General features: G+C 44.3%; 2 protein-coding genes across 8 annotated transcripts; both read left to right on the top strand.

Annotated features, from left to right (window-relative positions):
• The first annotated feature begins 31,547 nt into the window (after positions 1 to 31,547).
• Positions 31,548 to 41,147, top strand: TMED7 (transmembrane p24 trafficking protein 7). Its single transcript, XM_090038412.1, has 3 exons — positions 31,548 to 32,078; positions 34,813 to 35,058; positions 38,117 to 41,147. The coding sequence occupies exons 1-3, from the start codon at positions 31,893 to 31,895 to the stop codon at positions 38,351 to 38,353; spliced, it is 669 nt and encodes a 222-aa protein (XP_089894538.1). The 5' UTR covers positions 31,548 to 31,892; the 3' UTR covers positions 38,354 to 41,147.
• A 4,911-nt stretch (positions 41,148 to 46,058) lies between these two features.
• Positions 46,059 to 66,514, top strand: TICAM2 (TIR domain containing adaptor molecule 2). 7 transcript variants are annotated; one of them, XR_016441229.1, is made up of 3 exons: positions 46,059 to 46,148; positions 61,781 to 62,948; positions 63,787 to 66,514. XR_016441229.1 is itself a non-coding variant. In XM_090038405.1 (2 exons), the coding sequence occupies exon 2, from the start codon at positions 61,810 to 61,812 to the stop codon at positions 62,494 to 62,496; it is 687 nt and encodes a 228-aa protein (XP_089894531.1). In that variant the 5' UTR covers positions 46,059 to 46,148; positions 61,781 to 61,809; the 3' UTR covers positions 62,497 to 63,758. The 7 variants fall into 7 exon arrangements, 6 of the variants coding, with proteins under 6 accessions (XP_089894531.1, XP_089894533.1, XP_089894536.1 ...); XM_090038405.1 differs by lacking the exon at positions 63,787 to 66,514 and having other exon boundaries at positions 61,781 to 63,758; XM_090038407.1 differs by lacking the exon at positions 63,787 to 66,514 and having other exon boundaries at positions 46,101 to 46,237; positions 61,781 to 63,758.
• Positions 66,515 to 71,762: the final 5,248 nt, after the last annotated feature.

Raw genomic sequence — 71,762 nt, 5'->3', positions numbered from 1 at the left:
TAAAAAAATTCAAGGATGTAAAACAACCTGTAGTTCTGTTAGAGTGCTGGGAACAAAAAGCAATGCTTATAGAAAGGTCTTAATACTAGGGCTGTCAATTAATAGCCCAAAACATGTCTGATTAATGAGTTAATTGGTTCTTGTGTTAATTGTTTTAATGTGTTAATTGTGCATCTGGTTTTGGAGCCTGCGCCCAGGCTCCACTTTGCCACCTTCACCTCTGCCTCCAAGGCACCCAGTGGGGCAGTGGTAACAGTGTAGAGGACCACAGTGCAGCCTGGGTGCGGGCTCTGGCTGCCGCAGCAGGAAGGCAGAAGGTGGGGCAGAAGCAGAGGGTGTAGAGCAGGTAAGTCTGTGGAGAGGAACGGGCGGGGGGAGAGGGAAGTGGTGGGGGAGCAGATCGAGGCCCCCATGGTGAGGGAGGGAGTGGAGCAGGGGCAAGGGCTGGGGTGAGTGGAATCCAGGGGCTGGGGTGGGCTGTGCAATAGGGCTGTGGGAGGCTTATCCAGGGGTGCAGGGAGCACGACTGCCTGCCACAGCGTGCACCCCTGGGGAAGGCATAGGAGGCATGTGGCCCCTGGATTTGTGTGCAGGGCAGAGGCAGGCTGCCTACTTTGGGCTGAGGCTCTGTACCCTGCTGCCTTTGCCCCAGCAGCCTCACACTGGCTGCACTATGCATCCCCTGCCCGCCCGGTGGCCGGAGGCACAACATGGTATGGTGTGCATCCCAGAGCAAAGGCAGCATGAGCCCCAGCCCACAGTGGGCAGCCCACCTCTGCCCACACACAAATCTGGGGGGCAAATGCCCTGCTATGTCCAGGGGTGCATGTAGCATCAGGGAGCCACAGCCCCCATGCCCCTGGATAAGCCTCCTATAGCTCCATCCCACGACCTTCCCTGGCCCCTGCTCCACTCCCTCCCTCACCATGGGGGCCTTGATCTGCTCCCCCACCCCTTCCTTCTCCCTCTGCCCGTTCCTCTCCACAGACTTACCTGCTGGGTGCTGCTCTACACACCACTGGGTTGCATTGCTGTAGGGTTACCATATTTCCAGTTTCAAAAAAGAGGACACCTGTGGGGGGTGGAGGGTTAATATGATGGCGGTGGGGGGCAGTGATATGCGCTTGCCCTGCCCCGTCCCTCACTCCCAAGCCACATTCCCCCAGCCCTACAGCTGCCCCTTCTTCCTGACCCACAATACCCTGCATCTTTCCAGGGCATGCAGGGAACCCCCCTCCCTGGGCTCCAAACCCCACACACACACCCACAGCCCCCAACACTTTCACAAATTCCCCACCACACACACACCCTACACCCACCCCCCAACCATACAAAGTACCTGCATAATTTTGAGTTTTTCTGTGCATAATTTTGAGTTTGTAGCCATGCGATGACTATTAGTTGTGACTAATTTTTTAAATCATGCAACTAATCACAATTAAATTTTTAATTGTTTGACAGCCTTATTTAATACCTTAATTCAACTATCAAGGTGATGAATTTATAACAAAAGGTTATTTTTTCAATGTTAATTAATCACTGGAGATTAATAATTGTTAAGGAAAAAACCAAAAAACCCCTAGAGTTTTAAACAGAATTAATCATGGCAATGTAATGTCACATTCATGCAAGATTTTTCAACAGTGCATAGAATCTGAACTTTCTGAGGTTAAAAAGTAGAATGTAAAATAAAATGGGGAAAAAAAAAGAAAATCAGGGTAGCTTTATGTTCTTCACATGCATGTCATCTTTGAGAAAGGTGAATGACCTCTTTCTCATATCAGAACAGGGTTGTTTCCATGAAACTGAGTTTTGGTGATATGCTTAATTCCATTATTCTAATAGGGCCCCAGTATGTGGGAGTGTTATCAATGCAGTGATAGCAGAAGCAAATTAGAGGTAAATATCTTACTATTTTTGGTGCCTGATTTATAGCTTGTCATACTGTTGGACACAGTCTGCCAGATTTTATTTCCTTATATATATGTATATATTTTTAAAAAATATTTAATATGTATTTTCATCAGCAAATAGTCTAACTGATAAGAATATTTCCAATACCTTTTGGTTGATCTTAACTGCTGGCAAAGGGACTGCAGGTTGCTGAATTTTCACTTTTATTTGGAAATAAAGTAAAAGTGTGGATCAAAACTCTTAACTAGCCAGTGCATCAGTCTGTTTCTGTTGAAGTCACTTCTGAATGCTATGCATATGGGTTAAAACTCTGGCTCTAAGTCAGTAGGGCTGTGTCCACACAAGTATGGACATTTAGTTCCCCGGGGACAATTAGCAGTGGGTCACCTTGTGCTGCCGCTAGTTGTCCCTGGGGAATGCAAGTGCCATGAGCCCCCTGGTGCACAACAGATTACCCTGGGTGGGCTAGAGGAGGCTGGGGCCAGCTCAGTAGCCTTATCTGGGGTCCTGGGCGCCTCCTGAGGTTGCAGCAGTTACAATCCTGCCACTCGAAGCCTGGCCAGCAGCCGCAGTATGGTCTGGTTTTGAGCAACGCACTCTGCCCCCCAGGTGCACCACTGTACTTTTTTTGTGTGGTTTTATTTTTAACCCTTGGATATCCAGGGGTCAGCCCCCACCCCCTGTGTGGCACCATATATTGTATGGCTGCACTTGTTTAGACCTGCCCTGCGCATAAGTGTACACACACACATATACACACACACACACACACACACACATACACACACGGTGTTCATCTAGCCTCCTCTTAAAGACCCCCAGGGTAGGAGCCAGCACCACTTTGCTTGGAAGTTGGTTCCAGATCCTAGCCACCCTGACCGTGAAGTAGTACCACCTGATATTTAGCCTGAATCTACCCTCTGCAAGCTTGTGACTTATTCCTAGTCACTCCTGGTAGTGCTTGCGGGAACAGGGACTCCCCCAATGCCTGCTGGTCCCCTCTGACTACTTTGTAACAGGCCACTAGATCCCCTCTCAGCCTTCTCTTGTGGAGGCTGAACAGGTTCAGGTCCCATAGCCTCTCCTTGTAGGGCCTGCCCTGCTGCCCCCTGATCATGCGTGTGGCCCTCCTCTGGACCCGCTCCATGTTGTCCACATCCCTCCTGAAGTGCGGTACCCAGAACTGAATGCAGTACTCCAGCTGTGGCCTGACCAGTGCTGCATAGAGGGGGAGGATCACCTCCTTGGATCTACTTGAGATACATCTGTGGATGCATGACAAGGTCTGGTTGGCCTTCCTGACTACATCCCCACACTGCCAGCCCATGTTCATCTTGGCATGAATGACAACTCCAAGATCCTTTTCTGCCTCTGTACTGATGAGATGGGAGTTCCCCAGACTGTAGGTATGGTGCTGGTTCATCCTCCCCAGGTGCATCACCTTGCACTTGTCAGTGTTGAATCCCATCCTATTCTTGTCTGCCTACCCCTGTAACCTGTCTAGGTCCGATTGTAGCCTGTTCCTTCCTTCTAACGTGCCCACATCCCCCCACATCTTAGTGTCATCAGCAAATTTGAACAAGGTGCTTTTTACCCCTTCGTCCAAGTCACTGCTGAAGATGTTGAACGGTGCGGGCCCAAGGACCCCCACTGCCCACATCCCACCAAGTCGAAAATGACCCATCCACCACCACTCTCTGGGTGGTGACCCAATTGACTGTGTGGGTGTCGACTGTAGTAGTTGAGGCAGCAAGAGGTTCAATGTAGGGTACAAAACCCTCTTGGAAACGTGGGCTGGTAGGGCTGAATTCCCATGTTATTGCTGACACCACAGTCCCCCAGTTTCTTAATGAGAACGGGGTGAGAGACAGTGTCGAAGGCCTTCTGAAAGTCCAGGAAGACTATGTCTACTGCTACGCCTGCATCTAAGGATTTGGTGACCTGGTTGTAGAAGGCCACCAGGTTGGTCTGACAGGACCTGCCTCTAATGAACCTGTATTGGTTGCCCCTAAGCATAATCTCCCCTGCTGGCCCCTCATGGACATGTGCCAGAATAATTCCCGCAAAAAGCTTACCCAGGATTGAGGTAAGACTAACTGGTCTATAGTTCCCTGGGTCCTCCTTCCTCCCTTTTTTGACAATGGGAACCACATTGGCCCTCTTCCGGTCCTCTGGCACCACATCAGAGCACCATGAGTGCTTGTAAAGCCGTGCCAGGGGTCCCGCAATGACCTCAGCTAATTCCCTCAGCACTCTGGGGTGGAAATAGTCTGGATTGTCCAGTTGATTTAAATACATCCAGTCCCTCCAGAAGTTCCCTGACAAGAATCTCCCTGACCTTTGTCCTAGGTGCACCTCCCTTGGTGCCTGAAGGGGGCCAGGTGGGGCGGCTGATCTGGTACCTGCTCAGGAAAATGGAGGCAAAGAAGTCATCTGGTGTGATGACCAAATTTCCTAGCGTGTCTTGCAGGGGCCTCACATTACCTGGAACCTTCTCTTTGCCCCCTATGTATTTAAAAAAGGACTTCTTGTTCTCCTTGATCCAGGAAGCCAGTCCCAGTTCCATCTCTGCCTTGGCCTTCCTGACTGCTCCCCTGCATCCCCGAGCAACCACAGTATAGTCCTACCTGGTGATGGCCCCTCCCTTCCATTGGGTGTACGCCTCCCTTTCCCAGATGCTTTTGGTGACCCCTGGGGGCTTTTGCGCCCTCCTGCTCCCTTTGATCCGTGCTGGGATTATTTCCCTTTGGGCTTGGAGGATCATCTCCTTAAAGAGCAACCACTGTTCTTGGACACCTGACTCCCCTCCCCTCCAGGACCTCAGTGCTTCCCCGACTATTCTCCTTAGCTCATTGAAGTCCGCCCTCCTGAAATCTAGGGCTTCTGTCTTGCTGTAGGCCTTTGCCACCTTGTGCTGGATGGTGAATTCCAGCAGGCAATTATCACTGTTGCCCAGGTGGTTGAGCACCTGCAGCCCCTCACCAGGTCGTCGCCCGTGGCCAGGTCCAACAAGGCGTCTCCCCTGGTGGGGCTGTGCACCTCCTGGGTTAGATGGAGGTTCTGCATTTGGGCTAGGAACCTACGTGAGCGGTCAGACCTGGCTGACTGCTCTTCCCATCAGATGTCTGGAAAGTTCAGGTCACCCATGATGACCACATCCTTTGACCTAACTACCTCCGTGAGCTGACTTAAGAATTTCTGGTCTAGCTCTTCCCCTTGGTTGGGTGGTCTGTAATAGACTGCTACCGTTAGTTCTCCTTCCCTTGACTGCCTTGTATTCTAACCCAGAGCACTTCAGAGTGCCCCTCCTCTGACTCTTTGCTTATTGACGAGGATGTGTATTCCTCCTTAATGTAGAGCGCCACATCCCCACCTTTTCTCCCTGTCCTGTCCCTCCTGTACAGCCTATAGCCCTTGATATTCACTGCCCAGTCATGTGTTGGGTTCACGTTTCAGTGAGCCCCACTATGTCTGGGTTGGTGTCAGCTAGCAGGAGGGCAAGTTCCTCTTGCTTGTTTCCCATACTACAAGTGTTAACATATACACACACACAATTTTTTATCTGAACCAATGTTGTACTTTTAGTTGAATTTTCAGAAAGACAAATGTTTGTGTACCCATGACATTATATAGAAAGTAGATAGCTTTTTAAGCACCAACATTTTTCTAGAATGAATAACATTTTTACTCCTTTGCCCAAGCAAGTGAAAAAAAAATTAAAGCAAGTAAATTGGCAAGTTCAAAAGAACTTGAAAAAAAAGACAAGCTGTTTAGTGGGTATATAACAATAATTTTGACAGGTATGGAAATAAGGCAGAAGACTGTTTTTGTGGAAGAGCATCTAATCTGAATGCTTGTACATGGAATATTACAAGACTGGGAGCTTTACAAGATTTACTCACCATGTCAAGACTCTGAGAGACTGTTGAGAAATATCTAACAGGTGCTGTCTAGTTGTAAGGTTTTCTTTAGATACCAGTCTCTGAAACACTAACTTTTGTAGTTTCTAAAATTCACTTAAAATTGTTTAATAGTAAAAGTCCCTGTATCATGTACAGAACTGTGTAATAATAAAGGAACACCATTTGGCCTGCAGGGACTTTGCTTTTGATTTTAAGTGCACTGTACTCAGTGATGCGGTTTGCAACCATGTGATCAGAGATTTTGCTTGATTCCCCAAGTACATGGAGCTCCTTGAAGGCTTCCTGGTGTCACCCTCTAAATCAAGTGGGGAATCTAGGATTTTAAAAGCGGGGGAGGGGCGTAAGTGGTTTGTTGCATGATCACATATAACACAACATATTTTTTGCCAAGTAAAAAGAAATTAGAAGCTTTATTAATATGCCAGGAATCCATGGGACTTACTAAGTTTAAGATAGAAGCAAAAACAAATACAGTGTTATTGGAATGTGCATTAATTTGCTATATACTGTATATTATTTATTTTAAAAACTAGGCAAAAGAAATAAAAAGATGTTGTTTCTCTGGTCCTGTTGTCATTATAATTAAATGTATCTCCCTTTCAGATTCATAAAACAAAATCTTGCCTTCTTTAGCATCATGACAGTGCATCCAGTGCTTCACAGATAGTTATTGCTACACCTGAATTGATGTTCACTGGAGTTAATGTTTCCTCACTTGAGTTAATGTTTTTAGCTAGAGCTAAAAACAGTTTGCAGGAGCAGCTAATCGACAGCAGAATTGGGGAAGAAAAAATAGCTTTAAAAAACGGCAGGAACAGTAGGACCATTAAAAACGGAGAGGAGGTTGTTAACACCTGGGGAATTAAGAGTTTAAATTACAATGAGTCATGAAGATAAATTATTCCCCTCTGCTGCTCCCTTAATTGAAATGCTGCCACTGGCTTTAAATTTTGGGTGGACCAGGAATCACAGGGGTTGTATGACTGCATCACTGCGCTGCCTCTGGATCTGCCCCTGCTCCAAATGATCCCCACTCAGACCTTTGTTCCAGTCTTTAGGGAACCTGCAAGTTGTTACAGTCCCCAAAGACAATAACAACATTTTTTCTGCTTTACATCTAGCCCTGTGCATGACCACTTTTCCATATGTATTAGATTCTCAAAATATATTTTGTCCCAACACTGCACTCTAATCCTAACCAGATGTAGCCTCCCTTTAAAGTCATGCCTCATAAAGAAAAACCTCAGTGACATGCTTGTGTCATTGAATTTAAGTCTAGGAACAAATGAACTTCTTCCTCCTCTTCTTTTCTACTTTATATATATTTATTATATACATTATAATATATAATATATAAAATATAAAAAATATAATATAGTAATATAATATAGTCTTCATTATATGTGTGTGTGTATATATATATAATTAATACACATATATATCTAAAAAGCCAATAAATTGCATGTTTCCTAGCAGCACTAATCACCCTACTGTGTAAGATTGGATGCATAAGGGTTTTCCCTCCTTTCTTTCCTCTTCTTTTTGAGGGAATTTTACATGTGAAATAGGTTATCTGACACATCTTGAAGGGCTTTTCTTTTTCAAGTAACAACAGCCCTTTACATCATAGTCCTCAAGGACATTTTTACACATATAAGTGCCCGGCACTGTGATGCTTACAGTTGTATAAGTAGCAAAATGCATGTTAGTGCTGAGAAAATGACAGTGGCACGCTTTTGAACTAAAACACATCAGAGGTGCTTTATTTCAAAAGCACGCTGCCGCTGTTTTCTGTGCGCTGATGCACAGTTTGCCACTTATACAACTACACGCAGCACAGCACTGTTTGCCTCAGCTTGAGTGTGCAGCAGCTTCGATAAATAGAGTCTGCTTCGAAGCGGCAGATCTTTGGCACATCATGGGACAGAAAAGTATGTGTATAAAAGCCCCAACTGTCTCATTTTATAAGAAAGAAATTGGAAAAGAAGGGAAAACCCCGCTGCCCAAACAGATGTCATATTTATCCCAGGATAAACCATTTTATCCTGTGGCAGAATGCAGTCATACAGATGTCCATGTCTATTGTCCAGGGATAAAACCTAAAAAAAGTTTCCTAGATGAGAGGTAGTAACAGTTTATTGTAGGATATTGCACAGTATATCTGTACAATTATCCCCGTATTGCATCACTGGATCAATGTCAGAAAAGCAGCACTGCATTCAGTAGCTCAATAAACCCTGATTAGAAAGGTGACGTGTGTTAATGCTAATCCTGGGATTTTTTATTCTGGGACAAACACAGGTACAAGTTACCCAAGGACAAATGCTCCTAGCTTCATTGTTTCTAATTAGTATTCACTAGGTCTTATTCACTATTGCAGAAGGCAGGGCAGGGTGACACTTCGGAGACCATTGGTGATGTTTAGGAGGTGCATGCAGGTCGACACTTGCTATCCCCCTCCCCACCACCAACAGCGCTGCTGTGGGAGCTCACGGCTCACCGCCGCCACACTTCTGCCACTGACAGCGCTGCCGCTGCTGCCTGTGGGAGCTCATTGTGCCCCTCCCCCAGCCTCCGGGGGCACATGGCATTCATGTTGGAGACCAATCAATTCAGTGAAGCATGAGCTTTGATAGACAAAAGCCTACTTTGTCAGAAGCTATAAAACGATAGTGTCTTATCCCTTTTGTAGGAATTTGCATGTGTATATTAAGTGTAAAAATGCTCCATTTTATATTAACTTTGCTTGGGTATAAATGACTACACAAGGTACAATAGAATTAGGCCAACAAATTCTAGTGTATTAATTTTCTGGACCTATTTTCTTGTTATACTTAATATCATGAAAGATTAATTCTACAATTAATCATTTGTAATGTTAATTAAAACAAAAGAATTGTTTCCCTTCTTATTTTCTCCAATTTGTTCTTATATAACACTGTGGACACTCGCTAGTAAATTAAACATTTAAAAAAGCCGTATTTTTTACACTAATAAAACAGGTTAACAATGAGCAGCAGGTAATAGCAAATAAACACGGAGTCATACGCTCACTTTACATTAGGAAAGTATCCATATAAAGGGAAAACATTCAGTTTACAAAGGTTAATTCTTTCATTGGTAAACCTACTTTAATAAAAGTATTATTCACAGGCTCTGTTATCACCAGCTAAAACAAAAGCTGTTTCAAGAATGCTGAGTTAGAGAACACGTTTAATATCTCATATAGCAGAAAGATTATTTGTACTTGTAATGGGGTCCCTGCCGCATTACTGAGAGGGGGAAAGAACCCAGGACCTGCTGGCCAGTCCAGCCCTGTGAACAGACTTAATGGTAAAAATGGGCTATTGGGTAAATGAAATGGTCACCCGCCCCAGGTAGAGGCAGTGATTGGCAGGCCTGGGGCAGAAATAGAGGGTCAGGTGACCCAGGGAGAGGCTCAAAAGCCCAGGGCCTGGCCCAGAAGAGGCAGTTTGGCTGTATTAGCCACAGGAGGATGGTTCTTTCCAGGAGCTCTATCTGGACTACCTGGGAGAAAGGACTTTGTGTCACAGATGGGCCGAAGAGAGAGCACCATGAACATCATGATGCACCATGAACAATGTAAGATAAGTACCTCAAATCTTTTAAAATGGTGCTGCCTTGGGATGAGATTAACCCTGACAGAAAAACTCGTGTTTTGCAAGCCTTATGTTTTGGGGAGAAGATGCTCTTGTTCTTGATATACATTTGAACTGGAGGACCAGGAGGCTGTATGGGGTAGACTGAAGGCCACTGTGCTGCAGCAGAGGCACCCACTTTAGAGCATGCCAGGAGTGCTGAAGCTATTTTACTTGCCTCATCATCAAAAGCATTCATTTTGTGTTATCTAGATAGGTCACTCTCTGGCTCCATTACTGATGATTTAATATTTGGCTTGCAAACTGGAACCCTACAGTTATTCAACAATTGAAACCTCACTAGTTTATAGAGATGACTGCTTGCAGCTAATGTCTCATACAACAGAAGGCCTCACTATGACTGAGTCTCTAATTTCCAGAAAAGCATCCACTCATAGCAACAACTCCATCAAAACACAAAGTCATTAAACCCATTAAGATCATTCCTGTGTTTTCCAGTTCACTGACTGAGGGGAAATTTTCAGAAGCTCCTAAGTCAATACACCATAGATGCCTAAATGACTAGCAACTTTTGAAAAGTTTGCCTATTATCTTCTAAGTAACATACCTTCAAGTCCTGTTGTTGGTTTCTGTAACCAGGAGAAAATACCGGTGTCCTAAAAAATACCACTGATAATATTGTCATTTAGATTTGGAGAAGCCTGGCCTTAATGTTGCAACAAGATCTCTGGAGATTCTGCAAGGATTCTGATTAGCAGAAGGAGAATTCTGCAACAGACTCATTTATAAATTCAAACAATATTTGAAAGGAATCAGATGTCTAAATAAGTTTCACCAATAGTGTAAAATCCTCTGTTGGTTATGATTTTTTCGCACTATCCTCACATTATTAGTTATCACTATATTGCATGTTTTGTATTGACAAAGCCTAACTGCACCAGAAGTTATAGGGAGAAGCTGGAGGGTTTGGGAAATGAATACAAAACAACTACAACTTTTGGCAGCTGCAGGGGGTGGGAGGTTAAGAATGTGGAATAACTATATACCAGATCACCAGGGATCCAGGTTCCAGGGATCAGCCATGGAAAACATTGTAAAACCCAGATTTTCTCTTTTAAAGGAGAAAAATGCAAGAAACGGTGGGTTTCTCCTTGCAGGCTGGCAGGAGCAGGAGAAGGGTGGTCAGGCAGGGGCACCATGTGCATGTGTGCACGTACACATGCACATGGCTACCAGGTAAGAGAGCAGTTCCCACAGGTAAGTCTGGTGAGGGGTTGGGGATCAAGGCTCCCATAGTGAGGAAGGGAGGGAGGGAGTTGGGCAGGGCTGGGGCTGTTGCTGCTGCTGCTGCCCAGCTTAAGTGGTGCATGAGGTTTGGGCCCCAGGGGTAGGGCAGGAATGTGCGGCTGCAGGGCCTAGGTGGAGAGTGGAACAGAGCTGCGGCGGGGCTGGCTCCCGCCCGCTGCACGCACTCTCTGGGGGGAGGGTAATGGGGGGCATGTGCCCCCCAGATTTATGCATGGGGCAGGAGCAGGCTGCTGTCTGTGGGCTCAGGGCTCCCTGTCCTGCTGCCCTCCCCCTGCTGTGAGCCCCATGCTGCCATGGCAAGGTGCCCCCTGCTCACCCAGCAACAGCAGGAGGAACAAATCTGTGCCACTGCCCCCGCTGCTGCCAGGTGGGCAGAGGGCACTTCGCCATAATGGCATTGAGTTTCCCTGGCCTGCTCTGCGCTGCCTCACCAGGTCTTGCCCACTGGGCTGTGGAGGCCCCAGGGGGAGGGCAGCAGGGGGAGGGCAGCAGGGTGGGGAGCCCGAGCCTGCAGCAAGTAGTCTGCATCTGCCTGCCCCCCACGGGCTCCTGTGGAGAGAGGGCATGGGAGATTGGTGCCTCCTGAGTCTCGGTGGGCACCGGATCGCCAGTGGCCGATTGCCGAGCCTGGAACCACTAGCAACAAAGCAGTGAAACCGTAAGTGCACTTCCACCGGCACTTCCAGTTTCACAACTGGTGCTTCCAGGGGGTGCACAGCCAATCTCAGGCAGCACATGTGCACCCACATGCACCCCGCTATGTATCGCCAATGGGGGAGGGGGAAGCTGGGGCTCAGGTGCTGCTGGGGGGGACAGGGGCCTGTGGACCCAGGTCTGTGTCCCCCTCCGGCAGAGCTGGGGAAGGCAAGGGGCTGTCAATGGGGAGTGATGGGCACCAGCAGGGCCCAGAGGGCTGTGAGTGAGAAATGAGGTGCACAAGCTGGGCTGGGGGCTGTGGGTGGGGTGTGAGGGATTTGTGGGGTTTTAATAAGAGAATTAGAAATGTTTTTATCAGTTTTTAAATAGAGAAAGCCAGAATCTCTGCTGGTCACACCAGCTTGTTCAGGAAGCTCTTTTTTTTGTGGGGATCAGTGAATAGTCGACTGGAAATCAAGAAGCAGTGGAGCTACAGCAATTTGAAATCCATTGTTATAACCCATATGCTTTTAAATCTCTTGCCTATTTTTTCTGTAGTTGATGTGGGGTAGGGTGTGATCACTACCACCTTGGCTGTTTCTAATGTAAGCTGTTTGTTCCTCATAGTGCAGTGGTCACCAACTAGTGGATCTCGATCTACTGGTAGATCTCGGAGCCTCTTGTGGTAGATCTCGGAGCCTCTTGGAGCCGATCTGAGGCTGGGGTGGGTGGCTGAGTGTCCACATGCATGCACGTGTGTGCCCAGCCCAGCAGGTCAGTCCATGGGAGAGGGAAGGGGCAAGGGCTAGACTGAGGTCCCACGGTGAGGGACAGTGCCACAGAGGCAGGAGCAGGGGTAAGCTGAGTGGGGCCCTGTCCAGGTGGGACTTACCTGCTGGGGAGGTGTGCCCCCAAATAATTTTTTTTCTCGATCTGTTCCCCACCCCCTTCCCTCCCTACAGACTTACCTGCTGGGTGGGGGGCAAAGGAGGGGTGGCGGTGCACAGTAAATCTTGGGTTGCTTTTAAATGCCAAAGGTGATTGCCTACTTAAAAAGGTTGGAGACCACTGTTGTAGTGTGTTCTGATTATTCCACCTTTGCCATGCCCGCCTGAGGTGCATCTGTAAGCAGGCCCAACTAAGTTGGACAACATCTGTCCTTGGGCTTCACATAGTTCCATCTTATAGCTGCATGGAAGGTAACCCAGATTAATCAGCATGTTGTTCACCACACTTTGAATTACAGCAGATGGATTCTTCATGTTGAAAGATGGCATCAAGAACTGGAGCAAGGAGAGTGTCACTAAGCTGATTTGGTAGTAATGCTCCCCTGTTATGGTCTTTTTAACTCAGTCAAGGACATGCTGTTCCCCGGACAAATTGGCCTCACCCTTTGCTGCCCTCAGCTCCCTCTTTGGCATGCTGAACTTAGACTTCTCCAAGACTGTATACATTTTCTCTATCCCATACTGAAAGCTGAGGGCATTGTGATCTGCCTGGCCAATTTCCTGCAGGAAAAAGCCACAGACTTTAAAAAGCCACAGAAACTGGCCCACAAGGGCTGGCTGAAACCATGGCCTGCAACACTTCCATTTCTTGGTCCAGTTATGAATCAAAGTTTGTGTCATACTAAGGGGCACTCTGCAAGGTGAAAGATGGACAGCTAAACCTTAATGTGTAACTCCACGAAGGGTATTATTGCAGGGAAGGGGGATTCAGTCTCTAGTGACATGGTGTTTTTGCTGCTGACAAGTGTTTCATGCTCAGCTCCTGGAAGGACTATGCATTTTTGCACTTTTACCTTTTGTTTTTAATCTTTGTATAATAAAGTTAAACAAAAATCAGAATTCATCAGTCTCTGGCTGTATTTGGGCACGAACTACCATAAAACAACTTTAGTATGCCTACAAACCGGGGACCACTTTGTTTTCATAATTAAGACTGGCGAAGTCTGTGGTCTTTCTTGCAACCTTAAAATGCTTAGTTATTTAACATCAGCTGTTTTATTGCTGGTCACTGCCATGCTCAAAAGGCATTATGGTGCCCTTTTATAAATGAAAGATTAAATCAAGCTAGCATAGTTTCCTGAGGAAGAACCATGAAGACATGTATTACAGGAAGAGGAGAAGAGTCTGTCTAAAACAGGGGTGCTCAACCTCCGGCCCCCAAGCCAAATCAGCCTGAGGAGCCGGCAGGGCTCTCCATGAAGCAGGAACTTTGCCAGCAGGGGAGTGGTAGCCCTTCCCCCACCAAATTCCCAAACCCCAAACCTCACACTGCCATTCGCAGCTGGCCGTACCCCATTCCCTACATCTGGACTGGGTCTGGGCCATGACCCTACCAGGCTGGGTTGGGTTGGGGTCAGAACATGCCCCCTCCCCTCTCCCGTGGGGCTGATTTGGGGGTGGACATGCCCCCTTCCCCACCTGTGGGGCCAAACCACACTCCCTTTCCCTGCGGAGTCAAGGCCAGAGACCACATTCCCTTTCCCCTGCTCATGAGGCCAAGCCACAGCCCCTTTCCCCACCAAGGTTGAGTGCAGCCGGGCTGTCTGTCCCCTCCTGCCCACCTCCATGTGGCTGGATGGTGCTAGCCCTGGTGTCAGACTGGGACCACCTCAGGATCTGGCCAGAGGAACAAAGAGGGCATTTCCCATCAGGCCCACTGCAGAACAAGGTTGAGCACCACTGGGTTAAGAGAAAGCTGGACTCCAAATCTAGGACTGTGTGCTCGATTGGGAGCGCTCTGCGGAGGAACATCTTTGTTATATATCGATATTCATTAACTATTCTGAGTGAGAAACAAAATTCTCCCTAAAAGAAAAGATATGACTGGCTGAGCCCCCTGCCTCCCCCTATTTAGAGGGATTTGTTGTGCCACTTTACTACTGTCACCTATTGGATATCCTTAGCTATTCTAATGCATTTGTTTTAGAATAGGACTTGCATTTCTGTTTTTAACCTGTCCGTTAGAGTATACTGGGACCTGGCTACGAACACAGCACTTATTGGTTGCAATGTCATGTTTTGCACCTGTTGTTTCTGTAGTTCTGTCCCAGTGGTAGTGTCTCACAGCTGTATCATTCAAATAAAGTGACTCCTGAAGGCACAGGTACAAGGCCGCTTTTGTCTCCATGCCTGATAAAACTTTGGCAGTGAGACAGATTATTGAAAAGGACTGACACTTAAAAACCCCCCACGTTTTGTTATTTTTAACTCCAGAAGTCCAGGCAATGACATGGGTGATTTGCAATGCCAGGTGTAAGGCTTCTACACTGCAACCTGTGAACTAGGTCAGCAGCACTCGACTCACTAAGCATGGCCAGGGGAGCCCCAGCCCCTTTCCCGATTGATTCTGAGGCTGCTTTTAAGGAATTCCTGTAGGACCTGGGCCCTGCTATGCAATGTACTGTGACTTCCCAGGTTTCTGCCCTGGTACCCCTGACTGTGTTCCCAGCCCTTCGGACTCTGGTTTGTCCTTGGCTGACTTCCTGATCTCAGATTCTGGTAAGCCCTCTGGCTTGTGTTTGAATTCCGGTTTGAGCTTTGCTTGCTCCTTGACCACTGACGTGGGTAAGCCCCCCGGCTCTGTGTTTGAACTCTGGCTTGACCTTGGTTTGCCTCCTGAACCCTGATCCTGCTCAGTCCCTTGGCTTGGTGCTCAGATTCTGACTTCTAGCTTCTGACCCCCTGGCTTGTAACTCAGAGCTGCCTTCTGTAGCCTCAAACCACGGCTTACGTCTGCAACCCCTGGGCCAGACCTGGCTCTACCCACTAGGCACGATGCCCCTGGAGGACCATGACACAGGCGGAATTAACTTCTTCTAATCCTTCCATTCGTTCTCCTTCTTGATATCCATTTTCAGCAAAGCCATTGTTTTACCTGGGTGCTCATGCTGTATCAGATCTTCACTACCTGGCTCCTAACTAGGGTACTCCCTGAGATGCTAATGAAAGACTAATCTAGAACCTTCTTAAATGCTTCCTTTGACCTGATAATAACTGGTGCTATTCTTCAATATTTACATTTATCCCAGTCAGTCTAAAAGCATTCTCCCTTGACTCACCTCTTTTAAAAAAATACTCTTTTCTGAGCACATTGATAGATCCTGAAAATTCTTAAGATAACAAATTTGATTATTTGCTTTGGTCCGAGATGTCCTAGATGCTTTGGTCGTATAATGAAGACGACCTGTCTATTATTTTATTTAATAGTTATATTATTTTATTGTCCAAAGGCTCCAGACAGGGTCAGGTCCTCATTTTGCTATATGCTTTGTAAATACATACCAACCCATACCCTCCCCAAAAAACTGCAATCTAAGAGCTCCTATACACATGCAGGGAGCCTGCTCCAGTATTGCCAGTCCCACAGTGTCAAAAATCATGAGACAATTTCTTAAAAATCAAGAGATATGGAATGTAAATCATGAGATGCTATTTTTGAAGTGTGTGTGGGAGGGTGGTTATTTGTTAAGGTCTGAGGAGCTATGGGTATGTGTGCAGGGTTTGGAGCCTGGGGATGGATCCCTGGCAGGATGTGGGGTACTGTGGGTTGGGAATGAGGGGCAGCTGGGGGTGGGGGGGGCTGTGGCTTTGGAGTTAGGGACACCCCCCACCCTGTTGCATGACTTGCTGTGGCCCTGGGGCCCCATTCACCCCAGCCCCTGCCCCACTCCTGCCCTCACTGTGGGGGCCTCAGTCTGCCTCCCTCTCCCCCTACCCCTTCCCTTCCCCAGACTTCCAAGCTTGGTGCTTTCTACACATGCCAAAAGAAAAAAATCCCGAGATTTGATCTCTTTATCAGGAGACCATGAGTCAGAGTTAATTTGACATGGAAATCAGGAGTCTCATGATTTTTTTCACAAGAGCTGGCATCACTGCTGCTCCAATGTGCTGGAAATTCAGTGCGTTGGAGCAGACTCGAATTGAGTCTGCTTAAGCATGGACACTGACATGCTTCGGCAGCCTCGCAAATCAGTGTCACTGCGCATTTCCATGCTGACAAAATGGTGACAGAGCTCTTTGAAATAAAACGTGTCTGAGCTTTAGTTCAAAGTGGCTCACCACCGTTTTTTCACCATGGGGATGTGTGGTGATGCCGGACACTTTTAATTAGCACAGCTCGCTACTTGAAGTGCCTGGCAGCACATGTAAACATGCCCCAAGACTATATCCCTTTCTAGTTTTTCTTGTCCATGTTTCCAGCTCAGCAATACTTACTTGGGACTTTTGCAAGCTCCAGAATACTTGTTAATCCCTTAATTGTTTGGCCTGAATGCAGTTACTCTATACCTGTGTCCAGAGTTCCTGTGTAACCCACGTATATCAGAGCATGTTTGTCTACTTCTGCTGGACCATAAGTAGACACTTAAAGAACTTAAAATTCCTTGGCTAAGGGCATATTCCCTTAGCTCAAATATTACATCTCCTTAACTCTCTCTGTAGACTAGATATTATGAAGGGCCAGAAGGACCAACTGTGTTAGCTGCTGAATTTGTACATGCCACAAAATTGGCCTTTAAAGCGGCTTTATGCCCTTTTGCGCTGCTTTAATGGTGCAGCTGTTTTCATGTGTTGGTTCACATTAAATGACTTTGGAACGCAGCAAAATAAAACATCTCTGAGGTGGTTTAGTTTGCCATGGGGGGAACCACTGGGCCCTGTACATCTCAGGGGCTGTGCAGGCAGCCCATGCAGGCAGGCTCCACTGAAGGGGAAAAAAAAAAAAAAAGCAGCAAGCCTGATGCTTTTTGGGGGGTGGTGTTTCTCCCTGGAGCCTGCCTGCCTGAGCTGTGTGGGGGCCCAGTGCTTCCCTCCACAGCTGTGGTGCCCTCTGAGACTGCTTGGGCTGGGTGCTTGTGGGTGGGTGCCACTGGGGGGGCACCGCCACTGCCACAGAGGAAAGCACCCCTCCCCCCACACACAGCTCAGGGACCACTCAGCCCGCCGGCATCCCCTCCCCACCGCCGGAGAGGCAGGTAAGGGTCAGGCCTAACCCTTGTGTACACACCATGGGGGTTTACTTTGCCCTAAATTGAAGCAGTATTTTTAAAGACCCACCACTTCAATTTAGAGAGAATTAAACCAAAGTAAACCCTGGTGGCATGTACAAATGCCCCTAGTTTCCATTGATAATGGGAGTGGCTTAAAAGGTTTCTTGTGGGTGATCTCCACTTACCCATGTTCCTGTTTCATATGTTGCTTGCTCCTATACTTTCTGAAGGGGAAAGTATATGATCACATGAGCCCTCTTTTGATATAGCCATAATTCTTTATAATCTCTTTTGCTATTTTGTGTGAAGCTTGAAATTTATTTGGTTTGTAACCTCACTGGCATGTTGCTTATTTATTGCAGGCCTAAATCTGTCTTTGTAATCCTGTGGTGTTCTCAAATCCCCTCCTCTCAAGCACCAAAAGCTTATGCCCAGGTACGAGATTGATAGTGCAGGTGCTTCTCAGGGCTAGGATTTTCAAGCAGCTAACACCAGCCAATTGAAAGCCTTTGTGACCTGCTTTTTGTCACTTTTTGGATGTGGCATTCATCTTTCAGTGACACTGGTGTTCATCTGCTTATTACAATTAGTCACTATCTGTAGCCCAATTACAGAGTGATTTTTTTAAAAAGCCTTTCTTTAACCTGCCTGGAGTGTTTGCTGATTCAGTGATTGATTTAATTCTTTTTAAAAGATTGTCTTTCATTTCAGCATGTAGTTTCAAGGTTTGGGGAAGAAAAATACCTCTAGCACTCTTAGAAGAATGGGCAGTGTTTCTTCTTCTAATTGCTGCTTTACTATTTACAAATGCACATCAGTGTCCCTGTATCACACTTTCTAGAGTGGTGGGATAACATCGCCAGCTTAGAATCTCTGGCTGAGCCCCATTGGTCTCAACTTCAGTGTCTCCCAAGTTCTACCTTTCCTGTTCTGCTAATTTTCTCCACTTAAAACCACACAGTTCCCTTGTTTCATTCACTGCTCCATACATTTCTTTTCCAGTGCCATTCAATGGCTCCAATATCTACTAATCTACTTAATCTATTATACTTCAACACTCTCAAAGGTCTTAAAAGTAGGGGTCTAAATAGCAACTTCAACAACCCAATTTGCCACCTGCAGGTGACCAGCAGCAGCATCTGTGAAGGGAGCAGACATATATACTTCTAGCAGACAGGCAGGCTTTATATGTATATAAAGGTTCTCACTCTTTGCTTTCTGGACTTATTATGTATATAACTCAAAGTATCCTTTCCTTACATGTAAGAACACCAAAAAAATTGAAAATTAGATAAATAACACAAATTAACTATTTGGGGATCGCCAACAAAAAATTACCTTTTTTTAAAAAATTCCATCATGTGGTGTAAAAGGATCTTAAGAGACTTGGGCCACATCCTGAAAGAAGTAGCACAGCATTTTACAAGTAGGATCAGGGAAATGCTATACTGACTTGTATCATGTATGAACTCCATGAATGAACTCCTGGCTATATTACAACTCTGTTTACCTTATTACTCACATATACTTCAGTGGAACTAGGATTTCATCCCATATCTTTTTCCAAGTTTGTTCAGGCCTTGTCAGCTCTTTCTAAGCACCTTCTCTTGCACCCAGCAAGCTAAAGCACCATTTCTCAGTCTCAGTGGATGCAACTGCACAGCTTAATGTCCAACTCTAAACTTTATGTATACCTGCCTGTTTGAGACCTGTGGCTCAAGTGAATGCCTGACTGGGCTTGTTTACCTTAGAGAAGAGATAAATAAGAGAGCATATGATAAAGGTATTAAACAATGATGAGTAGGATACAGAAAGTAAATTGGAAATTCCTGTTGCTCTTTTCATTGTCCACAAACAAGAGAATTCAATGAAAATGAAAAGGTAGCAAATTCAATTGATCAAAAACAAATGTTGTTTCCAAGTGCACAATTAACAGACAATTAACTCATTGCCATGGACTATCACTGAGATGAAGAGCTATGTGGAGGTCAAAAGGTTAAACATCATAAAGGGATAGCAAGAATGTTCAGCATAATTGTAATGAATAGAGGAAAAATAGCAAGAGCTCCTGGATTAGGAAGTGGCAGTTTATTCTACAACAACCTGAGGCAGAGTTTCTTCCACAACTTCTAGAAGCAGCTAGTACGGGCCACAGTAAGTGGACTGGATGGACAACTAATCTGATCCAATATGGCATTTTCTACGAGCCAATTACATGGAAAGGAAAGGAATACTGAACTCCTACTTGCTTTGAGGTGCTTCCTTTCAAGGTTGTATAGCACCCATGTGGACCCCTTCTACATCATGGAACAGCTACTTCTGTATCAACTCATAGTTCCATGGAAGCCTGCAAGCTCAGGCCCCCCTGGGAACTTTAGGAAGTTCATACTAGATACACAAAAGGACCTAGATGGATAAATCCTTGCTCAAAGCATTGGCCATGACAACGCCTTAAATCAAAACCTAAATCCTCAGAACCCTGCTTAGCTGTCGCCTAAATTTTGTAGGAATGTACATTTTACTTAAGTGTTTTGTGCAGGCTCCCAGAAGAAGCAGACTTTCATGTACTTACGGTACTTCACCTAGAGTAATCAGAGGAAGGGAGAACACCCGTTTATTTAATAGCTCAGTAGTTAGAGCACTCATCTAGGCTCATGTGTGAGATCAAGTTCATTTTCATCTTCTGCCTCAGGGAACAGGACCTGCAGTCTCAAACTTTTAGGTGAATGCTTTAACAGGCTATTGAGTAGTCTGGGGTGAGAGGAAGGTGTCTCAGTTCCTCCCGTGTGGTTGTGTCTACACATGCCAATTTAAGATGCATTCGCCTGATTTAAGGTGCATTAAGGTCATGTGTCTACATGTGCATGCCCTTAATGTACCTTAAAATGGAAAGTTTAGGCTATTTGCACCTTAATTTAATATCTGCAAAAACAGGTATCAAATTTAGACACAAATAGCTAAAGCCCCTTAATGCATGTGTAGACATGCTAAGGTGCATTAACACGGTGTATGTTGAATGACCTGGGACTAACTTTAGTCCCAAGTTGGTTTGCACGCTGCGTTAGTGTGGTAACTCCTATCTTGATAGGGTGACTTTTGTAGATCCCATTTTTAAACACCTAACTCTTTCCAAGAGCCTAACTTGGCATCTGGATTCCAATAAGTAAAGAGCCTAAAAGTTTGGCATTATATGAGTGGAAACAGATGTCATCTGACAACTCATTTATGCTGCTGTAAAACCCATGCTCCAGGTCTGGCTGGCTGGAAAAAGCCCTTTCCTGATCAGCCAGACTTGGGGCACAGGTGTGGCTGAGTTGGGGGAAGCAGGACTTTTCCCTGCCCATCCAGACCTGGTTCCCCATGATGGCAGGGGAATAAATCTTGCTCTGTGGGCAAAAGCCCTGCTTTTCCCACTGAGCAGGTGTGCCTGCACGTGCATTTTCTGTGCAGTAAATTACTGTGCAGTAAGCGGTTTTTAAGCTGACATCTACATATGCAGGCATTACAGTGCCGTAACACTGTGTGTGGATCGGCTTGGGAGTAAAGTTAATCCCAAGTGAGTCCACACACACAGTGCTATTGTAATGTGTCCACACATGGGTTACTGCTCAGTAACTACTCAGGTGTAAATTTGCTACCTGCATCATGCAGATAGCAAACTTATACTTAAATCAGTTTAAGTTGCCATAGTTATAGCATGTAGATGCGTAGCTGTACTGCAAAGTAATTTTTGGTTACTGCGCAGTAACCTAAATTACCATGCAGTAAGTGTTCACATGTAGACGTGCCCAGCCAGATCCATGCCACACCATCAAGGGCTGGACAAAGGTAAATGTGTATGGTCCAGTAAAGCACACATAGCAGCACAGCTGATCTGTATCATTCAGCAACGTCTATTTCTAGCCTAACGTCCCATCCCTTTTATGAAGTCTGTGCTTGTATATATTATCTAAGACTGGGACTGTGAGTGTTCTCAGTATCATTTTTCATATTGTAATGTTCAGCTACAATTCAACTGAAAGGGTAACTAAAAACAGTTTGAGCCCAATGTACAGTCATTTGAACAAAAATAGTAAAAGGACCTTGGAAAACTTTTCTGATTAAATAGCTCCCTCTAGTGTGTTAAAGGAGTTTTAGTAGGTAGCCAAAAAACCCCTCAAAACAAAACACAGTGGTTCCTGACTGGGTATAAACATGTGTACAGTTGGAACTGTGTAAACTGAGAGATCTATAGAGTTAGCTGTGTTGTGTGAATCTGTCAGGGTTTGCAAAGCCCTTAGTACTGAACCCTGCAACTCAGTTTGGGGTGGACTGGCAAAAAAACAAATCCTGCAGGTTCAAGTATCAAGTTCACAGCATTGCTTTGTGCTACCATGTAGGTATTAGGTCCTCCCCTTCTCACATTAAATGTTGGCAGGCTGAGGAAAAGCCTGGTTTTTGTAGAGGCAGGTTGTGTATAAGAGTTGGATGATATTTTTCAATTAATTTTTTTTCCAGCAGAAAAAATGGATGTTTAACAATTACAAACTGATTTCTGCATTCATTATGATTGAATCAAGTTGCAAAAATAAAATATTTCCCCCTTTTTAACATGTTTAAACAAGTTTCTTTTTTAAGTGAAATTACTTTTAATTTACAACTAGGCTTTACTTTCATTTTAAAACATTTTACAGTGTTAAAGCATGCTTAACATTTAAATTGACTGTTTCATTTTGGGATAAAATAGGTGTTTCGTTTGATCAAAAAAAATTGGGTTTGATCTAGGTGTAGTTTTTAGAGTTACCAGTAAATGGAAAATGATGCTATCCACCCCATTTCTCTTGTTAATGGACAGGGTGGTGCCATGAGTTCCTAGACACCTGAATAATGTCATTCCATTTTCTATAAATCTTTGAAGTCAGGAGAGCTGAGTTTACTAAAGGCACAGAACCTTAATGGTCAATTCAGTTGCTTTTAAGATCTGGTGATCTTTCCCTTATAGCAGGGGTGAGCAATTATTTTGGCTGGTGGGCCACTTAATGAATTTTTGTGAGCTGTCAAGGGTAGCCCCACCCCATGACAGGTGCTGGCAGGTAAAAGGGGGATGTTTGTGGCTGCCTATGGCCTCTTCTTGAGGGGCATTAGGCCCTCCCTGAGGGCACTGAAGTTTGTGTGTGGCTTTATTTTTTTTAGGGTTGTGGTGCTGGTATGCATACGTATGTATGTGTGCATGTTGCTGGTCTGCGCCCTAATGATGATATGGGATAGGTGCTGGTCTTTTTGTGTGGTTCATGCATTTGCATACCAAGCTACAGGTAGGAAGGCTGTGAAATCAAGGCTCAGTGTAGACCCAGAGACTCAGCCAGGAAGTGTGGGCATGAGAAAATTTGTCACCCTGCCACATGACAAACTGTAATGGGCTCCAGAACCTATTGGACTAGTGCCATGACTCTAGGGCTGAAAGCTGCAGGGCTTGGCATGGCATGCCAAAACCATTTGGGTTTCAGCATACCATGCTGATGCCCAGATATTAGGACTGTGCTTCAATTGGAGCATCTTTGAGGAAGGGGAACTCTGTGAGGCCAAAATGTTTATTTTTTTTCTTTTTCAATTTGAGGGCAGCCAAGACAACTGATGCCCAAGCAGGGAGGAAGCCCACAGCCCTGGAGGCTTCCATTGTATCTCTGGGGCTGAGCATCATGCTGGCAGGGAAAAGGGGGATGTTTGTGCCTGCCCATGGCCTCTTTTTGCAGGGCACAGGGCCCTCTCACAGGGCACTGATTTTTTTTTTTCTTATTCTGTAAGGCTGGGGGTGGTAGTGGTGCGTATGCATATATATGTGTACGTGTGGGGCTGGTCAGGTACTGAGCATGGGAAGACCAACGTACTGGTCATCTTGTGTGGATCAGCATCTTGTGTGCTGAGATCTGGTTGTGAGTTTTAGGCTGAGTGTGGACCCAGAGACTCGGCTGACAAGTGTGTCCCCAGTAGGCATGCAAAAATTTATTTTTCACCCTGACACATGACAAGCTGCTGATGGGCCCCAGAACCCATCAGACCTGTGCCACAGCTCCAGGGTTAAAAGCTACAGGACTCGGTGTGGCATACCGAAACTCTTTTCACTGGGATACATGCCACACCAAGTCCCAGATTCTAGGTCCATGCTTCAGTTGGAGCACTTGGAGTGTCTCTGAGGAAGGGAAACTCAGTGCGGCTAACATTTTTTTTCTTTTTCAATTTGGGGACAGCCAAGACCATTGAGGCCTGAGCAATGAGGAAGCCAGCAGCCCTGGAGATTTGTGTTGTACCTGTGGGGCTGAGAATCATGCTGGCAGGGAAAAGGGGAATGCTTGTGGCTGCCTGTGGCTCTGATTTAAATTTTTTTATTTTTCTTTAAGGCAAGGGACAGAAGTGACATGTAAACAGGTTGAAGTGATCAGAAACTGGTTTAAACCTGTAACAGAACAGAAGTTCAGTGCACATTAAATCAGTTTCAAAATGGCCGAAACTGCTTTAAGATAAACCTGGTTGAATGTAGTATCAGATTTAACTTATTTGGGTCAAACTGGTTTATGTTACTTCTGTCCCAAACCCTTTCCTGGTTTAAGTTAAATCAGAGCCCCCCAGCATGCCAGCTTGCTTTGCAGCCCTGGGTGGGGCTGTGCTGTCTGCTCCAGAGAGCTGGGCTGCCCCTGCCTCTGCCCCCCTGCTCCCTAGCCTGAGCAGGGGCATGGCTAGAGACATGGCCCCCGAGGCAAAGGGAGAAGAGAGTAGGGGTTTGTTTCCCTGCCCCCCCCAGGGACTGTGGCCCCTGTCACCCACTTTCCCCACTCTCCGATCCAGTGGCAGGGGAGGGAGTATGACCAGAGCCAGCTGGCATACAGCTGGGGCTCAGTGCTGAGCCTAGCCGACCTACTAGTGCGGCTGAGGGTGGAAGCAAAGGAGTCAGCACTGGGCTGGGTCACCGGATCTGGGTCTTTCCCAGTGGGCTGCAGCTGGGGCTGGGGCTATGGGGGCTGTGTGGCTCCCTGTGTCCAAGCTAGGCGGGGCTGTCATGGAGCCCCAGCTGGCTGGGTAGGGCTGCACAGGGTAGCCCATAGGGGCAGGGGCCTTCCCAGCTTGCTGTAGCTGCATGACAGCCTGGCTTGGCAGCACAGGCAGGCGCTGGTTGGGGAACAGGCTTTCTGGGCCAGCTCAGAAGTGCCAGCAGACCATGAATGAGCCTGGCAGCTGCTACCACCATGCCCCCTGCCCTGTGCGGCATCCGGGGCTCCAGCTGCACAAGCAGCAGTGAGCTGGCTGTGGCGGGGGGTTGTTCTTCCCCACTTGCCTCCAGCTGCTGCTCCCATGACCAGGCCGCACCGCTCTGGGGGGGGGGCGGGCAGGAAACTTCAGGCCCACAGCTTTTGCCCCATGTGTGGGGTAGCCCCTGAGCTGGGCTGAAGCAGTCAGGCTGAAGGAAGCTCCCCCAGCCCCAAGCAGCGCTGCCTGGTGCAGCAGGAACCACTGCTGGAGGTGAGGGGAAAAAAAGCCTTGCCAGGCCAAGCCAGCTCCCCTTGCCTCCAGTGGCTACTTCCCCTCCCATTCATGCCGCTACTGCACCGCTCCAGGAAGTGGGGGGGGGGGGGGGGGGGCAGGGGATGGCTTCAGCCCCGGGGGCTTCTGCCTCCCACATGGCACTCCAGCTGCAGCCCCTGGATGCCTTCCATCCAGATACCTTCCAAGACATCTGGGAGCTGGAGCTGAAGCTCCACGCATGGGGCAGAAGCCATGGGACTGAAGCTTCCTGGCCTCCCACCCAGAGTGGTGTAGCTTGGCCACGGCAGCAGCAGCTGGAGGCAAGGAGAGCAGAATAGCCCTCAACTCGGGCCAGCCCATTGTTGTTTATGAGGGTACACAGGGCAAGGGGTGTGGCAGTAGTGGCTGCCAGGCTTGGGGCCCACCAGCACCTCTGAACTGGCCCAGGAAGCCCACTCTGCAGCCAGCCCCCACCTGTGCTTCTAGGCCGGGATGTCATGCAGCCATGGCAGGCTAGGAAAGGCCCTGCCCCCATGGACTGCCCTGTGGGACCCTACCCAGCTGACTGGGGCTCCATGACAGTCCCACCCAGTTTGGGCACAAGGAGCCAGGAGCAGTTTAGCCACGCAGCACCTATGGCCCCAGCCTGGGTTTCCTCAATGCTTCTGCGCTCAGCAACACCCAGAGGCTGGCTGCGCTCAGCTCCACAGCCCCAGCTGCAGCCACAGCCCCAGCTCTGGGCAGGGCCATGATGGCTGGCTCTAGCCAGGCCCTCCACCGTCCAAGCAAGAGCAGGAGGGAAAGCCTTGCAAGAGCTGCTTCCCCCATACCCCTTCAGGCACAGTCTGGCTGGGGTCCCTACAGGCCAAGGTTGGGGTTTAAACCCATGAATGACGGGTGTCCCCAGAGGCTGGTGGGGGCATGGTGACCGGTGGTGGCAGTGGCAGTGGGGGGGGTGTGGTGGTGGCAAGCAGGGAGCTCCTGCAGGCAGCCATGGCGGTGTTGGTGGTGGGGGATGCGGGGCGTGATGAGCACCAACTGCCCGCAGGTGCCACTGGCAGTGTCAGCAGTGCTTCTCTCAGGGGGTGCACCACCAATCTCAGGGGGTGCACGTGCACCCGCATGCACGCCCCCCCAGTCAGCTTCGCAGCTGCTGCAAACAGAAGGCAGGGCTTCTCTAGCACTCCGTTCCTTCTAAGCTCGAGCCACTGCAAGCATATACCTGCATTTCCAGAATGAAACATGAATGCCTGTGCACTTGTAAATCAGTTCAATCTTTGCAGGTTAGACTTTGCTGGGGAACTCCCTTCTCATCAGCACAGAGGCAGAAAGGGATCTTGGAATCGTTATGGATTCCAAGATGAACATGGGACGCCAATGTGAGGACACGGTCAGTAAGGCTAACCACACTTTGTAATGCATCCACAGATGCATTACGAGCAGGTCCAAGGAGGTGATCCTCTCCCTCTATGAGACATTGGTCAGGCCACAGCTGGGAGTACTGCATCCAGTTCTGGGCGCCGCACTTCAGGAGGGATGTGGACAGCAATGAGAGGGTCCAGAGGAGGGCCACTCGCATGGTCCAGGGGGCAGCAGGGTAGGCCCTACGAGGAGAGGCTACGGGACCTGAACCAACCTGTTCAGCCTCCGCAAGAGAAGGCTGAGGGGGGATCTGCTTGCCATCTATAAAAGTACCAGGAGGGACGAGCGGGGAACGGGAGAGGCCCTGTTCCCCCGAGCACTACCTGGAATAACGGCCACAAGTTGATCAAGAGTAGGTTCAGGCTAGACATCAGGAGGCACTACTTCACAGTTATGGTGGCTAGGATCTGGAAACAACTTCCAAGGGAAGTGGTGCTTGCTCCTACGTTGGGGGTCTTTAAAAGGAGGCTAGACAATTACTGAGCTAGGGTCATTTTATCCCAGCATTCTTTCCTGCCTATGGCAGGGGGTCAGACTTGATGATCTGCTTAGATCCCTTGTGACCCTACCAACTATGAAACTATCAAACTATGAAAGATTGAATCAATTTGCGCTCTGGCTTTTTGAATGTCTGCCTCTAGCCTAAGAATAGTACTGGTAGTGTGCCTATATATATGTTTGTGCAGTGCTCATCTGGGCACTGAGAGTGGGAAAAAACAGTTACTGGCCTTCTTGTTTGGTTCAGGGGTTGGCATGCTGAGCAATTGGTGGGGAAGTTGTGAATTCAAGGCTGGGTGGGTGCTGCGTATGAAAACTGTGAAAGCTTGAGCAGTGTCTCTAGCACAAAAATGCAAGACAATGGTTGGGGTAAGACTGGGTTGTGGTAACAAGACTTTCACAAGAAAAATGAAACTCTGCTAATAGCTTGCAACCCATTAGGCATCAAGACAGTGGAGCCTAAGGTACCCAATACCAGACCCATGCCATAAAATAATAGAAGTGGTCATGTCTCATTTTTATCTCACTGATTCTTGTACAAACTGCGTGTAACTTTATGAAAGTCAAAGAAAATCGCACTGTTATGAATCTGAATTTGTGATGAGATCCAGGACAACAGACTCCAAGTAACAGTAACAGGTTGTTTCTGCTAACTCTTGGAGGAACAGATCTGAAATTTGAGCCAAGTAGTCTAACACATCCTAAGAGCAGAAGAAAAAGGATGTTGCTTCTGCTGTCTAGCTTTCCACTCCCTTTTCTCTCTAGTTTCATAAAGCTGAGTAAACAAATAGAGGCTCATCTATTTTAGACCTCTGTGTTGTTTTGGCTCTTTGGTTAATACTGAGGAGTCAGTGCTGGCCAACAATATATACTGCCTTAGGTAGACTGTGGCAAACACATTCTGATTGAACAGAAGAGAAGGGGTGCTGCAGTATGGCAGCACAAAAGTTGTGCAATACAAAAAATATCTTGGATAACCATTTCTGTGAAGTGCCATAGTTGATAAGCTGAAAGAAAACTAGTGGCTTGGGAGCCATGGTTGGAATACGGTAAATTCCAGTTGTCTGCGCACAAGGTTCTTTGGGTAAAGCTGATATCTTTTATTCAACCAACTCAAACTTTTATCCAACTAAACTATATAAATCAGCAGACTATGCTAATAACCAGAATGGGACAAAAAACCCCAACTCCCCAAGAGCACAGGACCAGGTACTATGATTATGACAAACATCCCAGGTGTAACAATGCAATTTTTAAAAGCTTTATTTGAAACAATGCAAATATAGTAAATGCAGCAATAAAACTAAAGAAACAGCATAGCAGGTGAGATAACTCAAAAATAGCATTTCCTTCCATGAGATGACTTATCTTCTTTTGTCTGCCAATGACAGACTACTTTTTCCTCTACAAAATCTATTTTTGCTGCCTCCTCCTTCCCAGCTCTGTCCTGTCCAGCGCAGAGGCTGCCTGTGCTGCACAACCTGCAACATGGCAGCATTGCCAGGTCTCAAATATGAAATGATCGTATTGGAAACTCAGTGTTTTCATATTTGCTGAAGAACTAGTGTACACTGAAAAATTATACAAACGAGTATGCCAATATGTCTTCAGATGAGTCTTCTTCTTTATTTTATATTGCTCACTGAAACTCGCCAATGAGAGCGAGAACCGGGTCAAAGTAGAAGCATTTCTTGATTTTTAAAGCAGCCTGACACCAAACCCAGATGTCAGTTAAGCCTGTCTGAGAGTGACTCAATGAAATGCCTCAAAATGATTGCAGGGGTGTAGGTTGTAGCTGTGTTGGTCTAAGGACATAGGCAGACAAGGTTCTTTGGCTGAATCTGATATCTTTTATTAGACCAACTTAAATAGTTGGAAAACAATTAAGCAAGCTTTCGAGTTCAAAAACCCTTCGTCGGGCTAAGGAAGTTTCAGCAGTTGAGTGTGCTCTTCCTGGATGGAATGAAAGTAAAGAAGCCAGAGGCTGGGCTGGTCTGCATACAAGACGGGCAGTCAGTGAAAATGTAGATTGAGGAGTCAATAGGTGAGAGACGGGGGGTGGGGGGAAGAGAGAGAAGGGGAATGAATAATGGAGAGATACCTGGGGAGTCAGATGTCAGGCAGGTTATAATGTGTCATAAATCCAATGTCTATATTTAGTGCATGATTTTTAGAATCCAGGAGGTTGATGAAGTGGAGTTCATAAGTTCGTTTCTGTGAAGTGTTTTGTAAATTTTCTTTGAGGATCAGGACTGAGAGATTGGAGAGAGAGTGGTTTTCTTGTGAGGAATGTGCCCCCACAGGTAATTGGGTATTCCTGTCTTTGATGGCTTTCCGGTGTGCGTTCATTCTGGTGCACAGTTGTTGTTTGGTCTCTCCTATGTATTTTCCATTGGGGCATTTGATGCATTGAATGATCCCCAAAATCCACAAACAAGGGAACCCTGGCAGACTTATCATATCCAACCACGGGACCCTAAGGAAATATCAGGTTTCATTGAATCTATCCTAAAACCGCTCATCACCCACACAGCAAGTTTTGTACAAGACACTACAGACTTTTTACGGAAACCTGAAAACATAGACCACCTTCCCAGCGACACCCACCTAGCCACCATGGACGTTACCAGGCTATATACCAACATCCCACACCAGGATGCCTTATATATCTACAGGAACAAGATGACATCTCAGAATATAGACCCAAAGATATTACTGACCTTATACATTTCATCCTCACACACAACAATTTCACTTTTAATAATCAACACTTCCTCCAGATGATGGGAACAGCTATGGGCACCAAAATGGCCCCACAGTACACCAACCTTTTTATGAGTCACCTGGAAGAAGACTTCCTTAAGAACTGCACCATCAAACCCTTATTATACTTAAGATATATCGATAACATCTTCATCATTTGGACTGAAAACCTTCAGTCTCTGAGTTCCATCAGAAATTCAACAATCACCGTCCCTCCATCCAACTTTCTCTAGAATACTCCAGCACCAGCATCTCCTTTTTAGACATGATGATCAGTATTCGGAAAGATAAAATACAGACGTTATGCATGCTGGTCTGTGGGTTTCTTGTATATCTGCACAGAACCAGCAATCACCCTAAACACATGAAGAAAGCTGTGATATACAGCCAAGCCTTCAGATACCGCCGAATTTGCACTGAAGAAAACACCCGGGATTACCACCTCACCAATCTTAAAAAGGCTTTCACCCAACAAGGGTGAAAGCCTCCAGAGATAGATTGCACATTTGAAAGAGCCACCCAGATACCACGGGAAGAACTGCTGCAGTATAGAAGAAAACCCCCCATGAATCGCACACCACTGGTTATGACATATCACCCCTCCCTCAAACCTGTACAGAAGATCCTCAAACAGTTGCAACCCATATTAGAAAGAGACCCTATTCTTAAAAAGATCATCCCAGAGCCACCCATCCTAGCCTTCAAACAAGCACCAAACCTCGCCAACCCCATCACCAGAAGCAAACTTCCTCAAGCCCGGAACACACCAAAAGGATCCAGACCATGCCACGACAAGAAATGCAAAACCTGCCAATATATCTCCACCCCCCACACAATCACCGCACCCCACAACAGAGCCATCAGCATTCCCGGATCTTACAGCTGCACCTCCAGAAATGTAATACATCTCATTCAATTCACCAAATGCCCAGATGGAAAATACGTAGGAGAGACCAAACAACAACTGTGCACCAGAATGAACGCACGCCGGAAATCCATCAAAGACAGGAATACCCAATTACCTGTGGGGACACATTTCTCACACAAAAACCACTCTCTCTCCAATCTCTCAGTCCCAATCCTCAAAGGAAACTTACAAAACACTTCCCAGAGACAAGCCTATGAACTCCACTTCATCAACCTCCTGGATACTAAAAATCATGCACTATAGACATTGGATTTATGACACATTGTAACCTGCCTGACAGCTGACTCCCCAGGTATCTCATCCCCCTTCTCTCTCCCCTCCCCCCACAGCCTGTCTCTCACCCATTGACTCCTCAATCTACATTTTCACTGACTTCCCGTCTTGTATGCAGACCAGCCCAGCTTCTGGCTTCTTTACTTTTCATTCCATCCAGGAAGAGCACACCAACTGCTGAAACTTCTTTAGCCTGATGAAAGGTTTTTGAACCCTAAAACTTGCTTAATTGTTTTCCAACTATTTAAGTTGGTCTAATAAAAGATATCAAAAATGACTGTACATTTTGAACTATTTATTACATCCAGTGTGTGTGTATTGATGTATCTAGAAAGATCGAGATATACCAAAAGTACTCGTACACACATATACGTATCTGTGCGTGTATTAGTACAGTTTTGTACTAACTATTGATCGTCTATCGCACAAGGGTTAAAATTACCCTACGACGCCAGTAATGACGGTGCCCCCAGCAACAGCCCGGTGGACTGGCTCTGCGTGGGTCACGTGGGGGCGGGCGCAGGGGGCGAAGCCAATCCACAGCCGTTAAACGGCTCAGCGCCTCAATCCTGCTCCCGTTCGCCCCCACGCACGTGGCAGACATCGCGTCAATGCGAGACTCCCTGCAGCACAACCTGAACCCTGTGCAGGAAGTGGCGTATTGAAGCCGAGCGAAGCGGCGCTGCCAAGCTGGCACAACCCTCCCCTCCTTTCTGCCTTCCCGCGCCTGCGCCGCTCCAGCGCTGATAAAGGAGGAGGGCGCGTCTCGCCCGGAGACCAATAGGATCGGGAACGGCCGCCAGGCTGACGTCACGGGCTCTGTGACTAATTAGCCTGCGCGCGACCGACTCCCACTCCCACTCCTCACTGCGGCGCGCGCAGCTTGTCCTCGCCCTGTCAGTTTCGGCAAGTACCACGTAGGCAAAGCCGCAGGGGTTGACCCGGAAGTACTTCTGCGGCCTAGTCAGCCACTTCCGGGCTCCCGGCAGGCTTTCCCCCTCCGCCCCCCCTTTCTCCGCCACGCCGCACGGACCGGCAGCAGGTGCCGCCGCCGACACCCCGCTGCTTCCCGCCGGGCTTCGCTCCCCACGCACCCGCCCCGGCCCCCTGCGGACATGCCGCTACGGGGCTCGCCCGGCGCCGCGGGCTGGGGGCGGCGACTGGCGGCGCATCTGCTGCTGCTGCCGCTGTTGGGCTGCGCAGTCCGGGCCTCCGAGATCACGTTCGAGTTGCCGGACAACGCGAAGCAGTGCTTCTACGAGGAGATCGCGCAGGGCACCAAGTGCACCCTCGAGTTCCAGGTACCGCGCGGGCCTCCCCCGCGTGTGCGGGCCAGGGCCGGGTTAACGCATAGGCTAGCTAGGCACATACCGAGGGCCCTAAGTCAAGAAGGGGTCCGGTTGTGCTTATTTTATGCATTACAGTTACAGCGCAGAGTGGAAACGAAGGAACACAAACATTTTCTTTTCAGTTGGGGGGCCCCCCGAGTTTGCTTGCCATGGGCCCACATTAAAGGGTTGTTAATCTGGTCCTGGCTCCAGCTATGCCTGCAGGCCGCACCCTGCCCTCATCAGTCAGCAGCTGAGCCAACCCTTAAATATGAAAAGATTACATTGTTACCTCAAAGTTATTGTATTTGCTGAAAAACAAACCATCCACACTGAGACAATACACAAATAAGCCTCCTTTACTGGATATTGCTCACTGTAAGTCACCAGCGAGTAAGAACTGGGCCATCAAAGTTGAAACATTTCTTCATTTCGAGGCAAGCGGTTGTAAGAAAGTGCTGAGAGGAAACTCAAAAGTCAGTTAAGACTCTGAGAATGGCTTGGGTTTTGCACAGGTTGCATCACTTAGCTTCCTCCAAAAATGATCGTACATTTTGAGCACTTTTACTATTATGGGTTGTATAGCGTACAGGGGTTGAAATGGTAGTACGACTACAATAATTATCATGCACCTGGCAGCACTGCACAGCACCCCCTGCTGCACTGGATGTAGCCCCCACCATGAGTCCTATCACGCAGGCTGGTGGGGGGGGGTGGTCTGACCTGGCAGCTGCACTGGATCTGGCCCCTGGAGCTGCCCTCCCCCCTCCGACCTTTCTGGAAAGATTGGGTACCAATAGTGAAACCTAGTTCAGAGGTGAAGCCAGTGCTGTCTGAAGGTAGCAGGCCCTCTGCATCCAGGGGGTGTCCCTTTCTTGCTATAGCAGAGTATTCATGCAGGTGGCCAGTTTGTTCTGCTGTTCAATGTTACCTGTTTTGCTACAGGAGGACGCAAAGCCTGTTGCCTTGTCTTGGTGTGCTCTGGTGGAGAACGTGCATGAAGGCAAATGCCATAAGCACACAAGTTGGGTAATAGGAGAATAGAGGCTACCAAACTCCCTTGAGTTTACTCCCCTTTGTATGTGGATGTTATGCTGCAGTCTTTAATTATCTCATGCATAGTGTATTTCCACTGGGCCTCTGCCTTGCTTCAGTGCACAGGATGTATGGTGCTTACTGAATGGGCACGTTCCTTAGTGACCAGTTAGGCCGTGCTTTGTTTTTTTCATTGCTGGGTGACATATGACCACATGCCAAATACAATGTCTGTAATTCAAATCCTGCCCTGATGTCACAGTTACTGACTGCTCTGTAGGCTTTTCTGGGGCTCATTATCGCTGCTGAATTAAATGTTTTGTAAACATTAAATTACTTTCTCAGCAGTGTTCTTGTTACCCCTATTTCACAGGCAGACATCCATTAGGAAAAATAGTGGGATCCAACAGATTGATTGTGTCCTAGTGGATGCGTACTGGGGTAGGGGCTGAACTAGGAAAAGCATAATTGTCTTATCTAGTAACTTTTCAGTGCTTGATTTTGAAGCCTTAATGATCTTCTAATGTCACTTGTATCTACTTTTCTGTGTTTCTATGAACAACAGGAAAAAAAGATTTTTATCATCTGTTGTCATATGGGTACTTGCTTGGTTCATCTCCAGGCTTGAAACCTCTTCCAGATTGGGGGTGTGGAGATCTGGTTTTCCAGTGGAGGGACAAAATTATTTTTTTCCTCTATTGTTTAAATCATTTTTGTCATTCAGGTTGCCAAAAAATGGCTCCTATTAACTTGATACTTAAGGGAATAGCTCTGCAAGCTAACGTTTTTATCTGGGAAATCTAATGTGAAATTTCTGAGGGTACTTGCATCTTAAGAAACAGTCATTTGAAACATTGTGTCACCATAGGTTTCAGCTGATGTTATCAGTTCAGGGAAGTGACACCACCATACATTTTGTGCAACATAACTTGTGTTACAGCTGTTTTTTAAGAGATGAACATGTAGCTGTTCACAGTAAGTATTTACTGAAATATTAAATTGTCAGACATAACAGAAGTTCTAAAAACTAGATTTCCCGTGAGGACTTGTAATATACGAAACCTTTTTTTAGAGTTCTGCAGTGCATTACCTGTATACCATGAGGCTTCAATTTTTTTTTTAAAGAACAACAATAAGCTGTTTTACTTGTAGTATTTCCTTTCATTTTCTTTTTTGTGTGAAAATGAGACTTCTGAGTCCCAGTTCTTACCTGTTTTACACCGCTCCTGAGTGCAAATGAGATGCAACCTGATGTAACAGGTTGGGTGTGCCATACCCTTCCAGTCATGCAGAAAGGTTGTGTGACTAACATTACTACCTGCTAGCAATCCTGACCTACTAGAAGAGCCACAGTCCTGTTCCAAAATCAGTTGGATTGTACCTGAGGATTGGGTGAAGGAACAATGAAGAATTCACTACATCTAACATTCTGTTGTCTTAACTTTTATTTGTGGCCTGAATTCAGTTTCTTATGAATTCAGTCTATTGTGGTCTTGTGAATGGCAAAAGTAAATTAAACTTTCTAAAGTATATAAATAAACTGCTTGAAACCTACAACGATTACAATATTTTGTTCTGAGGTTTTCTTCTGTTGGTGTGAGACACAAATATATAAAACAGTTCATTTCCATAGACCAATATATAAATCAATTGATCATCTCTCATTCTACAGGTGATCACTGGAGGTCATTATGATGTTGACTGCCGGTTGGAAGATCCTGATGGCATTGTGTTGTACAAAGAGATGAAGAAACAATATGATAGCTTTACCTTTACTGCATCCAGGAATGGAACATATAAATTCTGCTTCAGCAATGAATTTTCTACTTTCACACACAAAACTGTGTACTTTGACTTCCAAGTCGGAGAAGATCCACCTCTGTTTCCTAGTGAGAACAGAGTCACTGCCCTTACTCAGGTAAACTGCTGATTTAGTTATAACAGCCAAAGAGCAGATAGCAGAACTCATCCGTATTTGCTCTAATTTTCTTGAGAGTTAAGTATCCATATCCTTTGAAAGTTGGTGGGACTAGGTAGTTAACCTAGCCATGTAGTTTTTGGGTGGGTTTCTTTGGTTTGCTTTTTTGTTTTTAAAGAAGCCCGAGAACTCAGCCATTTTTTTTTATGTTAAACTTGGGATTTATAATTGAGCTTGCGGAAAACTGAGTGGCAATAATTAATCATATGAAGAAAATATAATAACTAGGAACTTAGACTCCTAGTTAGCGATAGTGTAATAATTATCAATACATTTTTTAACGAAGTTAAGGTAAGTTTTATGGTGGAAAAGCACTACTTCCTAGGACACAAAAATGTTTAACAGCAAATGCACCAATCAGTTCCTAGGTGCTGTTGTGGTAGGAGGTGGCAGATAATAGAGGAAACTGTTTCCCAGCAATCCCATATTTAAGGGGCTCTTGTAGTCTAGCTGGGTGTTAGTTTAACTGGACTCTAATCACATTTTGTATGCTTATTCTTTTTGCAGCAAAGTATAACAGATGTGTACATCTGCTGACAGCCATGTGAGCTCCCATTCCAGAATGGCAGGTGGTGAATGGGTCAGCTGAAAAAAGCATAGTGCAGATGAATGAAATGTACTTAAGGCTTACAGATTGATATCTCAATGCCCCATATTTTTTACTAATAACAGTTCATCCTTAGAGTAGAATATTTGTTCTTTTTAATCTAATACTAAATGTTTAACTAACTAATGTTTAAATAGCTACATTGAGGAAGATGATAATTCTCTGAATTATTCTGATCACAGACTGGCGTCTTTGTCCTAAGGCAGCTGCATTTCAGCACCTTGACTCTACATGTGTGTGAAAGGGGATCTGTTGCAGTTTCATTTTTTCATACTAGACTTCTTAAGTTGCCCTTTTTGCAGGAATATTTGATACACATTAAATTGAAAATGTAATGCATTTCACATTGTAGGATTTCTTGAGGAAAATCTAAATATTCAGGTTAACAACCTGTCTTATTTTGACTTGGATACTTAAAGAAAAGACTAGTAGTAGAGCTCGACTGGACTGGATGTATCTAATTTGCTTATATTATAGATGGCGATAAAATTCACTCCAAAATAGCCATTTTAAAAGTATGAGCATGCTCCCCCAAATATCCTCAATGTCCTCTTTCCATTGGCTTGAGAAGATCCAATACTCTCTCTCAAGTGGATTTTACTACCGTGATACAAAGAACACCTGGTTCCAATTCCAGTTTTTTGTAGTGAAGTGGTGGCGGCGGGGGGGGGGAAGTAATTGCAAGGACCTTCTGCAATGCGTGTGCCCCATGCTGCCTTTTTTCCTCATCTGCTCCTGTCTGCTTCACCTCCATTCAGTTACTGTCATCTACACTTGCATGCGCTCTGGATCCTGTACATCTCACCCACCCTATATTTCATTTCTCCTCGTTTTCCCATTTTCATTCCAGTGTGGCTACTTTCAGCATCTCCTCGTCACTGTTGGGACACCCCACAAGAGGGAGCATCAAGAACACAGGAGAGGCATGATCTCTTTGTGCTCTGTTCCTGTGTTAGACACTTTGGTAGCCCCTAGTTTGTGGAAGGAATCTTCCTTACTTCTGGGTTGAAGCATGCTTAGTTCAGCCAGAATCTTAAGGGCTTTATGATGATACATATTTTATATTGTATTAATATACAATTATACAGCTAGTATGTGGCTATTATAACTGAGTAAAATAAGAAAATATGATGTCTTTACAAATCTAGTGTGTACTTTTTCTGAGGTTCTATAGATTGGTCTAACCTGAGAATTTTCTGTAGGATGACCCCATGATGGACTCTTAAGTCCTTGCTCCAAGGCTCTAGAGTTTCTCAACAAATCTGCTTTTGGAATTTAACTTGAGCAAAGCAGTATTATTTCCAGAGCATGTTTTCTGGATATCTGAAACAATTTATTGGCTGGGCAGCTAGTTTAAAAAAAATCAGTCTGGACAGTTAGTTTGACAGTAATATGAGCAATTAGAATGTGATCTCATGGGAATTGTCAGGCACCCTTAATTCCAGGTGATTTTTTTCCCCCCCCCCACCTCTTTCTAACATTTGCACCAGTCATCCTTTGACAGTGTACTAGACTAGTGTATTTTATCCAAGTAAAGTTCAGAGTGTTTAAATATATTGTTACAGTACTTTCTGAGTGGAGATAAATATGGCCATGATGACGCATCTTTTGCAGAGAGGAGTCACATTTCAAGCTCTCTTGTTTCTGTAGTAAGTGACAAATGATTGGAAATAGTGTTGCATCCAAAAGGTTTGAGGAAAGCAGATTAAGACTGAACTAGAGAGCGGATGCAATAGTTTATAAGCAATGGCACAGAGGATCAGTTGTGCATCCTGGTATTTTGTCCTTTTTTAGAATACAGAACAGATGCATCCAGTGACACTGAAGGGCAACAACTGAAAATGAAAAAATGGAATAATTTTTATAGATTGCATGATCTGGAGAATGCTCTGCCCAAGATTACACTAATTGAGATGTTTTCAGGATTTTAAAATATTATATACATGGCTTAGAACAACCACAATTCTTAAAATATTAGTGTATATAGCTATTAATAATTGACTTTTATTTTCTTTATTAATGCTGTGATGCATCAACTTCCTGGAATTGAATCAGGGTGTCTTGCATCTCTGCTGCTACTAGATACACAAAGGAAATGGCAATACTGGACTAAACCAAACAGTGGTGTTCTTCAGTATGACATTCTTATATTTCCTTATGAATTGAAAATCATGCATTTGTTTGAGTCCTGAAGATCAATATCTTTTGTATTAAACCTGAATAGTTGGAGAAAGTTGTAAAGTGTATCCAATTTGACAGTTTAAAAGAAAATAGATTGAAACACTAAGTCGTAAAATTATGGTGAGGACAGCAGTATATACTCAAATAAACCATCTTTTTTTTTTTTCTACTACTCTAAAAATGTTTCTCTCTCTTTTTTTTTTGGTCTAGATGGAGTCTGCTTGTGTTTCAATTCATGAAGCTTTGAAGTCTGTCATCGATTATCAGACTCACTTCCGCTTGAGAGAAGCACAAGGCCGTAGTAGGGCAGAAGACCTGAACACGAGAGTGGCATATTGGTCAATAGGGGAAGCAATCATTCTTCTTGTAGTTAGTATTGGGCAGGTGTTTCTTCTCAAAAGCTTCTTTTCAGATAAAAGAACCACCACAACCCGTGTTGGATCATAACTACTAGTGAGATGATGCCTCTGATCCAATGCACGCTTCATTTGTAAAATTGCTGTTCTCCAATTAATTGTAGGTACAAAAGAACAAAATATGAGCAACATCTTAAATATTTTTGCCCATCCCGGTTCAGTAAAAGTTATTAAAAATGCCCAGAAATTGTGGAAGGAATGCCTTATTTGAAATATTTGGAAAACTTTGGAATGTACTATTTTTGGATGTTTTATATTAAACATCCAGCAGTGACCTGTGGGATTTTTTCGTTTGTTTTGTTTCTACTGATTAATCTAATTTGTTTGATATTACCAATAAAATTACCCATGTGTGGTATAATGCTTTAAAAAAATGTTGAAGAGTGTACATGTGAAAAATTGATGGCATTTTAGTATTTTAGGCTGAAGGTGTCAGAAATGAAAGCAAACGTGAGAAGCTGTAGTCACAAAACATCGTACTGCATTGTTTTGATTTGCTGTGAAAATCCAGTCATCTTTCTTTGCTTATTTGTAAAGTGTTACAAGCTAATACTACATTGTGGGACAGATTCTCCAATAGCCTGATATCTTTCCATCTTTGACACTTTCTGAGTTTTACACTTGGAAATATTTATGGGAAAAATTACATTATATGCTAAAATGTAATGGAATATCTGTTTTACTGAAGCAAATGTAGACTGAGACTACTCAGGAAACAAACTTTCAATGCTCTGTTAATTTCCAAGGTTTTTATTTTTTAAAAAAATGCAATAAAATAGGGAGAATCTTGTAATTTTGTGATTGAAGTTGTACAGTCTTTGTATGCTGCTGATGCTTTCCAGAATTTGACACCAGAGGTAACTGTCTCCTTAAGCAACACAGCACCAACACTGGACAAGGTTGTATAACATCTTTGCAAGGCACATATAAAGCTTTTGTCATTATCCTAGTGAGAGTCCAGTTAGATGCTTACATCACACAGGTTTTGTAAATTTTATCTTCATGGGTGTGGTGCACTGATACATAATGGCCTTGGGCATCTAACTACCACTTCTTTGCTAATGGTCATGTGATATTTTAAATGTTTCAGGGTGTCTTTTTGGTAGGTTTGTAGACTAAATTGTTTCCATTCCTCATGTCTTGAATAGTTGTGGTAGAGTTTATACTCTGCAAAATCTTGCTTTACTTGGACATGGGAGATGGCAAATATCTGTACATACATTTCTTAAATTGAGCTATTCAGAGTAAGGTTTAAGAGCTCCGTCAGATTATTTTGAAAGGAAAAAGGGACTTGCCAATTCTCAAGCTCACAGGAGAAATTACAACTAAAATAAGACATGAAAATGCAGGGCGTACATATATTTCAATTCACAATTTTACTAAAACTAGTACTGCATACTTAATCCTAGTTTAAAAAGGATAGAGATTGATTTACTGCTGGTAATGACCATTTATTTCCCACTTTGGAAAAATTGTAAAAAGTGTATATATACATAATGCACTTGGACACGCTGTGTAAACTGTGGTCATTTGAAATTAAAATGCTCAGACTAAGAAAAAGATGAACTAAATTTATCCTTGTGAATTGACCTGTTTATTGTACTCTGAAATATTAAAGAAACTAAAGTTAACTTGATGCTGTTGAAAAGTCACTGGGATTGGTAAGTGAAAAAACATATTCTCTCTTAGTTTCAGAAATCCATTTGATGAACAAAAAAATTCCACCCTATTTATGAGGACAAGTACAGCAATTCTGTTTTCTTGGGATGGTGGGGGAGGGGAAACAATGGCAACACTGACTACGAAGTTTCAAAAAGTACTGATGCACAGACTTTTGTCACAGACACCATAGGCCTGTGCCTGCATGTGATGCTCTTTCCTGATTGTGCCTGTCTGCTTTACTCTTGTGTGTTGTAGCAAACCAGTTTCACACAGGATTCATTTAGGCTTCGTTATACACACTAATGAGACAAACAGCACAGTTAGTGCAAGTGTTGCATGTTTGCTGTGGAAAATGAAAATACCCACTTTTGACAGTGTTCCATTGTAACCTTCTGAAGCTTGAACTATCACTTGTTAAGTAGCTGATCAGTTAATTAGTAGCTTAATTGCAATGGAAACCATTTTTTTTTTTTTTTAAAGGAGTAAAATCAGTTGCTTTGTGTTGCTGTCGAAATGGGTAAATAATGGTGTAGGCCAAATATTGGCTTATTTTCACATATAATAAGTTAGTCTGTCTTTCCTGTCTCTCTTATTTCTTAATGTTTGAATGTGTGAAGTGGGATTGTTTGGTTCAGTATGCCTCCCACCGCAAAAGGTTTAGTGGAATTGACTTTCAAATTGAAGTTGGGTATTCAAACCAATCCTCTGGTATATTGCTGCATAATATGCAGTGGTAGTTTTAAAAATGCCTTTATTTTTATGTTCTGAAAACATGGCACAAATACATGTTTAAACATAGTTGTATATATTTTTAGAGTAAGTGGTTGAATAAATAGGGCATAACAGACATGTTTACTATTTCAACAATGGGTGAAGAAACTTTCTAAGATGTTGGCTGAAGCTGCATCTTCCTTTTATATTAAGAAAATGGTTCAAGTAAGAGGTGTGGTGCACAAATAAATCACCCCAAATTGAGGAAATAAAACTCTCTGAACTACAAAAGGCACCAGGCTTTTGACTATTCCTTGGATGTTTTATGTTTATGGAACCTTTTATCCTGAAATGTCACTTCCTGTTTTAGTTTGAAAACCTTTGTTAGTTTGAATAAGACAAAAAACGGACCCTGTGAATAATGTATGGGAAAATAAAAATTAATATATGAACATAGTCTTACTGGATTTTTATTTGGTGTGGGTGGGGGAAGCAACATTCTGGGAAGTGTAAAGTTGAGCCAGTTAACTTTTATTTTAGGATAAGTATCTTTAACAATATTTTATAAACCCGAGCAATCAAGTTGTATCTAATAAATTATTTTCCCTTCCATATGAACTTGAAATTACAACAATCAGTGTGCTCCCTATCGGGCTACAGTCTAAATGACTGTAACATGCTATCAGTTTTGCTAGAGAGCCATTAAACAAATGGATTTATGTATTGCTGCTTTATTGTTACTTAAGCTTTCATACTGAATGTCTTGCACTGATATTTGCTAATCTGAACTATTAATTTGAGTGGAGTTTAAGATGTCTTGGCCATTGAAATTGCAGGCAACTTGAGATCTCTTTTCTGTGATGGGACCACAGGTATGAGGCATAGCTAACAATTATGTGATGATATATTACATTAGTATAAAATAATAATATCAGTATATGGCTAATATAACTGAGTAAAATATGATTTTTTTACAATCTATTGGTTCACCCATTTATGGCCTTTAACAGACACTTTTCTCTCCGTAAGAGCTGCCTTGTCTCCCCAAAAATTCCCAACAGGTGGTACAAGTTAACCTAAACCAGACTGACTCTACCCTGCTCCCAAAATAACTTAAATCGGAAAAGTGAATTGCGAAGCATGAAGGTCCTCCTTTTTGCATAAAAGACCCTCTAACTAGAATTCAGACTCAAAACATGACAAACCCATGCTTTTCCTCTACAGTAGCATAGTAGAGTGGGTACATTCTAATAAGAAGTACTGGATAAACTTGTTTACTAATAATTTTTTTAATAGCTGATTTTTAAATAGCTGACGAACATAGAAGTCCTTCTGCTTTTATTAAAAATACTTTATCTTATTTTGTTCTAGATCTTTATACCCCTTTGTTTTGCTCACAGTTGAGTACATTCTGCTAGCGTGGTATTCTGCATAGCGTGACCTTATGTTTCTATGATGCAGTTAACTCCTAAAAAGCACTTCTACAAGAATCTGTTTTCTCTTTTCACCTGCTGCATATACTCCAACTTGGATTTTTACCAGGAGTATGTGGTACAAAATCTTGATGGCAGTGAACATACGAATTGCTATGCCAAGCTAGGGCGAATTTTTCCACTGTTCTTTCTCTGCCAGTGCCTGACAACAGATGCTTCAGAGGTGGATGCAAAAACCTGTCAAGTGAGAAATAAGTAATACCACACCATAAAAAAGCTGCAAAGTGCCTCTAGAGGTGGCTTTCTGAATTTAGCTGTACATGTTTATGTCTCTCCAGATATTTACACTTAACAGTAGCTGTTGTCATATACATGTTCATTTGTCTTTCAGTTTGGTTGAGCTTGCCCTCAGTAATACTGGTAAGGATGAGTTCCACAGACTAGTGGTGCTATGTATTTTACCAATTGCAGTGAGAGGGAAGAGTAAAAATCTTCTTTCTACCTTCCCTTATGCTTCTTTTATCTTATACCCCCTTCCTGGTTTTCTCTTCAGTCATCATTGGATAATTTCTGCTACAGCTCATTGATGGGTCTTAGGGATTGGACTCTTAAGTCATCCCAAGCCACAGACCCATCTGCACAAGTTGCAGGTCTTCCTGTAGCAGAGAGTAGGCTGGGGGGCTAGGATTTCTCTCCTTTTCCTTCCTCCATTCTCTCTGCTCTGAGGGTAAGACACTTGACTCTGAAATGGGCTGCTGTTTGGTTGAGGCTGTAGCACCACCAGAGTCAGTGGGCAGCCAGCTCCCACCTCTCCCTCAATACCTTTAATGTGATTCATACAAGTTTCCCTTGCTTTATGTGGGTTCTGTATGTGCGAACTTGCTATTATGCGATAACCCTTTTTATACCAAAAATTCATTATCTGAGGTAAATTCACTCTAAGCAATTGGTGTGGTAGAAGCCCACAGTCAGCTGCTTTGTGCGGTGCATTGTGGGAGTGATGTGCACCAAAATATACTCTCTTGTGTGGATCTGTGCCCCTTGCTCATCTGCAACATGTGTTTCTGTAGTTGCCATCCCCATGATGGCTTCTAAGTGTCCTGCTGGCTTATCTCCTACCCTGCTCCATCAATGAAGCACAAGAGAACTTCACTAACACTGGAGACCCTTCACCACCCTCTTAGTTTCATAGTTTCATAGTAGCTAGAGTCGGAAGGGACCTAGGTAGATCATCTAGTCCGACCCCCTGCCTTGGCAGGAAAGAGCACCGGGGTCAGATGACCCCGGCAAGGTGCTCATCTAACTTCCTTTTAAAAATCCCCAGGCTAGGAGCCTGCACCACTTCCCCTGGAAGCTGGTTCCAGGCCCTAGCCGCCCTGACTGTGAAGTAGCGCCTCCTAATATCTAATCTAAACTTACCCTCCGCCAGCTTGTGACCGTTATTCCTGGTCACTCCTGGCAGCGCACGGGGGAACAGGGACTCCCCCAGTACCTGCTGATCCCCCCTGACCAGTTTGTAGCAGGCCACAAGGTCCCCCCTTAACCTTCTCTTGTGGAGGCTAAACAGGTTCAGGTCCCGTAGCCTCTCCTCATAAGGCCTGCCCTGCTGACCCCTGATCATACGAGTGGCCCTCCTCTGAACTCTTTCCATATCGTCCACGTCCCTCTTGAAGTGTGGCGCCCAGAACTGGACGCAGTACTCCAGCTGCGGCCTGACCAGTGCCGCATAGAGGGGGAGGATCACCTCCCTGGACCTGCTCGAGATGCATCTGTGGATGCATGACAGGGTACGGTTGGCCTTCTTGACTGCCTCCCCACACTGCCGGCCCATGTTCATCGTGGAGTCAATGACGACTCCAAGATCCTTTTCCGTCTCCATGCTGGCAAGAGGGGAGTTCCCCAACCTGTAAGTGTGGTGCCGGTTCTTCCTCCCCATGTGCAACACCTTGCACTTATCAGTGTTAAACCCCATCCTATTCTCATCCGCCCACCGTTGCAACCTGTCAAGGTCAGCTTGTAGCCTATTGCACCCTTCTAGTGCACCCACATCCCCCCACATCTTAGTGTCATCAGCAAACTTGAACAGGGTGCTTTCTACCCCCTCATCCAAGTCACTGATGAAGATGTTGAACAGTGCGGGCCCGAGGACCGAGCCCTGTGGAACCCCACTGCCCACGTCCTTCCAGGTCGAGAAGAACCCATCCACTACCACCCTCTGGGTGCGGCCCTCCAACCAGTTGGCGACCCATTTGACTGTGTGGGCATCGACACCACAGTCTCCCAGCTTTTTGATGAGGACAGGGTGAGAGACAGTGTCGAAAGCCTTCCGGAAGTCCAGAAAGACTACATCCACAGCAACCTCTGCATCTAATGATTTGGTGATGATCTTGTCATACCAACTAAACATTCTTCCCCACCATCATGTTCTGCTGTTTGTGAGTACCAAAATTGTCTTGTAAAAGTGGTAGAACTAGGTCTGGGGGTCAGTACAGTTGAGGTCTTGTATCATAACCCTATTTGTTACATTGTCAAGTGGTTTCCCTGGATGTGAATTTCAGTCATGTGCCATTTTCCAGGAACATATGTATAGCAGGGGTTCCCAACCTTTTTATGCTGCGGACCAGCAGTGACCAGCATACTGTGGACAGGTAGCCAACCCTTTTTTATACTTGGTAAAAAAGGGGTGGCTCCAGCCTGCAGTATGCCGGTCGCTCCCAGTCCATGGTTTGCCAGTCCACGGTCACTTCCAGGCATGCACCCAACCTTTCGCAGCTTGGCACCAGGCTGCAACCTGGGGATTGGGAACCTCTGATGTACAGCATAAAGCAAAGGAAACCTGTAGTGATGCTTTAGCTGGGATGGTCCAGAATTTTTTTAATATAATTTATATCCAAGGTCAAATTAGCCCAAACTGATTCCAAATCCAAGAGTTCGGAACCATAAGTGGCCCTACTACTGGCAAACATCTTCCATCTGCACCTGAGGCTTCAGATCTTTCCAAAACCTTTGGCAGGCATCCTACTTGCAGGCCCAAGCCCGGCGGCTTGGGGTTTGGATGCTCCTGCATTTTGCTTGCCTTTTGCCATAAGGGCCTCGGAGCTAGCAAGGGAGGAGACTCCTATTTCCATAAACTGGGCTTTTAAAGCTACTGCACCTCAGTGGGTACTGAACCACGCCAGAAGAGCAGTTCTCCTGTGACGCGGTTCAGGAAAACTGCCTTCTTGGGACATGGGATTTCCCCCACCAGGTTAAGCCCACTACACTTGATCTGAGAAATTACATGAGGCAAGGATTTCTTGCTGCTATACATTTTGTGGGACCAAGTGCATAACTGGAATCTAGTCAGACAAGCTTTGCAAGGCAAGACGGTCTTCCTCAGGTCTATGAGCACAGTGGTTTGAGTCTGGACAGGGTGGGAGGCTGGCTAGGACAGCTCATGCCTCTGGACCAGTTTGACCCCAAGGTGTGGCCTTGACAGGCTTGATGCCTGACTTCAGGCTGCTCTCCTCTCTTCCTCCTGGCTGCAATCTTACAGGGGCAGAAATCACCCCCTGGGGCTCTCCAGTGTCAGGCACATGCGAGCCAGGGTCAGGAATTAATTGTGCTACAAGTATTCTTTTTGGAAGTAAAACAATGCAAGGCTTTCTCCAACATCTGTCCCCCACCACTCAGTATAATCGCTGTATTCCTATGGTTTTCCTGTCAGATTATCTGCAGCCCTGTTCAAATGATGCAGAGTCGCGTCTGGAGTTTACGTTATACTGGGTTTTAGGGGTTTTTTTTTTATCATTTAGGAAGTTTTGAGTTGTCTATAAGCACCCCTGGGCACACAGAGCGGCTCTGGGTTTACCCACCCCCTCCTGCTTAGAGCTGGTCGCCGCCCGCGCAGCCTGGACCCTGCCCCGGCGCTGACGCCAGACGCCCCCCGGCCTCAAGTCAGCCGCAGCCGCTTCCGCTTCCGCTTCCGCCTGCTGCCGCTGGGCTGGGATCTGCCTGCGCCTGCGCGCCGCCCCCGGGCTGGTACGGATCGCATGGGGGGGATTTGCCTTCAGCCTCGTACAGGGTAGCCCAGAGGCATGGGGGAGCTGCGCTGCGGGGGGTGCTGGCAGGTATGGCCAGCCAGGCGGAGAGTCCACAGGGGTATCTGGGGTGCTGGACCCTTTGGGGGTGCCGCCGCCTTGGCAGCTCAGCACGAGGGAGAAACCTCCGTGCCCCCCCCGCCCGCAGGCCCTGCGCCGGGTGTCAGCACTTGTCGTTGGGATGCCACAGGGTGCTACGCCCCTTTGGACCTGCCACTGCCTTGGGAACTCTTGCCAAGGGGGCAAAACCCACTGTGGAGACTGCAAAATGCAAGTGAAAGCGAAGAGCTGGCTTCTTCCTCCGGGCGCCTCGGGTCCAGGAAGGTGGGGAGCCGCTGCCTGAGTGGCTGGCTGGCCAGGGCAGCTCCTGCCTCTTCTGAGCCTGTTAGTCTCTAAGGCCCCTGCTACATGTTCCCTCAACTATGCAGGTCGTAGGTGTGTGGTGCAATCAGTTTAGGCCAGCTGCATTCCCGGGCCATAAAAATGCCTGTCTGGCATAAAGAGCCAACCAGCTGTAAAGGTAGTGCTTGAAAACTCTTAATAGGTGGTTTCTGGTTAGCTTTCATTTGAAAACATAGCAGGGCTTGAAGCTGCTCCCAGAGCCAACGCTGGGGGGTGGGGTATGGGGCCTGGGGCAAATCAGCCTGTGTGGGGCCATGTTACTCCCATAAGGGAGGGTGGTCTCCGTGTTTCCTCCATGGTGCGGGGTTGAGCTCTCTGCTCCAGGGAGGCGCTGCAGAAGGGGCCATGGCTGCTCTGCCTGGCTCCACGGGACTCCACCAAAGCATGGGGCCCAGGGCAGTCACCCTGATTTGCTGTACTCTAGGGATGGCTCTGGGTGTGCTACCGTGCCCTGTGTTTTGCCTGAGACTAACAGGCCTATTTGTCACTGCTTTCCTGAGACTAACAGGTTACCCTCCTCTCTTCCTAGTCACTGACATTTTATAGAAGCAGATTTATCCTGGGGTCTCCAAAAGTTTCTGTCTTCCTTGTCCCTGCCTTGGTGGACCCCAGGAATAGCCTTTCCCTTCCACTGTGGGTGCCAGGAGCATATCAAAGACCAGAAATGTGCAATAGTTAGACCAGCCAAGGACTGCACTGGCAATGCTCCAAACCCCTCCAGAGCAGCATTTCTCAACCCAAAAGTGGGTTGCAAGAATATGTTGAAGGGTCATGAACAAACTTTAAAAATGGACTCTCCTTTAAAGGAGAGAAACATAGGAAACTGTGGCTTTTGCCCTGCAAGCTGGCAGAGTTCCATACTGTGGGGCAGTACTTGGGGGCAGTAGATCAGGAGTGAAGGTCACTTGGTCGGGACTGGTCATCGGTATTTAGACATGGGTCTCGGTACCAAAAACCTCTGCTCTAGGGTATTGCAAGGTGACACTGTTTCCCCTACCTCAGCCCTGGCACAGGGCAGGAGGCAACAGTACTGCCCTGCCCTTCTCTTTCTGTGAAATTCACCCCCACCCCCTGTTACACACACCTCCCTGTAGCAGCTTGCATGAATCTAGGACAAGGAGTTTAACTTAAAATGGCTTAAACAGTCAGCCCCATCTTGCTGGAGTGAGTCTAACTGCCTGGGTTCAAAGCTGAGGAAGACTAACACTTTTGCTTTTTGTCAGTGGGAGCCTGCAGTGTGGCTGTCTATGCTGTGGGAATGAGGCTTAGAAACTGAATATTAAAACATTATTTATGATCAAATATTATTCTGAAATAATTGATTAAAAACAGGGGGCTGGACTCGATGATCTTCCAAGGTCCCTTCCAGCCCTAATGTCTATGAAATCTGTTTGAGCCTTTCCAGCTCTGTAGTCAGTCATGAACTTTTGAATAAATAGGGACATGTTGCCATACTTTTAAAATGAAATGCAGGTTTCAAATTCTTGAAGGGACATTATTACTGACTTGAAATCCCGAAGATTCTAATGTCAGAAGTCCATACAGGTCATTTCATGCAGGATCCCTGCCATTGAATCTAGTCTCAATTTAGGTGCATTCTTATAAAATATTTTTGTCAGTGTTTCTTCTTTTTTTATCGCTATGAGAAATCCAAGGAACAAAACAGGGAAATTGACTGTCTACAGTGAAAACAGTGGGCCATGCTGTTTACTTGGAATTTTTCACAGTGTTTTGTCCCTAAGCTATTTTTTCCTCTCAAATTATTGCCATTTTAGATACTACTCAAATTAATTGTAGTTAAAAGTTTTCATATGGAAATGAAGTTGAACTGACTGTAAGAGAGGTGTCTTGACTTTAGAGATTTTAATGCGATATTGCAGCTTTTGCATTGCTGAATTGGGCACAACAACTTTATAGGGCTTTATAGGTTCCCTGCAGTCTAGATTATAGAATATTCAGGACTCCATCCTCAGTGGGAGATAAAACAATATGCCAGTCAGTAGCCCAATAGATTTTAAACTGACTTTAATTCAGAGAGCCAGATGCAACTAGGGATGAGTTGGACATTCCTGTTTAATGACTTTCAGTTTCAGCTGATGGAAATATTGTCTATCCCTTTGGCATATAAAATGTATTGAATAAATTAGTAGTTGAGAGACAGCTCTGGTGAATACTGAGACCCAGTGCTATTGCTCCCCTGAGTGTCTAGTTTAGTACGACAATATGAAAAAGGAAGATTAACTGAGCTGTGGCTATTTGAGAACTCACAGTGCAACTATATAAATTGCTTTTTCTCTCTTCCCTTTTTGCTCTTATGTAGACAACAGCAGAGAGGGCATAATAACATACATTTTATAACTTAGTAAATAAAATGTACTCTCTCTGCTTGAACTATTTTTGTCTCATTTTAGCTGTTTTTATTTCATACCTGATGATGGTGAAAGGCAAGTCTGTTATTTATTACAAGAATGCACTCCAAATGCCAGACAAGAATCTTTGGCAGCTGCTGTGTTTCATCTTTGCTTGTCTTGTGACTTCCTGCCAAATGCTAATAATAATTAGCTAAATGGGAAGAAGTAAAATTTGTAGTTCTGAAAATTACTGAAGTTGGGTTTTGAGATTTCTCTTTTACTCTTAATTTTTAACTCTTAACCAGTTTATATAAAGAAATCATAAATCACAAGAGCATATTCTGTATTAGTATGATGGTACTATTTTATCAAGTAACACCAAAAGCAAATTTGGGAGACAAAAAATGCTTTTTTGTAAAGATGACATGGAGAACTTTTCTTAAAAAATGATTTTCTTCCAAAAGGGAAGGGCACAGGTTTCACTTGATTTGTTTGGTAAATAAAATCACAACTGTAATAAAGTTAAAATAATATCGTATAGTTTTAGCAGTATTAGGACTGCAGTGAGCTGAAGCAACTGCTGCATAGTTGGGTTTGATATCAGAAGAGAAAAGAGGAGACTACTGTGGCAGTAACACATTGATAAATATTGCAAAGCCAGATTTTAAAATCGAGGCAAGTGATTAATGATAAACAGAGAGACAAAGTTTTGTTTGTTTGTTTTTTAAAGGGAGCAGAATCAGCCTTGAGGCTATTGAGAAACATCTTATTAAGGAGACAGATGGCTTGCAGATCTTTTAAGTAGAAAAAATATGGGCAAAAGAGATGACCTTGCATATGGAATCTGCAAAGTCAATACTTTCTGAAAAAAATAGCATAACTTAAAATACAGAAATGGTACCTGAACAACATAAACAGCAAGATAATACCGCATACATATGACTCTTCAGATCTGACAGTAAATCCATGGGAATGCCAAGGGGTGAGGATAGTGATTAAAATGAATGGGAAGTAGCAGAGATGCAAGAGAAAACCTTGCATTGTTTTACTCTTTAAAATGATTGTGGCACTGTAATCCCAAGGAAACATTCTTTGTAAAGCTAATGAGACTGTAAATCTTTTTTAAAAAGAATGATTTTGGCACAATAATTCCTAGGCAGAGATGCTGAGTACGTGGGGGCCTGAGGGCCCTGGCCCCCCTCAAGAAGAGGGCCTGAAATGCATAACACTTTCTGCATGTCCATCTTCTTAGGCCCCCTCCCCCTGGCAAAAATTAAAGTCGGCACCTATGATCCTGAATAGTATGTGTTTGCATGCTCTGAAACATATAGCTTAAGGCTCCTAGAGGGGCCAGGAATTTAGGTGTGGGGTGGTTGAGAACATGGCTCATCAGTGAAATTCTTGGTATGGAGGTCTGTTGAAACTGCATGTTGGTGGCAGGGGAGCAAGTGATAGCTTCCTTAACCCCTGCAGCTGCTATAGCTCACCAGGTTCAGATCTAGTTCTAGCCTGTGAGGAGCTTGATGGTCTAGGGTGAGTTTGACATCTCTGATACAGATCAGAAAAACTTGAAAAACTGAAGAGGGTCTGTGAAAAAGTGAAGAGGAAATTCTGAACAGGAAATGCTTTGGTAGGTTGGCAACCTAGTCTACCCAAGCTGCTGTTTGGGAGTGAAGTCAAGTATTTCTTAGTGTGAAGCAGTCGTTCACAACCTTTTTAGGCTGTGGACCAGCAAATTGCAGACCAGAAGTGACCATGGACTGGAAGTGACCACGGACCAGCAAACTGTGGACTGGCAAACTGCGGACCAGCATACTGCAGACCAGAAGTGGCCAGCATACTGCTGGTCTGCAGTATGCCAGTCACTTCTAGACTTTCAGATTGGCAGCCAATCCTTTGTGGCCTGGTACCAAGCTGTGGCCTGAGGGTTGGGAACCTCTGGCGTAGAGTGTATTCTGTTGCGGACAGGGTCCCATTGAATTTGGATAGTACTGGCATGTTTGGGGACCAGTCCGTGTCCAGGTGACGCATACTGTGCTTTGGTTGGGCTTCAGATGTGAACTAGATCTTTGTGTTTCTTGAACTTCAAAGCAGGAAGAATTGCTTGGCAGTGCCTTACAGCTATGAACATCTATGCAATGAGTGGGAGTTATGCCTGACCTCAACACATTAGTAATTAATTCTGATGAGCTCACCATAGTATTGTCTTAATCCTTCATTCTGGAGTAAGTTTAAGTCATGGTGGAGTAACTATGGCATTATATGAATTCTTCAAATATCTTTTGTCCTTACCGGTATGGATTTTACTTGGATATGGCTTGGTGGTTGCAAGAATTTTGTTGGGCGGTTATCATTCGTTCATATTTAGCAGCCTCCAAGCTTTACCAGATATATCTCCCTTTCTGAGTTACCTAACAGAGCTGCTTGAAACTTGGAATTTCATTTTTTTTTTTTAGGTAATTTTAGCGCATTAAAATTTGTTTCTTTTTCTAATTTGAAACTATTTTTAGTATTTTTCCATGGAACAGAATGTCTGAAAATGTTTTTTTCAGAAACATTTTGTGCGTTAGAATTTTTGTAATGTTTTCTGGATTTTTTCCTTCACTTAAAAATAATTTTTAAAAGAAATGCAGCAGCATGTCAGTAACATTGAAATATATTGTATTTACCCAAATCCAAAGATGACTTTGAATTTAAGATGACCCTCCAATAATTAGATTATATACATGGGAAATAATACATTTTTTATAATTTTCTATGTACAGAATCTAATTATTGGAGGATCATCTTAAATGTATCCCCCCTGCTACTGTGGTGGGGGGAAGCAGTGCCAGGGAGCAAGTGGCTGTGCCCCTGCCTCTTGCCCCCCTGTGCCTGTTCCTGTCTCCCTGATGCCTGTCTCCCTGTTGCCACTTGCCCCCTATTCCCTTGCCTCCTCACTGCATGCCCCCTCTGCTGCCTTCCCCCTTTCCCCACCCTTTGCCCTGTGGCCTCCTACCATGTGGTGTGATTTACCCCATGCCTATACCAGCTCCCTTACTGCTTTCTCCCCCTCAGTTTACCTTCTGGATAGCTTTAGCTCAGCTCCAGTACTAGGGCAGTCAGCAGCAGTGGTCCCAGCCCAGCCTGGCCAGGCAGAAGCAGTAGCACTGAACCCAGCTGGATTTGAGTTAGAAGGGCTGGAGCAGGAGCTTGAGCCAAAAGGTAACTAGTGGGGAGTGGGGAGAGGAAACAGCAGGTGACAAGGGGATGGGCTGCACAGTCTCCTATGTGCTGCCCACAAGGTTTACACCATTGGTCTCCCCTGTGTACCTCCTTTCTTCCACAGCATGATCTCCCCTCTGCATCCCAAACCCCCACTCTGTAGTTTCCCCTGCGCTCCCCCCCCACCATGAACCCTCTCCCCCATTTCATGAGCCACCCTGCCCCAGGGCAGTTCTGGATTCAGCCTGTCCTGAGGATACTGGAATCTAAAGACAAAGCTTCCCCCTCCCATGTGGATTAGGGAAAAATGTCATCTTGGATTTGAGTAAATCCAGTAGTTTGTATTTCTGTTGATATTTTAAAATACACATTAACTAAAAAAGAAATCTATTGCATTTTAATTTTAAATATCATTAAAGGTAGCATACTCCTCACCATTGAAAGATACTGAAAATAAACTTTTGTATAGTAAAAAAAAGTTGTTTTAAACAGTTTCAGTATAGCACAAGCAAGCGGAAACTTGACATGTGAATCAAGTAGTCTTTTCTTGTATTTCATGGAACAGTTTGACACAGCTCTTCAACTCATCTCTTTCCGCCCCCCCTTATAATTAATCTAGAAAATAAATGTTTCTTTCTATTCTTAAAAACCATAAAGAGCAATTGCCTCTTAGTAGTGACCGAGTGAAAAATACTACTAACATACATGAGTAGGTTAGTTGACATGTTTCACTGGTCCTGGAACCACTACCAAAGCCTCATGAGCATTAGGAAGGAGGTGCTAGTATTAAAGTGTGCAACTCTGTGTAGGAGGAAAATGGGAGAGGCAACCCTTGCTGAAATGGAAACAGATTTACTTTCAGCTTATTGGAGTCAAAAGTTAGAGTCTTGTTCATCCCAATACAGTGAGCCAAAAGCATGACTACTACACCTATTACATGGATATTGTGCATAAAGAATACACATATAGAAACGGAGAAAAGGAAATTCAAAATAAAATTTTTTAGTTTTCCAAAATGCAGCATTCTGAAACAAAAATTCACTTCAAAATACTTTCTTCATGGAAAATTTTGCCTAAATTAACACTTTTTAAAACGAAAATTTCAGTTTCAAATAAAATAGCATTTTTTCCCCTAATAGTAGTATCACCAAGTAACAGCTCAAGATCAGAGATGCAGCACTTGGTGCTTGTTAATGGCACCAGGGAAGAACAGGCAAAGACAAGGATACTCTAGTGTTCTGCCTGTAAGTGCCTCCCTAGGTGTGATTTAATGTATTGAATACTATTCTTAAATTACAGTATTCCCAAGTACAATTCAAGGAGTTAAAACTAATGTCTATTTTGTTTACCTCATTTCCTAAGAAATATTTAAGGCAGTTAACATCATTTGCAAAGTAGTAGAAAGCACATGCATCCATATTAAAAAAAAGGTTTTCTTCTCTGCCAGTGGTATTAGACAGAAGAGCATATTTTCATTAATTGGATTTTATGTATTTACCTGTAAGAGCAGAAATTATGGGGAAAAGTTTATCAAATAAGTGTGCATTACACTGTCATCTGAATGCCATCAAGGTTTGGGTTGCAGTGTTTCAAGAAAGGTTTCTTCCTTTCCTTACATTCTTATCCTTGTCCTCCAAAACCCAACTGAACAAAAGCTTACCATAACAAGAAAAAACAAAAAAACCCCGAAAAACAAAACCTTGATCAAGAATATGAACTCCAAAAAGACATGTCAATGTCTTGTAAACCTTCTCATATTGCTTCCCATTTTTGTACTTAACATAGTTAAATGCAGTGCTGGGAAATACTGCATGTGGGAAAGGACAGCCAAACTGGCATTGTGGGAAACTGAGGCAGGCATGTTTTGTAAAGTTACAGTTTTCCACCTTCTTTACAGGTTCTTGTAGCAGATGGTCAGCTCCACCTCTTTATACTCTTATTGTCAAGCCTTTTGAAGCACTGATCCCAGCCAGAATTGCAGTAGAGGATCTTCCTAGAGTTCACAGGCACAGAGGAAAAATTGTAGAACTGTGTGGCCTCACATCCTCTGTTGTTCATAACCACAGAAGTCAAGAGGTCAGCATCAATCCCTGGAGTCAGTGGAATTAAGTGTAAAACCAAAGTAAATGAGAACAGCATGACATACTCTGTGTTCTAGGAACAGGATCTACTGATTTCACTCCCCTCTATTCATGGAAGCAGAATGGATCATCTTGGCTGTGAATTAATTCTGTAAGGCATTTAAAAAAAAAATTACTACATTATAAGTGGGAAGTTGTATAAAATGTGTGTGTCAGAAGGTGGTGCTGTTCCACCAGAAATCAAAGCTGTCTAGAGCTGCCAAAAAAACCAACCAAAAAACACCAAACACAAAACAAGAGTATTATTACTTGCTCAGGCATGAATGCTTCACCCAGCACTGAATTACAGTAACAAGTCCATGTGTGCTGTGGAAATCAGACCAAAAACAAGGAAACAAAAGCCAGCTTAACATTACTAGAGTGTATTAATCAACAGAGAATAAATTAAAAGATATGGATATAGTCTATGTCAATTTATAAATATTATTTTTCATGAATATTACTGTAAAGCCACTGGAGCTAGTCACTGTGAAAAGTGTTTACAGGAATGGAGCTGTAATTATATTACTTGGTCAGGTGTTCCATTTCACAATATTACTTTCCAGGAGCAAACCTACCAGATGGTAATGTCTAATCTATGGAATATGAGAAAATGTTCTCTGATGTTATTACCCTATGATGCCTTTCTAAATAAGAATTTCTGTGTATGAAAATAAACAAATGGAACCATTCATAAAAGCAGGCACATAAAAAATTAACACTACCACCTATAAACTAGCAGTCTGTATTGAATTAATCTGATTAAAGTCCTAGAAAAGGCACCTTAAGCAGTTGGACAATCATCTACATATACGTATAAATTTATATAGTGGAATAATTCAGCAACTGGCATACTCTTTAATTGTTATTCCCTTATGAATAATAATTGCCTAAAAGAAGCAGCAAGTGTATGGTTTATGGCAGTGACATAATTACAGGCAGCTGAATTTTTGTTATGTGATGATAAAGCAGATGAAAGCATTAGTGGGAATGTATGCTATTGTGGGTCAGCATTTTTAAAGGGAAATAAATACGGAGGTGTTGTGCTGAAATAGAAATTCAGCAGCAGTCTCTTTAGAATAGCTACATGGGAAAATTCCCCTTAAAAGAGAAAAAGAGTACTTTTCATACGCTGAAAGCCCACTGTCAGTCCTCCAGTGTTGTTATGCCCAGGCTCTAGCAAATCACTCTCTTCTTAGCAAGGCAACATGATATACAAGTGTCAGTATGCTACCATATTCACTCAAATATAAGATGAGGAGTTTTGATTGGGGGGAAAAACCCTTATCTTATATTTACATACAAGGAAACCTCATTAAATATATTATCTATCTTTAAACTGCTGCCAAAAGCAGCTAGTGCTCAGTAATGGAAGCCAAATATAAAGATGATTAAGTACAGCCAACACGAAGCATAACTGTACAACACATGGCTCACACTGGGCAAACATGTTGATGGGAACCTTTTTTGGTATGTGGCCCTTGGGTGGGGGGAGGGGCAGGAACAAAACAAAACAAAAAAACCCCCACAAACCAAACAGGTGTGTGTTCCCTTTGTAGGAACTAGGCACCAGATCTGGAGGTCCTGCAGTACCAGGCTAGTACTGGGAGGTGTCAGGGCTGGCTCTGGCCCCTCTCCTTTGTGCCAAAATGCTTGATTTTAGTCAAAAGACTGAGATGCTGATGGGAGCCTGTAGCAGCTAAAAAGTAGGTCTGTGTAATAAAAGTGCTTGCTGGAAGCTCTATGAAGATTAGATTAAGTGTTTTTCTGTATTTGTTTACATATTAAGCTATAAGTTGTTGCTAAAAGCCTAATTATAGGTTATGATGTAGTGAGGACTTGTATAAATAAGGCCTAGTAAATTTAGCAAAGCCTGGAAGTAGTAAGGCCCTGTGGCTTATCAGAGGAGTGCAAGGCTTATACCATTATTGGTCAGTCTAAGGACAGCTTGAAAAAAAAGGAATCTAAGTGGTCGTACATTATCAGTGTCTTTCAGAAGACATAAAATAGCTGAAATATCTAGAAACCATTCAGAAGGAAGATGCAGCTCTGTGAAAAGAATTAGTTAGCTATTGCCTAGATCAGTGGCCCTGTGGACCTTGAGGAGCCCAAGAACTGCATTCCAGGGTCCTTCCTGACACCCTGGACAATGCTATCTGAGGGGATGCCTGACCTTACTGAACTTTATGGAAAGAGAAGCTTGCTGTGTATCAGGCATCAGAGGGACTGCCGATAAGTTGCTGAAACAAGTTGGTTTGGTCTGTCATCATTTGTCTTGTTACTATGCATAATTGTGTTTTTCTTAAGTCAGTCAATCTTTCTTACCTTTCTACCTGCAATCACACTCAATCTAAACCCTCTGCAGGCGGCTAAGACAGGAGCCTACCACAAGGGTAGGTTAGTAGAGCCTGTCTGAGTAAGATATAAGGTAGGGCCTGTTGCACTCAGTCTCCCTCAGTGCTGACTCAAAGTCATGGTGAGCCATTACACTGAATACATCTCAACTTCCTCTTCACTCCAGCAGTTGAACTGTGCCTTTCTTTCCTATTTCCAATTATTCCTGTTTCTTCACCAGCCTTAAATGTTTGGCAAACAACAAACAGGGCCCCAGACAGTTCACTCAGAATCTGCCGGTCCCTCCCCCTTCTCAAACTGTTGTAAATTACTGGTGTAGCCCTTCCTCCTATGAAGTAGAGGTGGACCAGGTTGCTATGCATCTTATCTACATATACGGTTTTGAAGCATCCTAGTACTAATGACAAGAACACCTAGTTCTAGTCATCAGTGCAGAGGGCAAGGGGGGCACCTGACCCCCCCCCCCCCCGAGATCTATTTTTTCCTGCTGTAGCAGTGGTAGAGGGGGACAGAGTCAAGGAAACCTCCAATAATTTGATTATGTGCCAAGGAAATAACAAATTTATACATTCTGCATACATAGAATTTAATTATTGGGGGTTGGCATTTTATATTCAGGGTTATCTTGTATTTGAGTAAATATTGTAATAGGGCTGCTTGAACAGAGTGCCCAATAACGGTTCCCTTTTATGTTCTAAATGAATAATTAGCCCCTTCTAAAAAGGTTATGGATATTGTGATGCAATTTATCATTTACTCACTTGGTCTAATTATTATCATCTGATTATAAAATTATAATGAAAGCAAAGGCAAACTGATCATGTCACTTCAAGTAAGTTCTAGATGGGACAGATTTTTAAAATTAAATAGTAAATATTAGCTCTGCTGGATTGATCTCAAAGAATTTGTCATCATTGTTAGCAATAATCTTTCAATACAAGGATGACAGCCTTTCAGTAAATAGGAAAGTCACTGGGGACTCCACAAATGACTGAGGAGGTTGATTTGAGATCCATACGTTCGACTGTAGATGTGGCAAATAGTTCCAGGAGGAACAGCCTACAGTAGTAGAAGAACAGATTTAGAATTACTTAGAAATGCTAGCTGCTTTCAAGTCAGCAGGGCCAGATGGGATACACCATAGTGTACTGAAGGAATTGGCTGAGGTAATTTTAGACCAATTGGCTATCCTATTTCAGAACTTGTGAAGGTCAGATGAGGCCCTGGATGTTTGGAGAATGGCAAATATATTGTTAGTCTTTAAGGAAGGAAAGAAGGAGGATACAGGGAATTACAGCTCTGACCTTGACACTTGGAAAGATCGTGAAGCAGATGCTCAAGGAGTCTTACATTGAAGCTTCTAGAGGAAAACAAGGAGATCAGAAAGAGGCAGCATGGATTCTCTAAGAATCAACTCCCCATGTCTGACCAACTTGATATGATATACGGTCATAAGCTCTGTGGTTGATTCTGTACCTTGACTTTACCAATGCTTTCAACACTGTCTTCCACAACAAACTAAGAAAATGTAGACTACATGAAAGTGCTGTAAGGTAGATACACAGCAGGTTGGATCATCATGCTCAATCCATGCCTCAGTGTTTAGTCGGGAGGAAGTATCAGGTGATATTTCCCAGAGGTCTGTCCTGGGTCCTGTATTGTATAACTATAGCAGGGCACCTAATCCAGGGTTGGCTATGAGCCCCTGGAAACCAAAACAATTATTTTTCTACCCTGCTCTCTCTCTACCCTGCCATACCTTGGTGTATTTTATAGTTATAAAAGGGAGTCTGCCCCAAGGGTTTCCAGACATGATCTCCTGCTAATGACTACCAGGTGTGTGTGGTCCTTGCCTTAAGGGCTAATTTCATGGCTCCATTCACTCCTACACCATGCCACAAGCCTCTCAGATGGCATCTTTCTCTGATCTTCACCCTCTCTTAGCCCCTTCTCTGGGCTCTCAGACCCCTTGGTCTCACATTTGTCCACTTTCTAGGCCTTTGGACCCTTTGATACCATTCTGCTTTTCTCTACGTTCTTTACCCCTTGACCCTGTACACCCTCCTGAGCTACAAGTCACTGATTCTGCCTCATGCCCCCTTTGGGCTACAGGTCCCTGGCCTCCCATGCTCACATGACCCTTTGGCTGGGACCTGCTCTTTGGCCCTTGGATCTTCTGACCCCACTCCCACTTCCTTTCTGAACTCTGGGCTCATGGGTCCTTTGATCCCTTTCTTTCTCTCTGCGTGCCCTTGGATCCTCTGATCACACTCCTAGTCCTTTTCTGCGCCCTGAGCTTATAGGTCCTCTGGCCCCTTCTCTCTCTCTCTAGGACCTTGGATCTTCTGAGCCCACTCCGAGTCCCTTTCTAGACTCTGGACTTGTGTATCTTCTGATCCCTTTCTTTCTCTGTGAACCTCCAGTTGCTTTTCTGTCAGGGTATCCTGCTTTAGCATTTCCCTTTCCACTGGATAAGTCACAAGGCAGCAGGGACTGGGGTTTTTGGACATCCCATACTCCTCTTTCCCTGGGGTTTGTCACCAGTGGCACTTTACAGGGACTGCCCCACCAAAAACAGCCCCACCACTGTGACCCTGAACCCCAGTAGGGTGCAATTTTCTGTTTTGCCCAGGACATCTCCTTGGTTATCCTGCCCTGGGTATCCTTGCCCCTCTTCAGTTACAGATGCTTTGACCTTTCTCCCCCACTGATGTCACACCTCCCTTCTGGGCTCCCAAGCCCACTGGTCTCATTCTCAGCCTCTGATTTCTCTAAGCTCATGCTCAACCCTCCAACCTATAGGCTTCCTGCCCCCCCCAGCTCTCCCCACTGGGCTACAAGCCTTCAGACCCCCTGGCCCAGCTCTCACACACTCTTCTAGGACTGGCATGTTCAGCTACAGCCCCTCCTGGGCCCTGGCTCCACCTCTGGCCAGTTGAGACCTAGGGCTCCCTTAGCCTGACTTGCCCCCCTTGGGCTCTGTCTCCAGCAGTAGTCCTTCTTGGCGGTGAAGATCTCTCTGGGTCTAGTCTTAAACCCTCAGTCACTTGCCTGCATACACAACTCTGTCTCCACCCAACTACTACTCCCCTATTCCCTAGGCTGGTAGAGTTGCTTACCTCAGCATTTCAAGATCTCAGCTGCTGTCCTGCTGCCTGGAGCTCCTGCCTTTGTGACTCAAGGCCAGACTGCCAGAGGCTGCATTCTCCACACTGGTAGTCAAGAGCTGGAGCTATCTTACTGAAATGTTCCTTCTATAACCTCCCTGGCCTACTGCTGGCTCAACTCAGGGGCCTAGGCTTATATTCTGTTTAAGGCCAGTCACTTCCCTGGTCATGGGTCCCCAATTGCCTCCTGCCCCACCTGCAGCCTGTTTGCCCAATGACGTTCCCTCTCAGCAGCCTCCAAGAACTTACATCTTGGTCCAATCAGGTCTGGGCTTATCTCCTAGCTAAGCCCACCTTTTTGTAGCCTCCAAAATCCTATTGCCTGCTCCTGTGCAGGGGCTGGACTTATCCCCCAGGTAAGCCCAGCCCTTTCCCTGTCAAGTGGGTCCCTCTTTAGCACCCCCACCACTTGCAGGCTGCTTGTCCCCTTAAAACACACTGCCACAATAACATCATTCATGATGTGGACAATGGGATTGAATGCATGCTTAGCAAATTTGTGGACAACACCAAGCTGGGTAGAGTTGCAGATACTTGACGGTAGAGCTAGGATCAAGAATGACTGGGATAAACTAGATAAATGGTCCACAGTCAATCAGATGAAATTCAGCAAGGACAAGTGCAAAGTCCTGCACTTAGAATAGAATAATTGTATTTACAAATATAGACTAGGACATGGTTGGCAGACCCCACTTGTCCCTTTCCCTAAGCTGATATACTGCTACAAAGGACTTGGGGTTACAGTGAGTTATAAGATCTCTTGCAAATTAAAGGAATTGATTCTACTCTGTTTGGAACTGGTAAACTGCAGTACAGCAATTTTGCTCCATTCAGTTTTGGGCCCCACACTTCAGGAAAGATGTGGACAGATTGGAAAGAGTTCAGCAGAGAATGACAGAAATGATTACAGGCCTGGGAAGCATGCCTTATGAGGAAAGACTGAACAAACTAAGGTTATTGAGGTTGGAGAAAAAGGAGACTGAGGGGGATTTGCTAATAGTCTTCAAATATCTGTGATGCCTGGGGTCCCCTGCCATCCAGGGCTACTCTGCCCTGGCTCAATGTGCTGCAATCCTGGGGACATACAGACACACACCTGGCAGAAATAAGCTCTAGGGCAAGCTATTACTTGCTGCACATTAATAGGCACACGTAGATGCCCTGCCCTAGATAAGTTGTGGAATCTCCATCCCTGGAAATTTTCAGTAGAAGATTAGACAGCCACTTGACTGGGATGGTTTAGTCAGGGCTGATCCTGCCTTGAGCAGGGGGCTGAACTAAATGACCTTATGAGGTCCCTTCCAGCTCTTACTACAGTCTTCCAGATTAGAATCTTACATTGACTTCAGTGGAAATGGAATTGGACCTCAAGTATGTATTTGTGTTACAGGGGTGCAAAAAATCAGAACTCTGAAATATTGTCTGGAATTCATTAAATCTGGGAGGTCATCAAGTGGCTCTCTAATTAGTCCTTGTGTGTAAGTTATGCACTTTCCTACAGCATTTTGTGCACATATGTCTTAGCTTGGGGAAAGCTTCCTGTGTAATGTAGGTATTTTATATAGTATGTTAAACCTAGGCTCTGATTTTTCTCTGATACAATCAGAAAGAGGTCAGCAAATCAGAATATGAGGGACTTGCATACAGGATATTTTAAGTGTAATTTTGCCAGAGGGCCTTAAAATTGTTAGTTACGTCCTGGTATCTTACATGGTGGCTGAGTCTTTAGCTTAGAATTGCTTGTTTTCTTGGCTGCCATGGTAGTCCACATGTAATTTAATGCCCACTGTTGCTGCAAGGTCCTTTTCAGCATTTCTGCTTTTCTTTCATTAGGATGAATTATAGCCTGCCCTAGTTAGACAAGCAGTTCACATTATTACAGGATTGTGACAAGTATCTTTCTGGTACTTATTTCTCCTATACAAGTATAGGTTGTTATAAAGATTCAACAGCTTTTCCATTTTTTATTTTTAGAATGGGAAGAATAGATGCCAGTCATATGAATGCACCGTCTTTGGACATTTCCATTTATCATAATGGGCAGCACTAACTCCAGACAAAATCCTCCGCCCCCATCAGATAACACCTACGAGGGTAACAATATGGATACATGTCAGAGAGATTCGAAACAAAACTATGAATTGTATGACCTGTCTGTTGAAATAGAAGAGCCCTCCACAACTGCTTCAGAAATCCCCAACAATGATGAAGATCCTGAGGATGTTTTTTACAAGTTTGTGATTTTGCATGCTGAGAAGGATATAGATGAAGCCATCCGAGTCCAGCACCTGCTACAAAATAAATTTTGTGTTAAACCTGGAATAATCTTTGCAGAAATGCCTTGTGGGAGACATGTCTTAGAAAACTTAAAAGATGCTGTTAATGGGTCAGCATGGACTATTATATTGTTGACAGAAAACTTCCTAAGTGAGGCTTGGGTTGAGTTTCAGTCTTATACTTCCCTGATCAACGCTCTTAACAAACAGCATAAATACAACTCTGTCATACCAGTAAGGCCACTGAATAATCCACTTCCAAGGGAGAAGACTCCTTTGGTCCTGCAGACTATTAATGCACTGGAAGAAAACAGTCCTGCCTTTGCTAAACAAGTACAGAAGCTTTTCCAGGAGTCTAAATATAGACAACAACAAGCAATATGGAAGACAGAGAAAATGAAAGAGAGGCACTAGCTGTTGTTATGGTAGAAGACACATGCAAAGACAGATACTTTGACAACTATTGTGGAAAAGAAGGGATAGAATTTACTTTTTTTCTTATCAGATGAGTGAATTGTTTTTAACATATTAGCCTACATGAGTGGAAAATTCTCTCACAAAGGCATATTTTCACCTGAGTGTTTTTCAGCATTATTATCCAAACAGTTTGTTGTTACCTGTCCTGATGTACTACTTCTCCCTATCCCTGTCTGTTTTGTCTTTATACTGTAAGGTCTGCCTTCCTGTAAGACTGTACAGTTCCTTGCACATTGTAATTACTACTGGAAGCAGTATAGTACTAACAGCTGCCACTGACAGCCAAGAGAAATAGTACAGCATCACATCCCATAAAGAGGCTTCTACTGTAACTGACCCAGAAATATACATATATTAGAAGTACTAGCCACTATGATGGAACCAGAGAGGTACATTTTGCATTCTACAAAATATATGCTGCCAAGTTAAAAAATGAACATCTCAAAGTACGCAGACATTCAGTGTTTATCATATTTGCAGTTGTTAAATAGCAGTTATTTTTAGGTGCCTCTAGAACTCATGTTAAAATGGATGTAAAATTTAATATAACCATTTTTTTAAATTACTCTGGAAGGGTTATTTTGGTTTCTAAAAGAAAATGCAGAAAACTGGCAAACTGGTACATAAAGAAGTTGACTGATGACTACATGACAAATGTGTCTGCTTGGGAGTTATGGTGGTACAGATTTAAAAAATTAGACATTTTTGTTTTTCATAGGCTTATAGTCTGTATTGATTCTTGTCCTACTTTTATATTAAACACATTCCAGTGCTAGTATAATGTGCTGTACAACAAAGTATTCAGAAACTCAGATGACTAGTGTGCAATTAAAGATAGCAACTGAAATGTTGCGGTGAGGGGGAAGAAAGTAGTATTCTGTATGGAAACAAGCCCATCAAAGACCCCCTATTATACTACTGTGGCCTGTCCTGTTTACCTGTATTTGCATCCTAAGGGTTTGTGTTCAACCTGTTGTTTTATATCCCAGCTCTTAGTGTGTGAGGGTAAAGCAGTTAAAAGAATTATGGCTCTACTGCTAATTAAGCAATACAGAAGCACAAGTTGAATATGTGGGATTATGTTTAAAGTTGACTACGTGTTCCTGATCCACGAGAGCTGAGGAGTTGTTGCCATGACTATCGCATTTGTGCAGGAGAATCTATTTTGCTTGCATGGATCTTAAAGCACTCGGTAATGATCTTCTGTGCCTTGTCTTCTTTTCACAGGTCCTGAATGTCATGTTGTAATACTGCCTGTCTTGTTTTAAAAGAGGAGACGGTATGATCTGTACTAGCAGGAATGAAAGAAGGGCAAAAGAAGAGGAAAGATATCAGGAACTTTTAGAATAAGATTGGTGTGTATAAAAAGCCATCCTCTTCCCGACAACAAACAATACTCAAAGTCTATGTTTAGAGATAACATGGTACAGATTACAACATAGGTAACAAATGCAATGATATTTAAAACAGGTGACTTATTAACATTTGAAAATTGATTATGGATATGCCTGTGTAAGAGTGGAAGGATGATCTTGTGGTTTAAGACTGGGACTGAGAGTCAATTCCTGGCTCTGCCACATCTGTCTGTATGACCTTGGTCATAGGAGCAGATTTTAAAAGGTGTCTAAGCACCTAAAGGAGTGCCCAGTGAAATTTTCAAAAGCACCTAAGTGCCAAACTCCCATTGAAATAAATAATAGGTTTGAAGTGTTGTTGCAATCATGATGGCCCATTGAAATGCATGCAGTTTCCCCATTAGACACCTATCTCCATGTTCAGGCACTTAGATACCTTTAAAAATCTGGTTGTTGGCTTCTGTGGCTCAGGTTTTTATCTCGGGTAGAAATCGTACTTTCTACTTCATAGGCTTTGTAATGCTATGTGCACTAGTATGCATAAAGTTCTTCTCTGATGGATGATACATAAATGGAATTTGGCAGTCAAGTATTTAGTGTGTATAATTATATATTTTAACTGTCTCTTGCATAGATTCTAACTGATAGATTTTAATTTTTCTATGCAGTGCCTGTAAATACTGACATCATAATACTAAAACTCTGATTAATCACAAGCAGGCTATGGCTTGTGTCTTCCTTTCCTATAAGAATGTGCGGCACAGGAGTGGGCACATGTACTAAATACCCATCAATCAAACTGACAAGTAATGAGATATGAATTCTTCTGTCTGCTGTCCTCTTTGGCCATGTTTTTCAGTCATGGTATGGACTAAGGAAATATGTGAGATTTCATCATTCCTTGGAAACCAACATGCTCTTGCTGTGAGACCAGTTGGGGAAAATCACACACTAGGCAGTCCTCTAAGGGTATGTTGTCAACACCAGGAAATAAATGAATGAAATGTATTAAGGAACAGCTTCACTTTGCTTTATTTCAAGTGTCAGAAGAGTTTCTGAAAACAGCCCTAGGTGGAGTGTATTTTAGTAATCCCATTTGTGGAGTGCTGAGTAGATGTTCACATGCTATAGAAATGGGAACAGTAACCTAGATAAGAGAGAAATGTATTAGAGAGATAAGTACAGCAAGGCCTGCATGTAAGTTGTGACCCCTTAGTCAAATTTAGATAAAAAAGGCATTTATGGACTGCACTGCCACTTAAGAAGGTTAGAGATACAGAATATATTCTGGTTACAACCCTTGTTGAAAAACAGTAGGCTGTCACTTGATAGGGAGGGTAACTGAAATGAGAATGAAATCAGCTCCTTTAACAACAGCCACTACTACAAGAAGAAACTGGGTCAGCCTGCTCCAGATGTCCTAGTAGGTGACACAGAGGGGTGGAGAGGAGAGTCGGGCAGGGAGGAATGATGTCTTTTGTCTCCTTATAAACAAAGATGTTATTGTGAGTCCTCTCTCTATGTTCTTTCAGTCATCTGAGCTGGCATGTTGGGCAATCTGATTCTGGCTTATTGACTTTTCTGGATATGAGTACCGATTCTTATTCCCTTCGCTCAAGAGCAACATTCTTGTTCTCAGTAGCACCTGGGCTACATGTCACCAAAACAGATTAGGGTTGCTCATGTCATAAGACAGTGGCCAGCTGGGCCTTTGAAATTTGCTACCCGATATGCCCCTACTCCCAGTTCTAGAATGGAGAGACATCAAGTAATAGGAGGCAGATTAATAGGAAAAAGTACCAGACAGATCCATGAGCAAGCTGGTTGCACAGATGGCTAAAAAATGTGAGAACACTAAACACTGTAACACAGGGGGGACACAACAAAAACTAATTGCTGGCAGTTCTTTGCTACAAATTTGTGTAATTAGTAAATATGACAACTTGGGAGGGCCTGACTAGTGTAAATTACTTAGCAGTTGTGCTTTTGCAAACGTCCAATGACAAGTTGCAGCTGCAGGTAACTAAAATATAAAGATACTTCTAGCAATCTTCATCTGAAGCCAAGGACTGAAATACTATCACAATGTTCTTAGTCACTTACTAGTTCTAGAAATGGCAGTGTGTGCAGTGTTGCAGTCCAGATGGTTGCCTAGCAGTTGTATTCTGTTTTGTTTGATCACTCTTCTATTCCTTCTCAGTGATGCTTCTGCTAAATGGAACATTTTTGCAATTCCTTTTTTTCTCCTCCACTGATTCTTATTTCAGAAAAACTAATAACTTTGCATAGGTGGTAGCCTTCAATTACACTGAACCTATTAATGTATTTAAAGTTCTTTGTTAGTTTACTGTATTCCCTGACTCACCAGCTATGTAGTGAGTCTCTGCAGTGAAACTAATTCAGGGGTCTGTACCAGTACCTGCCGTGTTAAATACGTCTATTCACAAGCATCACGACTACCCTGGTAGATTCTATTGTAGATGAAATGTCTGTTCTATATTTAGAAATCAGGAGGTGTTATGTGTAGTTCTTTACCCACTAGGAAAGTCTTACATTGTACTTGATTTAATGCTTAGAGCTTTGTTTATCCAAATCCTCACTATGGGGTAAATTCCTTCCTGGCAAGCAAGGAGGGAAAAAAGTGTAGGTGGATTTTGCATCCTTGGTAAGGAGTAGGAGGCTGATAGAATCTGTGCAAGACTGTTCAGACAGCTACACTTCTGACATGCACCAGGATCATGCACTGGCCAGTCGGGAGAGTCTTTTGTAGCAAAAGTACTGAACTAGGATGCAAACAAAGCAGATGATCAGTCAAACAAGTGGTCTTTATTCAGAGAAGTTTCAATACAAGTCCAACATGCCATTTTCAGTAGACTACCAAGACCAATCCTGTCCTGCTAGAGCAGAAGACTCCTTGTGCCTAATGTGACCAGCCTTGTGGAATATCACCATATACTGGCTGCTACTAAAAAGGCAGGATTTAGACCTTTAGGACTTATACTTTCCATCTGGTATAGCTGGAAGGGGAGAGCATATCAAACACCTTAGGATTTAGCTATTTTAAAATATATCTATTAAATAAATATTTATTTTTGTAGGCTACTGATGTAAAACTGCTTAGATGAATCAGAGAAGTTTCATGAATGGCAAACACTGTCTTGAGACCAATTTTATTTTGGAAACCTAGGATGGGAAGGATCAACCTGTGTGGTCAAGTTTAGTTTGCTGCTATCACAGGTAACTATGTAATAGATGTTAAAACCAGAAGGGTCCACAGGAATATCCACTCTGATGCTCTCTGCACTCCAAAAGCTAAACAGCTGTTCCTCTTCTTAGAATAAGAAGGTTTTTAGTACAAAACCCCCCCATAGGCCTCAAAAATTAGTAAGCTACAGGAAGAAAAGAGAGGCAAGAGGTACTGTGCTCCTGCCTTCAGCCACCACAATAGCAGTTTTTAAATTAATTTTAAGAATTGTGTGAAAGGGGGCTACCTTGGGGCCAAGTCTCAAGTCAGCCCACCCATCTGTCCAAGCAGGGCAGTCTACCCAGTCTCGCCTGTCACTACTTGCTGTTTCTTAACTTGGTGTAAAATGCGGGAGACTGCCCATTTTAATGCCCCAATGCCTGAGGGCGTTATACATGGCTCTGTACCATCCCTACACCATGTCCCATACTTTGCAGATGGCATCCAGTTTATTATTGTACCCCAGCTTCAGGCCAGGCCAAACTTGGTCCACTGTTGGGCCTCTCACACACTGCCCCCTCCAAGGCCACATTCATACCGTCCGTCTCTCACTGAGGCCTCTTTCCTTCCGCCCTCTCTCAGAGGGCCTCTTGCACACTGCCCCTTACTGGGCCACTTACAACCTGCCCTGCTCCCTTGAGCGACCCCCTTGGGCCATCAGACTTAACTACTATCATGTTGGCACTGCACACGCAGCCCTTCAGATCGCTCATGCTCTCTTATTCTACATGGCATTAGCCTTGTGCCTAACACTGGGCTGATTCTGCCCCTAGCCCCTCACCAGGCAACTTTCCACAATCACGTGCTCATTGGGGTTGACCCATGTGCTGCCCTTCAGGCTGTCCTTCAGCCCTACTCAACATACCCCCTAGTGCAGCTCTTTAAACTGGCCTTCAGTCCTACTCTACACCTTGCTTACACACAGTACTTCAGGTTATAACAATGCCCCCTAATCTGTGCAGGCCCACTATACACTATTGCCCCTGCTCTGGGGCCACTCTCCTGCCCTCTCTCTGAGCTATGCTACTGCCCCCTCCCTGGGGCCTCCAGAGTCTTATCCTGTGTGGGGCTCAGATGTCTGAAGTTGTGTCTGGCCCTGTGCCTGTCCCTAAGTCTGAGACCACCAGGATGTGGGGCTGGGGTTTTAAGGCACCCCTCCCCACTTTTTACTGACGAGGCAACTGGCGTGGCATTTCAGGGTAGCCCCACCAGGCCATCTTTCCCCGGCAGGTTGCAGTTTTCAGTCATACGCAGGACTAGGACCCTCCTACCATCCCTATAGCTCCTGCCCTTACTTCCAAGGATATTCCAAGCAGCAGCTCAGCCAAGAATTGCTCCTTTGGCTGCCAGCAGTAGACTGCTACCTCAGACCTGAGAGCCTAGATCTAAAATGGCTGCCTCATCAGGGCTGGTCTACACCTGCCAGCTGCCTGCTCCCTGCCTTAAAGTGGCAGGCACCCAAAATTGTCCTGCCACAAATTGCTCTTGCAATATTTTTTGTTGCATTGAAACTGTAAGATCTGTGGCTGGACTATACTATGGTTGAGATGTTCTTAGCAATTTGGGGTACTGTTTCCCAAAACATGGGACTATAGTAGTTGAGAGACCACAGAAAATGAACAAATTAAGGCATGGTTAGGACTGTTGGGAGACTGAAGGGAAGGAGTTTGTTTTGTGATCTTGTGTAGTTCTCTGCTTTGAGCAAATGATGATCCAGATAATCCATGTATTATAATGATAGATGTGTATCTAAATCCTTTAAGTTGCTTTGAAAATTTCAACCTTTGTCAACATAACCTTCAGCATCTTGAATAACTAGCATTATGTGGAAGGGAAAACACTGCCATTTGAATATAGAACATCAGGATAGCAAGAAGAAATGTAGATTAATTAGATAATTTCAATACTTTAGTGTTCCCCTGTGAAAATACCAATACACCTGCCTTATTTGTACCTTTTACAGAAATAACCGTCTCATATGGAACAGCATCTGTTCCTATGATATATCTGAACAATCCAACAGTAAGTAATACAAGCCTTTTGCTACTAAAACAGGGTATGCATTTTTAGGAAGTTAATTTTACTAATCTATAAAAATCAGTACAGTGTGAACTGGAACATTAAACATACTGACTATAGGTTTCCTCCTGTCCTCCCTCTTAAATTCATAGTATGGATATATGAATCATATATTCAAATGTTACATTTTTCAAGATGGATGATTTGAGATGTTTATTTCCTCATTGGGAAATTAATGAGGATTCACAGACACTGGATTATTTTCCCTAGTCTGTTTGTTTATAGGATGCATATAGTTTCTCTCATTTGAGAGAGAGCGTGTAAAATGTAAAAGGAACGGCAAAACTCGTAATTCATAGGACATCAGAAAGCAGCTATATTCAAATCCTCAGCTGGTCCATAGCTTCTTTTATAAATTGGACAGATCCAGATTCTAACAAAGTTGATAGGAATTTTTCTCTTTTATGACTTGAATTCTCCAAGAGGCTATTCTTAGGCAAAGGGAAAAATAAAGGAGTCACTACAATGTCCATTTTCCATGCTATATGCTAATCTATATGGGGGTTGTTCATTTATATAAAAGATAATTAATCAGATTAAAAAATTCTTTATTGGCATAAGATGAAGTGCTTTCAAGTAATAAAATAGGCAGAAACTTCTGGTTTATAGGAAACAATCCATCTTCCAGAACAGGACTTCACGGTGTATTTGGGGTTCAAGGGCTGGATTCTCTGACCTACTAAGAGTCTAAGATTGTTTGAAAATGCTGGAAATAGCCAGAGGAGCATGTTCCTAGGGTAGATGAAGTCTTAGGTGGTATAAAGTTGAGAGGGCAGTACTGCTGCCTTCTGTGTTAGCCATGCCTCTCTACGTAAGTAGAAGGAATGGGCATGTCAAAGGCATTCTGGAAGCCAGGAATTAGTGTGTCAGGAAGAAGAGGCTTGTATAGCTACACCTGACTTGTTTGCTGATTTGAGGTCCCTGTCAATAATGCAAATTAAAGTTCTCCCTTTGCATTTCTGGCTTGCACTGAGAGCCTGTGACTGAGTCAGAGACCTGCAATCAGCACAGCTAGGAGTTAGCAGGTAAGTTAGACTAAGAAAATGCAAGGCAATGCACAGGAGAAAAAGTAGACATAGCTACACCGGCAGATGGCAGCTTCTGCTGGCAGTGTTTCTTCCATTTAGGAGACATGGTATAGCTGTGGCAGAAAACCTCTTTCTTCCTTTGGAGTTGTACCCACACCAGGACACCCAACTACAATACCACTACTACCAAGGTACACACATAGTTAAATTCAGGTAGTGACACAAAATCTGTAGTCTGCAACTTACCTGTAAGTTGTTAGAGGGTAGCATGTTAAATAGTGTGGCATGAGTCTGAGTTATCTGGAAGTGTGCCTGACTTTTACTTATTGGGAACAAAGAACATTGTTTCTCTATGGCTAGACCCCACAAAGGGATTTGAACACCAAATAGATCCTTAAATACCTAATTCTAGAATGTAGATCCTTAGAACCACCTTTCAGCTTTTGTCTAACCTCAGTGGCACCAGAATTCTCTCAGTGCTGAAGTTCCAGCTGATAGTTCCCTAGATACTTACATTTTGGCCACTGAGCGTACATACAACACTTACGTGTTGATGGCATTGAGCAGCTCAGCAATTATGCCCCAGCAGGATTTTAAGTGTTGAGCATTCTTAGAGCACACCTATCAGACTGGGTTTCAAGCTGGCTATAATGAACAGGATGCCACGAGTCCAGTGGTGTGCTCTAGCTGGTATGCTTAGGTGTGCTCTAACTGGTGCCTGTACACATGAGGGTTTCTGGAGCAGATTTGACTCACCGTCACATGTATTCAGCGTCACCATGTTTCAAAATGGCAGTGGAGGTGCTTTAACTGAAGCTCATCAAATGAGCTATAGTTAAGCACGCCTGCTGCCATTTTGAAGTGCGGGATGCTGAATACATGTGGCGTTGTGGGCATTTTAATTAGAGCAGCTCCTGAGAACCACTCTTTATTAATATACCCTTCCGTCCCCCATCCCGGAGCACATGTATAGAATGCCTGCCCACCAGGTTGGGCCCTGGAGGCAAGACAGGCAGGCAGGGGAACAGCACAACGCACACTTATTCTTAGGCACCTAAATCTGCCAGTGATTTGAATAAGAAACCTGAGGGCTTAAATTAGAGGTGTGGCACAGGACCTAGAAAACAGGAGCCACAAATCTGATCCCAGGTCCTCTTTGCGCTCTACTTCTGCATGTCTTGGGCTTAGGCTGGCAACAAATAGGACCAAAGAAAGGCCAACAGTGAAGAATGGATATTAAAACACTTTGTCTCTCTACTGTCAGGATCTCTCCCTGAGTTTCCAAGATGACACTCTTGAAGACCTCTCCCATTGATCTATGAGCTTTGCAACCTTTGTTGCTCTGGCTCCTTTTCATTGCACCATTGCTTCTAGATACAAAAATACACAACTCTGAAACCTTCTTTTTGTTAGAATTAAAGTCGCAGAGACAAGACTTGCTTCTAGCTGCTAATGCAGATGAAAAGAAGCTTAAAATCATGAAATACTTTCCAAGTA

This window comes from Crocodylus siamensis, chromosome 3, assembly GCF_052110815.1.
Source record: "Crocodylus siamensis isolate JL-2025a chromosome 3, ASM5211081v1, whole genome shotgun sequence".
Lineage (NCBI taxonomy): Eukaryota > Metazoa > Chordata > Crocodylia > Crocodylidae > Crocodylus > Crocodylus siamensis.
This window is presented reverse-complemented; position numbering and strand designations above follow the sequence as displayed.

Bases quoted from the DNA above. Each gene is read 5' to 3' on its own strand.
- TMED7 (XM_090038412.1), top strand. From the start codon at position 31,893: ATGCCGCTACGGGGCTCGCCCGGCGCCGCGGGCTGGGGGCGGCGACTG. The intron at 32,079-34,812 runs GTACCGCGCGGG...CTCATTCTACAG, and splicing joins AGTGCACCCTCGAGTTCCAG to GTGATCACTGGAGGTCATTA. The intron at 35,059-38,116 runs GTAAACTGCTGA...TTTTTGGTCTAG, and splicing joins GAGTCACTGCCCTTACTCAG to ATGGAGTCTGCTTGTGTTTC.
- TICAM2 (XM_090038405.1), top strand. From the start codon at position 61,810: ATGCACCGTCTTTGGACATTTCCATTTATCATAATGGGCAGCACTAAC.